General features: G+C 45.5%; 1 protein-coding gene across 1 annotated transcript; it reads right to left on the reverse strand.

Annotated features, from left to right (window-relative positions):
• Positions 1-18,445: 18,445 nt before the first annotated feature.
• Positions 18,446-52,529, reverse strand: RAD9A (RAD9 checkpoint clamp component A). Its single transcript, XM_077251147.1, has 11 exons — positions 52,345-52,529; positions 49,653-49,723; positions 49,014-49,133; positions 48,671-48,785; positions 41,526-41,625; positions 34,871-34,980; positions 33,692-33,798; positions 33,547-33,611; positions 32,760-32,858; positions 29,087-29,291; positions 18,446-18,856 (listed from the first exon to the last, which is right to left on the reverse strand). Exons 1-11 carry the CDS (start codon positions 52,388-52,390, stop codon positions 18,773-18,775), a joined length of 1,122 nt encoding a protein of 373 aa, XP_077107262.1. The 5' UTR covers positions 52,391-52,529; the 3' UTR covers positions 18,446-18,772.
• Between the last annotated feature and the right edge of the window lie 8,419 nt (positions 52,530-60,948).

The following is a 60,948-nucleotide window of genomic DNA, read 5'->3' on the forward strand; positions in this document are numbered from 1 at the left end:
CCTCTTAGCTGAAGCCGCAGGCTTGGTGGAACCTCCAGTGAAAGGTCAACAGTGCCCAATGTATTTGAGATCTGGCCCTAAAAATTTACAGAACCTCTTTTCAAACATACATGTACATCCTTATAAATTTTCAGCAAAATCGGAGAAGGTCGAGTGGGGACCACTGGTCCACTTGACATGGAATGACCCAATAGCCAACCTTCCACATTCATCCGTAGCAATATCATCCATACAACCCAGGAGGCAAGTCAGCGGGCTGCACACCACATTTACCCTTGTCACCTCTTGAATCAAATTAAGCACCTTCACCCAAAAGGGCTCGAGGCGAGCACACGACCACATCATACTGTATGTAGCTAATTAGCACCTTCCTCACCGCACCTTGGGCATTTTGAGTCACCTCTCAGTCCTGCCTTCATCATCCATACCGGGGTCCTGTACACCCTATAAACCAGATATAACTGCGACACCCTCTTAACTTCACTCAAGGAAACCCTGGGATGTATTGTAGTATGGACTCGCACTGGGACTCCGACAAGGGACCCACATCTGCCACACATTTTTCCCTTATCCTTAACAGGTGTTTCAATAAAAAGGTATCCATCAGACACCTGTACATCAAAGTAATAAACCCCTTCGTGCTCTTCCGAGGCTCCATAAGATTTAACAAGCGGACTGCAGAATCAGGCGCGACACCTCATTTTGTTTGTTTAGGGCATGTCTCAACTGCAAATACTGAAAGAATATCTTCTGACTTAAAGGAAACTCATTCCTAAGTGTTTCAAACGTTTTAATAACACCCCCATCGAACAACTGAGACACAAACCAAATACCAATTCCACTGACCGAACCATCGCAATCTCATAAAGGTCTGCCAACCTGGGATCACACCAAATTGGCGCATATCGCGTAAATTCCATTACTCCCCTCCACTGCCTAACTTTCTGCCAGACTTTCCCCATCATAGCTATTGTTGGGATTTTTTGGGGGTTAATTCTGAATTTGCCCGCTTTCAGACTAGGTAACAATGGGCCTTTCCCCACCGCGTATTCAATGATTATCCCCACTGAAGAATCTTGTACTAGTTCTCCCCAATCGACCATATGTTGGCATTGGGATGCTATATAATAGATCCATGGGTTAGGGACCGCCAGACCACCCTCATCCTTTGACCTATGCAAATGCTCGAATTTGATGCGTGCCCGTCTACCCTTCCAAATTAAATCCCTAAATAAAGTATTAATCGTATAGAATTTACTCTGTGGCAACCACACTGGAGAATTGTGCAATATATAGGGGAGCTGAGGCATAAGTATCATTTTGATCAGATTGACTCTACCTGCGACCAATAGAAATAGCTTCTTCCAGGCCTCTATCTTCTGCTGAAACTTCCCAAGCAAAGGATTCAGGTTGAGCTGCACATAGTCCTCTATTTTGTCTGAAACCACAATGCCCAGATATTTAAACTCATGTACCACCCTTAAGGGAATCCCAGGGTCTAGTGTCAGAGGAGCCACCGCATCCATGGGCAACAACACAGACTTATCCCAGCTAATAGATAATCCCGAAAGAGCCCCAAATTTAGAAATGCTGTTCCTTTTTCATTGCCATCTGACATACTCTATTCTGCGCTACCTTCAACCTTCCCAGTGCTTCTGGGGACTGATCGTTGATTAATGCCTCCTCGGCCTCCTCCAACTCTTTTATCAACATCTGATCCTTCCTGCCCGTTTCTACCTTGACTCGGGATATCTTATTAATGCAGAGCCCTCTGAAATAAGCCTTCATAGCCTCCCATACCATTAATACTGAAGCCGACACAGAATTAATTTTAAAATATTCCCTAAAGTCCCCCCCATGTGTCAATCCAGGTCAATAAGTTGTAGCCAGAATGGATTCAGCCTCCACATACACCTCCTAGCAGGTATAGATCCCACTCCCTCAAGTATCACACTTATGGGGAAATGATCAGATATTGTTCTAGCCATATACGTTACCTCCCTAACAAGGCCCAACATCTGCGTATTGCCCATGGCCAGATCTATTCTTGACAACGAAACAAAGGAGGATGAAAAACATGAATATTTGTACACCCCAGGATGGGAAATTCTCCATAAGTCATACAGAGCGGTCTCCCTTAAGACAGCACCAAATGGTGTACAATTACCACCCGATCGCAACGGCTCTCGTCTCCCCCTATCCCAGTGTGTGTCTGGAATATTGTTAAAGTCCCCTACTATCAAAACCAGTATTCCCGGTGTCTCCTCCATTATCTCCAGGACTCCGTGGATCAATTTTACACAATATGGTGGTGGAATATAAATTGACACCAGCCACATCAGACATCCATACAATTTACAAAGTAAACATAAGAATCTACCTGTCTGGTCTATAATCACTTTATGATACTCAAAAGGTACCCCAGCACAAATGAGAATGCTAACCCCCCTGGAATATGCTGAATATGTGGCATGATATCCCGTCTGTACCCATCTTTTAGACAGAAAATGCGTTCTCTTCTTTACCATACCACAGGAGGTTCTGCAAGACCTTGACTAGCACTTGTCTAGTCCAGGAGGAAGGGGAAACGTAGGAACACAGTGTGCTCTTTCAATTGCGTACATCCAGGACAATTTATCGGCTCCAAAATTATTTAGTAGCCATTTTTCAAATAACTTTGTTGGCGCAGCGCCTTCTGTCTTTTAAGGCACCCCAATCAGCAGCACATTATTGCGCCTGGACCCATTTTCAAGGTCATCCGTTTTTGCTTGTATGGCAGAAATCGCAGCACTCATGCGTAGCCTTATCCGCTTTTGCAATAATAATAATAATAATAATTTTATTTATATAGTGCCAACATATTCCGCAGCACTTTACATTATAGAGGGGATTTGTACAGACAAAAGACTTTACAGCATAACAATAAACACAGATCAAAACGGATACCAAGAGGAATGAGGGCCCTGCTCACAAGCTTACAATCTATGAGGAAAAGGGGAGACACGAAGGGTGGATGTTAACAATTGCTTTTGTTGGTCGGGCCAGCCATAGTGTAAGAAACGGGTGTTCATATAAAGCTACATGAACCAGTTAACAGCCTACATATGTAACAGTAGAGACACAGAGGGCTATTAAATGCATAAAGAGTCTGATAACATGATACGAGGAACCTGATTATGGTTTAAGTTATTTGAATGGGTCACACAGGGATAGTTAGGTTAATGCATTTTTAGGGCACACTTAAAACAGTGGGGATTCAGGATTAATCGTATTAACCTGGGTAGTGGATTCCAAAGAATTGGCGCAGCACATGAAAAGTCTTGGAGACGGGAGTGGGAGGTTCTGATTATCGAGGATGTTAACCTCAGGTCATTAGGAAAGCACGCGTAGGGTGGTAGGCTGAGACCAGGGAGGAGATGTAAAGTGGTGCTGAGCCATGGAGTGCTTTGTGGATGAGGGTAATAAGTTTGTACTGGATTCTGGAATGGATGGGTAACCAGTGCAATGACTGGCACAAGGTAGAGGCATCGGTATAACGATTGGTGAGGAATATGATCCTGGCTCCAGCATTCAGGACAGTCTGGAGAGGGAGAGTTTGGTAAAAGGGAGGCCGATTAGTAGAGAATTACAATAGTCCAGACGAGAAAGAATAAGAGAAACAGTAAGATTTTTTGCAGAGTCGAAAGTCAGAAAAGGTCGAATTCTACAATTGTTTATGAGGTGCAGATAACAAGAGGGGTGAATGAAAGCTCAATAATCAAGTATGACCCCAAGGCAGTGGGTATGTTGCTTAGGCCTGTTTCACACGTCAGTGGCTCCGGTACGTGTGGTGACAGTTTCCTCATGTACCGGAGACACTGACTCACGTAGACACATTAAAATAAATGTGTCTCTGCACATGTCAGCGTGTTTTCACGAACCGTGTGTCCGTTTGAAAAACACGGAGACATGTCAGTGTTCTTGGGAGCGCACAGATCACACGGACCCATTAAAGTCAATGGGTGCATGTCAACACGTACTGCACACGGATGCCGTCCGTGTGCCGACTGAGGACCACACGGACCGTGCAGGAGACAGCGCTAGAGTTAAGCACTGTCCCCCCTGCGTGTGGTGCTGAAGGCGGCATTCATTCCTTCTTCCCAGAATATGCGGCTCCACCTCCCATAGAATTGGCACAGCACATGAAAAGTCTTGGAGACGGGAGTGGGAGGTTCTGATTATCGAGGATGTTAACCTCCATAGGGGTGGAACCGCATATTCATCACTGTAATGAGTGGCACCACGTGACCGCTCACACAGGACAAGCTGCGGCGCTGAGAGGAAGCATCGCGGGAGCTGGGTGAGTATTTTAATGCAAGCGGGCAGGCGCACAGGGGGTGGGAGGCGGGAGGTGACCAGGAACTTTATTTTAAACACAAAAAATTTTTAAAAAATCTTGATTTTTCATTCCTTCTCTCCAGCGAACGCTGCTGGGGAGAAGGAATGAATGCCGGCTTCAGCACCACACGCAGGGGGGACAGCGCTTAACTCTAGCGCTGTCTCCTGCACGGTCCGTGTGGTCCTCAGTCGGCACACGGCTGCCGCACGTGTGCCACACTGATGTGCCACGTGAGCACACGGACACAGATAACTCCGGTACCGATTTTTCCGGTACCGGAATTATGTGGACGTGTGAGACTGGCCTTAGGAGTAATGGTGGATCACACACGGAGATGGCAATGTCAGGCAAAGGTAGGTTAGTAGAGGGAGAAAACACAAGGAGTTCAGTTTTTGACAGGTTCAGATTCAGATAGAGGGAGGACATGATGTTAGAGACAGCGGTAAGACAATCACTGGTGTTTTCCAAAAAGGCAGGCGTGATGTCAGGAGAAGAAGTGTATAATTGGGTGTCATCTGCATAGAAATGGTACTGGAACCCAAATCTACTGATTGTTTGTCCAATAGGGGCAGTATACAAAGAGGAGGGGGCCTAGGCCCCGCTTTCCTCCTCATCCTCCTCCTGCACACCAGTTCGGCTCCAGCCATCATCTTCTCCCTCCTCCTCCTCCCCAGCTCCTCCATGTCCCCATACAGCACCAGCTTGCTTTGTGTCTTGCCCGTCACCACCGGGCCCTGGGTCTCCTCCGTCTGCCGGGTGAAGCGTCGCAGCCTGGCTGCTCCATCTGCTCCCCTAGGATCCTCCCCAACCATCACAGGCTCCCCGGCAGCATTTCCTCCTGGCCGGCGCCATCTTGGGTCCTTCTGGCTCCCCCGCCGCCTTCCTGGAGCTCCTTTTAGGCCGGCCTCACACTCAGCGTATGTAAATACGGTCCGTTTTTTACGGCCGTAATACGCAGAAAAGTCCCCAAAATAGTGGACCGTATGTCATCCGTAGGCAGGGTGTGTCAGCGTATTTTGCGCATGGCATTCTCCGTATGTAATCCGTATGGCATCCGTACTGCGATATTTTCTCGCAACCCTATAGAAAACCTTTGGAGGGAGTTGAAAGTCCATGTTGCCAAGCGAAAAGCCAAAAACATCACTGCTCTAGAGGAGATCTGCATGGAGGAATGGGCCAAAATACCAACAACAGTGTGTGGCAACCTTGTGAAGACTTACAGAAAACGTTTGACCTCTGTCATTGCCAACAAAGGATATATTACAAAGTATTGAGATGAAATTTTGTTTCTGACCAAATACTTATTTTCCACCATAAAATGCAAATAAAATGATAAAAAAACAGACAATGTGATTTTCTGGATTTTTTTTTCTCAGTTTGTCTCCCATAGTTGAGGTCTACCTATGATGTAAATTACAGACGCCTCTCATCTTTTTAAATGGTGGAACTTGCACTATTGCTGACTGACTAAATACTTTTTTGCCCCACTGTATATATTTATTAGTGGGGCAAAAAAGTATTTAGTCATTCAGCAATAGTGCAAGTTCCACCACTTAAAAAGATGAGAGGCGTCTGTAATTTACATCATAGGTAGACCTCAACTATGGGAGACAAACTGAGAAAAAAAAAAATCCAGAAAATCACATTGTCTTTTTTTATCATTTTATTTGCATATTATGGTGGAAAATAAGTATTTGGTCAGAAACAAAATTTCATCTCAATACTTTGTAATATATCCTTTGTTGGCAATGACAGAGGTCAAACGTTTTCTGTAAGTCTTCACAAGGTTGCCACACACTGTTGTTGGTATGTTGGCCCATTCCTCCATGCAGATCTCCTCTAGAGCAGTGATGTTTTTGGCTTTTCGCTTGGCAACACGGACTTTCAACTCCCTCCAAAGGTTTTCTATAGGGTTGAGATCTGGAGACTGGCTAGGCCACTCCAGGACCTTGAAATGCTTCTTACGAAGCCACTCCTTCGTTGCCCTGGCGGGTGTGCTTTGGATCATTGTCATGTTGAAAGACCCAGCCACGTTTCATCTTCAATGCCCTTGCTGATGGAAGGAGGTTTGCACTCAAAATCTCACAATACATGGCCCCATTCATTCTTTCATGTACCCGGATCAGTCGTCCTGGCCCCTTTGCAGAGAAACAGCCCCAAAGCATGATGTTTCCACCACCATGCTTTACAGTAGGTATGGTGTTTGATGGATGCAACTCAGTATTCTTTTTCCTCCAAACACGACAAGTTGTGTTTCTACCAAACAGTTCCAGTTTGGTTTCATCAGACCATAGGACATTCTCCCAAAACTCCTCTGGATCATCCAAATGCTCTCTAGCAAACTTCAGACGGGCCCGGACAAGTACTGGCTTAAGCAGTGGGACACGTCTGGCACTGCAGGATCTGAGTCCATGGTGGCGTAGTGTGTTACTTATGGTAGGCCTTGTTACATTGGTCCCAGCTCTCTGCAGTTCATTCACTAGGTCCCCCCGCGTGGTTCTGGGATTTTTGCTCACCGTTCTTGTGATCATTCTGACCCCACGGGGTGGGATTTTGCGTGGAGCCCCAGATCGAGGGAGATTATCAGTGGTCTTGAATGTCTTCCATTTTCTAATTATTGCTCCCACTGTTGATTTCTTCACTCCAAGCTGGTTGGCTATTGCAGATTCAGTCTTCCCAGCCTGGTGCAGGGCTACAATTTTGTTTCTGGTGTCCTTTGACAGCTCTTTGGTCTTCACCATAGTGGAGTTTGGAGTCAGACTGTTTGAGGGTGTGCACAGGTGTCTTTTTATACTGATAACAAGTTTAAACAGGTGCCATTACTACAGGTAATGAGTGGAGGAAAGAGGAGACTCTTAAAGAAGAAGTTACAGGTCTGTGAGAGCCAGAAATCTTGATTGTTTGTTTCTGACCAAATACTTATTTTCCACCATAATATGCAAATAAAATGATAAAAAAACAGACAATGTGATTTTCTGGATTTTTTGTCTCAGTTTGTCTCCCATAGTTGAGGTCTACCTATGATGTAAATTACAGACGCCTCTCATCTTTTTAAGTGGTGGAACTTGCACTATTGCTGAATGACTACGGTAAATACTTTTTTGCCCCACTGTATATATATATATATATATATTCTGTATTTATCTTTAATTCAACGCGATATATGTGAAAAGCCGGTAATTCAATTGCCGGCTTCTCATTTCTCCTTCACAAACCCGACAGGATATGAGACATGGTTTACATACAGTAAACCATCTCATATCCCCTTTTTTTTTTGCATATTCCACACTACTAATGTTAGTAGTGTGTATGTGCAAAATTTGGGTGCTGTAGCTGCTAAAATAAAGGGTTAAATGGTGGAAAAAATTGGCGTGGGCTCCCGCGCAATTTTCTCCACCAGAGTGGTAAAGCCAGTGACTGAGGGCAGATATTAATAGCCAGGAGAGGTTCCATGGTTATTGCCCCCCCCCCCCCGGCTACAAACATCTGCCCCCAGCCACCCCAGAAAAGGCACATCTGGAAGATGCACTTATTCTGGCACTTGGCCACTCTCTTCCCACTCCCGTGTAGCGGTGGGATATGGGGTAATGAAGGGTTAATGTCACCTTGCTATTGTAAGGTGACATTAAGCCAGATTAATAATGGAGAGGCGTCAATTATGACACCTATCCATTATTAATCCAATTGTATGAAAGGGTTAAAAAACACACACACATTATTAAAAAGTATTTTAATGAAATAAACACACAGGTTGTTTGAATATTTTATTGCTCTCTCAATCCACCTGAAGACCCTCGCTCTGCAAAATAATAAACCAACAATATACATACCTTCTGTTGATCTGTCACATCCCACGAAGTAAATCCATCTGAAGGGGTTAAATCATTTTACAGGCAGGAGCTGTGCTAAAGCACTCGCTCGTGCCTGTAAACCCCGGGTGCTGAAAGGAAGGCTGGGTGATCTGTACTTACATTGAGTCGCGGTGAGGCGCCCTCTGCTGGATGAACTCATATGAACTCGAGCGTGGGAACTTTTCCAAGGCTCCAGTTCATGAGCAATAAAATATTAAAACAACATGTGTGTTTATTTCATTAAAATACTTTTTAATAATGTGTGTGTGTTTTTAACCCTTTCATACAATTGGATTAATAATGGATAGGTGACATAATTGACGCCTCTCCATTATTAATCTGGCTTAATGTCACCTTACAATAGCAAGGTGACATTAACCCTTCATTACCCCATATCCCACCGCTACACGGGAGTGGGAAGAGAGTGGCCAAGTGCCAGAATAGGCGCATCTTCCAGATGTTCCTTTTCTGGGGTGGCTGGGGGCAGATGTTTGTAGCCGGGGGGGGGGGCCAATAACCATGGAACCTCTCCTGGCTATTAATATCTGCCCTCAGTCACTCACTGGCTTTACCACTCTGGCGGAGAAAATTGCGTGGGAGCCCATGCCAATTTTTTCCGCCATTTAACCCTTTATTTTAGCAGCTACAGCACCCAAATTTTGCACATACACACTACTAACATTAGTAGTGTGGAATATGCAAAAAAAAGGGATATGAGATGGTTTACTGTATGTAAACCATGTCTCATATCCTGTCGGGTTTGGGAAGGAGAAATGAAAAGCCGGCAATTGAATTACCGGCTTTTTACCAACACCGCTGCGTATTTCTCGCAAGTCACACTGCTGGTCCGTGTGGAATCCGTATTTTTCTCGCCCCCATAGACTTTCATTATCGATTTTTTTTGCGCAATACGGTGACAAACGCAGCATGCTGCGATTTTCTACGGCCGTACAAGACCGTATATTACGGATGCGTAATATACGGCAGATATGAGCTGGGCCATAGAGATTCATTGGGCCGTGTGCAATGCGAATTTTACGGACGTAGTTTATGCGCTCATACGTCCGTAAAACTCGCTAGTGTGAGGCCGGACTAACCGTTCATTGCCTCACAGGCACGCAACTCCCCAGGCACCGCACAGGCCCCGAGTTCCCCCAATAGTTTAGGGTACCTGGGCCCAATTTCAAAGGCTGCAATCCTTTATATTCCCGGTATTGAGCGGGAGTTCCTGCCTCAGATGTCCGCTCACATCGCTTCAGGCCACGCCCCATCGGGTTTCCACTGTTTAGGCGCATCAGGGGCTCTCCAAACGAGACATGGCGTCCAATCTCAATGCCAGCCAATTTTGGTTTGAAAAAGTCAAACGGCGCTTCTTCCCTTCCAAGCTCTGGAGTGCGCCCAAACAGTGGTTTTCCCACATATGGGGTATTGGCGTATTCAGGAGAAATTGTACAACTTTTTCTGTCCATTTTCTCCTTTTGATCTTGTGGAAATAAAAAAATTTGTTGCTAAAAGATCATTTTTCTGACTAAAAAGTTAAATGTTAATTTTTTCCTTCCATGTTGCTTCTGCTCCTGTAAAACACCTGAAGAGTTAATAAACTTCTTCAATGTGGTTTTGATCAGCTTGAGGGATGCAGTTTTTACGTTTGGGTATTTTCTGCCATATAGACACCTCAAAGTGACTTCAAATGTGACGTGGTCCCTAAAAAAAATGGTTTTGTAAATTTTGTTTTAAAAATGAGAAATCGCTGGGCAACTTCTAACCCTTATTACTTCCTAACAAAAAAAAAAAATGTTGTTTCCAAAATTGTGCTGATGTAAAGTAGACATGTAGGAAATGTTATTTATTAACTATTTTGTGTGACATATCTCTGTTTTAAGGGCATAAAAACTCAGTTTGAAAATTGCTAAATTTTCCATATTTTCACCAAATTTCTGTTTTTTACACAAATAAACAAGTTATATCGAAGAAATTTTACCACTAACGTGAAGTACAATATGTCATGAAAAACCAACCTCAGAATCGCCAAGATCCGTTGAAGCGTTCCAGTTATAACCTCATAAAAGGGACATTGGTCAGAATTGCAAAAATTGGCTTGATCATTAACATGCAAACCACCCTCTGGGATGAAAGGGTTAAACATCCATTCTGACTGTGGCCACTGTCAAGCACCCATCTCCTGAGCGTATGTGCCCGACAGTGGGCACAAACCCAATGTGTACCTAGCCCAAGTCCATCTTTATGGCTGATGAATACAAATGTGTGAATTGCAGTTTGCTGTATTCTTAACTACTGAAAACATTACACAGTAGCCTTCATTGACGCCGGTGTTAAGCTAGTAATGATTACTGTAACTGGATCAATATGCAAATTAGTAAAACAGAGCCAACACTTTTTCAAGGACGACCATAGAGAATAAAAGCCTTGTAAAAAGTAAATACTGAAGGAATGCCCAAAAATAAAAAAAGTGTTTTCATACAGATACTGGTCTTACTCAGGATCCATGGAATAAGAAGAACTGTCCCCTATACAGTGGCTTGCGAAAATATAACCTCTGCCCCCCCCAGCATTTCTCATGTTTTGCCACTTCACAACCTGGAAATTCACTGTTTTTTTGGAGGATTTATACAAGTTCATGTAAAGAACATGCCTACAACTATGAACATTTGGTTTTCGTTTTATTGTAAAGGAAACAACAAATAAGCCAAAAATAACTGAAAATTTCAGTGTGCACAACTCTTCGCCCCCCTAAAGTCAGTACTTTGTACAGCTGCAGGTTGCTTTCGATAAGTCTCTATGAACTCTACACATTTTGCCACTGGGATTTTTGCCCATTCCTCAAGGCAAAAGAAGGATTTTTGGTTCTTACCGTAAAATCTCTTTCTTGGAGCCTTCATTGGGGGACACAGGTAACCATGGGTGTATGCTGCTGTCACTAGGAGGCTGACACTATGCAAATAAAGAAGAAGTAACCCCTCCCCGGCAGTATACACCCTCCGACAGGCACCAGGCAACTCAGTTGGTGCAAAAGCAGTAGTAGGAACAGGTAATATAAAACTCAACCTATGTACCAACCCACAACAACAGCACGTTAGCCAACACGGTACAACTTCAAGGGAGGGTGCTGTGTCCCCCAATGAAGGCTTCAAGAAAGATTTTACGGTAAGAACCAAAAAACCCTCTTTCTTTCTCGCTTCATTGGGGGACACAGGTAACCATGGGACGTCCAAAAGCAGTCCCTAGGGCGGGTATTGCAGAAAAAGAGGCGTTAGGCCGGCCGGTGAGAAACCGCCGCCTGCAGTATCCTCCTACCCAGGCTCGCGTCCGCGGAAGCCTGAGTATGCATCCCGTAGAATTTAACAAAGGTGTGCATGGATGACCACGTAGCGGCCTTGCAAACCTGCGAGGCCGAAGCTTGGTGACGAACTGCCCAGGAAGCTCCCACTGCCCGGGTAGAGTGAGCTCTCACCCCCGAAGGAGGCTGTTTGTCCTGGGCACGGTATGCCTCCAGAACCGCCGAACGGATCCAACGAGCAATCGTGGACTTGGAGGCGGGAAGTCCCTTTCGACGCCCATCCGAGACGACGAACAGAGGATCGGCCTGACGAAAAGAGGCAGTTCTGGCGAGGTAAATCTGGATAGCCCTGACCACAGCCAACTTGTGAAGCGATTTCTCCAAGGGATGAACCGGGGAAGGGCAAAAGGAAGGGAGGACAATGTCCTCGATGTGAAAGGATGAGACTACCTTCGGTAAGAAGGAAGGAATCGGACGAAGAACCACCTTGTCCTGATGCAGGACTAGAAAGGGAGGACAGGATAATGCTGACAGTTCTGACACCCTTCTGATGGAGGTGATGGCGACCAAAAAGGCTACCTTCCAGGATAGAAGCGAGAAGAAAACGTCCTGAAGCGGTTCAAAGGGCGCCAGCTGGAGGGCGTCTAAGACGAGGTTGAGATCCCAAGGCTCGAGAGGAGAACGGTAAGGGGGAGCTATATGAGCAACCCCCTGGATGAAAGTCCTCACCTGAGGTAGGGAAGCTAGGTCTCTTTGAAAAAGAATAGATAGAGCGGAAATCTGACCCTTCAAGGTGCTAAGGGAAAGACCCGAATCTAGGCCCATTTGAAGGAAGCTGAGAAGGGAAGGAAGGGAAAAGGTCATAGGAAATAGATTGTTGTCCTGGCACCACCGGAAAAAGGCCTTCCAACATCTGTGGTAAATACGCGAGGAAGCCGATTTCCTCGCCCGTATCATAGTCTGGATGACACTATGCAAAAAAAACGCGTTCTTCAGGACCGCGGCCTCAACGGCCATACCGTTAAATTCAGAGACCGAGAATTCGGGTGGGAGAGGGACCCCTGCGAAAGAAGGTCCGGAAGATCCGGAAGCCTCCACGGAACGTCCGATAGCATGTTCACCAGTTCCGCGTACCAGGCCCTGCGAGGCCAATCTGGCGCTACCAAGAGTACGGGGACCCCTTCTGTCTTGATCTTTTTTACTACCCTTGGGATCAAGGGGAGAGGCAGGAACAGATAGGGCATCCGGAACTGGGCCCATCAGATCACGAGAGCGTCGCATCCGATGGCCATCGGATCCGAGATGTACTGGGGAACCTTGTGGTTTGCCCGGGAGGCCATCAAGTCTACGTCTGGAACGCCCCACCGCTGGCAAATCTGGCTGAAGATTGCGGGAAGAAGAGACCACTCGCCCGCAACGATGCCCTGGCGACTTAAAAAGTCGGCCTCCCAATTGTCCACCCCTGGAATGTAGACGGCTGACAGAGAGGGGACGTGATCCTCCGCCCATCTGAGAATTGTTGCCACTTCCGTCAAGACTTGACTGCTGCGAGTCCCTCCCTGGTGGTTTATGTATTCCACGGCCGTGGCGTTGTCCGACTGAATGCGGACCGGCTTTCCCGAGAGGAGGGGCTCCCAGCGGATGAGGGCTAGGAAGATGGCTCTGATTTCCAAGAGGTTGATAGGGAGGCACGCCTCCTGAGCCGTCCAGTGGCCCTGGGCTGTGAGGTGGAGAAAAACCGCTCCCCAACCCTGGAGACTGGCGTCGGTGGAAATCACCTGCCAGTGGGGAGGGAGGAATGACCTCCCACGCAGAATGGAGGTGGACAGCGTCCACCAAGAGAGGGACTGCCTCACATTGTAAGAGAGGCGAAACGGACGGTCCAGGGAAAAAGGATTCCTGTCCCAGGCAGATAGAAGGGCCAGCTGGAGGGGACGAGAGTGGAACTGGGCATAGGTGACCGCCTCGATACAAGCGACCATTTTCCCCAGAACCCTCATAGCGAGGCAGAGGATTTGGGCCCTTTAGTGCTCTGACACCCCAACGAAGAGAAAGGAACTTCCCCTTGGGGAGGAAGACCTGAGCCTGAGAGGTGTCAAATTCCATGACCAGGAACTCCAGAAGCTGGGTTGGAATCAAGGAAGACTTCTGGTAGTTGATTAACCAGCCGAGGCGAACTAGCATGTCCAGAGTAAGCTGGAGGCTCTGGCTGCAATCCAGATGAGACGAGCCCTTGATCAAGAGGTCGTCGAGGTATGGGATTACTAGGATCCCCTTTGAGCGCAGAATGGCCATGACAGCTGCCATGACCTTCGTGAAGACCCTGGGAGCAGACGCCAGCCCGAAAGGGAGGGCCGTAAACTGGTAATGATGCTCCTGGATCGCGAACCGGAGAAACCTCTGATGCTGTACGCAAATCGGAACGTGAAGGTACGCATCCCGAATGTCCACTGAGCACAGAAACTCTCCCGGCTCCATGGACGCGATCACCGAGCGCTGAGATTCCATTTTGAAGTGCCGAATCCGAAGATGGCGGTTCAATCGCTTGAGATCCAAAATCGGACGTAGAGAGCCGTCCTTTTTTGGAACCACGAACAGGTTTGAGTAAAAACCCGAAAACCGTTCGCAAAAAAGCACAGGTACTACGACTCCTGAGGTGAGGAGCGACTCGACGGCCTGGAGAAGCCCTTGGAGAAGAGAGGGCTGTGTGGGAGGACGAGAGAGCATGAAACGTCTTCCTGGGGGCAAAGAAAATTCTATTTTGTAGCCTGACGTGACGATCTCCCTAACCCAGGTGTCGTCGACTACTGAAAGCCAAACTTCTGAGAACAGAAGAAGGCGGCCTCCCACCCTGGAAGGAGTTCCAGGTGGGGGCGACCCATCATTTTTTAGAGAACCTGTGGCCCCGAGATCCAGATGGTCTAGCGGGGTGGCTCTTGGCTCTCCAACGCGGTGGAGGCCTGAAAGAAGGTTTTCTTCTGTCCCCTTGTGATGAGGAACGGTCCTGGGTGAGATTTCCTGAAGAGGCAAAGGACCAAAAGGGATGAAAGGACTGAGGGCCCCTCCTGTTGAAGGGACGTTTCGGCTTGGACTGGGGTAAAGAGGTACTCTTACCACCCATAGCGTCCAAAATCATTTGATCTAGTTGGGTGCCGAAGAGTCTGGAACCCTGGAAAGGTAGACCAGTGAGCGATTTCTTAGCCAAAGAATCTGGCGAATGGCGACAATATTGCCGTTAGCCCTGGTAGAGCAGGCCGCTGCATCAAGGGAGGCATTCATGAGGTATTTTCCTGCCAGCGAAATCTGATCCGCTAATTCAGACAGTTCCTCAGCAGGAGCAGAAGCTAAAATGCCCCTGCGCAGGGTCTTGGCCCAGGCTGATACAGCCTTGGCTACCCATGACGAGGCGAAACTAGGGGAAAGGGAGGCTCCGGAGGCCTCAAATGCTGATTTTGCTAGTGCCTCGATCTGTCTGTCTGTGGGGTCCTTAAGGGAAGCCGCGTCCGGGATAGACAGAACTGTCTGAGAGGATAACCTGGACACAGGTGGGTCGACCTTAGGAGACTCGGACCATTTGGAGACAAGGTCGGAGTGAAAAGGGTATAACACGTCAAGCCGTTTCCTGACAAGGAAACGCTTGCCAGGGTTTTTCCAGTGTGTAGAGGTAGTGTTGTCAAATTCCTTGTGATTAGGAAAAAACCTAGAGGGACGTTTAATCCATTTAAATGCAACGGAGACATCCTGAGAGCTCGCTTCATCCTCCTTAAGATCAAGCGTCTGAATGATAGCTGAAATAAGGCTATCGACCATCTCCTGTGTTCCGGAAGACTGATCTGCATCAGAGTCAGATTCCGACTGGGAGGAAAGGTCAGACCCGATGTCCGCCTGCGAGGAGGGGGAACGGGCAGATAGGGGAATCCAATCCAGGGAACTGGAAGAGGATCTAGATAAGGTCCGTTTTCTGTCTCTTTTGTCCGGTCTGCCTCTGTGAGGGTCTAGGACAGGTGCGAGTGAATCGCCGTGTGAAGTGTTCGTGGCACCGGTGGCATTAGAGAGAAGCGGGATACGTTCAAGTGCCTGGACCAGGTACTGAGAAACCTTAGTCAGGTCGGACACTGATTGAGACATAGCAACAGCCCACTTCGGGGGAGGGGGGTGCACTCATCCCGGGACCTAGAAGCTTCCTGGGGCACTGACATGGTAGGAGGAACGCAGGACGGGCAAAAAGGAGAAGGCTGACCTGAGGCCCACTTTTTCTTACAGTGAGCGCAGGTGTAATGGATGGCCGAGGGGGCAAAGGCCGGGGTGGGGTCGGACATAGGTGGATATTACCTTGTCCACGGAGAAATACTGCCAGGTGGAGTACTAGTAGCGCTGAGTCTGCTGACGGATAGCAACAGCGGTAGCCGCAGGTGCCTGTGTTCCCAGAGAAAATCCTGTGTCCCACGCGATGAGCAGATGCTGACAGGGAGCAGGAAGCAGGAGAAAAGAGCGCGGAGACAGTGCGACGCTGTGGGCGTGCACAGACACCGAAGGGGGGGATAGAAAAGAACGCCCCCTAAGACGCTGAGAATGTCCCAGCCGCGATAACGCCGGCCACCACCAGAGGGCGCTCAAGCGCCAAAAAGAAGAAAAAGCCGGGGTGACAGGGAGAAATGGCAGGCGCGCGCCTGCAAGTTTGAATAAAGAGGGGGAAAAAGATGCTAGCGCTTCTGCTCCCCTTCCTGCGGCGATAGCGCGTCTGAGAAGCCTCCCACCCTGTATGGCCCTCTTCGGTCCCCTTATCAGAAAGGAGGTCTGGTAAGAGGCAATCACTGCTGGGCAGGTGGTGGAGGGGAGGGGGGGGACAATCTCCCTCGTGAAGACCCTGGGCCTACCTGAAAATGAGGAAACATCAGGATCCCTGGAAGATGGAGGGTCCTGGAAAAAGTCCTCCTTCCCGCACCGCAAACTCTCCGACGCAGAAGACGGCGTCGACCCCTAACCAGGGGGAGCGGGTCACTGGAAGTGACCGCCGTCTTCCTCTCAGCCCTCTCCGAGGAGAGGGATGAGGAGGGGAAAACGGGCAGGACTGGCCACCGAGGAAAGAGTCACCCTGAACACCCGAATGGGTGACAGGGGACGAAGTCCTGCCCAGCGGGTCCGAGAGGGTGCGATGTGGGTGATACCACACTGCTCTCTAGGCCGCTCAAAGTGGGGAAAACAGGGTGAGAAAAACTGCACCCTGTTACCCTGAAGAAAATATCTGAAAAAGAAAGGGGAAATGATTAAAACCACACAACAAATCCCTGTAAAAGAAATGCGGATCTGGGGTTAGATCCAGGTCCGCCTCCTACAGACACTAAGCAAAAACTGAGTTGCCTGGTGGAGGGTGTATACTGCCGGGGAGGAGTTACTTCTTTATTTGCATAGTGTCAGCCTCCTAGTGACAGCAGCATACACCCATGGTTACCTGTGTCCCCCAATGAAGCGAGAAAGAAACTGCTCCAGCTCCTTCAAGTTAGACGCTTTCTTCTGGTGAACAGCAATTTTGAACCACAGAGTCTCAGTTTTATTAAGGGCTGGGCTCTGGCTAGGCCACTCCAAAACGTTTACCCGTTTCTCATTAAACCACTCGAGGGTTGCTTTAACAGTATGTTTGGGTCATTGTCTTGTTGGAAGGTGAACCTGCGGACCTAGTCTCAAATCACTGACAGAGGTTTTGCTCAAGATTTGAGATTTCTTTGGTCTTCATGGTGTTTTATTAGTGGTAGTGATAGGAGAACCTCTGGATATTCGGATCCGGCCGAACAGTTAAACAAAAGTTCGGTTTGGGTACCGGAACAGTACCCGAACCCAGACCCCATTCACTTGAATGGGGTCCCAAATATCCAGTGTTTGCCACGCTATCATGTGCATGACAGCATGGCAAACACTGCCTAAATCATTACCACCGGTCAGAGAGCCGCAGCTCCCACGCTGTCAAATGACAGTGAGGGCCCGCAGCTGTGTCCAGTGGTAAAAAGTTTACCTCCAGTTACTGGCATAGGCTGATGGGACTACTACTCCCATCAGCCTATGCCCAATGCTGCTAATAACGGCGAAAGCAGTTAACGGCAGTTAATGGGAGTATACATGAGCCAGCGCTTGTGCTCTAAATAAATTAGAAAAAAAAAAACAGAATGGGATGAGTAGTAGTATTAGTCCCATGAGCCAACACCAGTGAAAAGAGGTTAACTTTTTACCTACGATCACAGCTGCGGGCTCATGATTTCATCTGACAGCGAGGGAGCTGCAGGGCTCTGGCAGGTGGTATTAATCTTACCACCTATCAGAGCTGCCGGTGTTTCTTGCACTGTCATGCAGATGGCAGCACGGGAAACACCCAGGGTTCGGGGTGCCGAATCCAAACAGTAACACGGAGATCCCGGTGAAGTCAGTGTTCGGGGTCTGAGGCCAAACAGTAGGTGTTCGGTACGGACCCAGAACTTTACTGTTCGGGGTTTGCCCATCTCTAGTAAGTGGTGCCTCTTGCTTAATGGTGTTGCAGCCTCTGTGGCCCTTCATAAAAGGGGTGTATATACTGACAGACCATGTGACAGATTGCTCACAGTCGGACTTCCTTTCACTAAGCATGTGACTTCTGAATGCAATTGCTTGCACTAGAAATTTTTAGAGGCTTCATTGCAAATGGGGTGAATAGATATGCACATGCCAATTTTTAGTTATTTGAGACGATAAATTTCATTTGTCTATATTTTTCTCTCTTCACCAACTTAGGCTATTTAGTACTGATGCATCAAAGACAAATCGGATTACAAAAATATTTAAACAGTTTGTAATGTAACAAAGTAGGTAAAAAGGGGATAAATACTTTCCCAATCCACTGCATATAAAATCGTCATATCCTAAAAAAGAAAATGAAACCAACAACAAAAGCAACATCTCCAGGTTATTTATTTTAAAAATAAGATTAGGAACTTGACCTAGAAAACCTTTTATTAAAAAAATATATATATATGTCTCCATATCCTCTAAAATGTGTGCACCTCCATGTAATGTTATGAAGTTCTTTGTAGCATCTCCATCTGCAAGCATGGTGGGGCCACATATCTCAGACTCCTTACTTCACAGATCCGACAATCTGTGTCGAGTCCATAAATGGACCTGGGAATGTCTCACTTCCCGCGGCAGAGGACAGTGTTTAGTACTCTTGATTTTATGCAGGACCACATTGCTGTGTGCCAGTTTGGATTTGGTACAACACTATCCATCACTGTCCTCTGCAAGAACTTCTTGTCTTGTCTGCCCAGAATTTTGGATAACAGAATCGAAGAATAAAGACCGGAACTAAAATGTAAAAACAAGAAAAACACAAGGTGAATTTTATAATGGGAATTCAGTACAACATACAGCTTAGTTCCCTTAAAACTTTATTTTTCATCTCCACCTTTCCAAACTTTTATTTTTTGGGGGGAACACGCAAAAAAAACCAAAAAAAAACAAAAACAGAATTCGATTTACCAATAATTCAATTTCTAAGAACCCTCCACGACAGTACCACAGGAGGATGAATCCGTACCCTAATGGGGACAGGAAACACAAAGAGATCAAATAGCCTCTCCCACACTCTCTCCCCAATGATTTTCTAGAGGCCCACCAAGGTATGAATGTTTCAAATATTTAACAACCGATTGAAGCAATACAAGAAAAAAACAAAAGGGTGGGAATTACCTCTGCTTACCGGTTCTGAGAACCTGAATTACCAGTAATTCTAATTCTATTTTTTCTAATCACCCTCCATGACCGCACCGCAGTAGAAATACCAATGAATATTGTCAGGGAAGAACAATAGTCTGGAGCACTTTTCTCCCAAAGGCCAAACCTTTAATGGACATCAAGTTTGGTCTATAATTTTTAGAGAAGGTGTGGACCAAGGACTAGGTAATGAAAGTAATGAAGGACCCCCACTACATACATCTAAGGAATTAAACTCCCTTTCGCTATCATTTGCTGGATTTTGCCAAAAGGAAGGAAGAACAATTTCCTGAGACCTGTGGAACTTAGAAGCCGCTTTGGACAAAAAAAGATGGGTCCAGACCGAAAATAACGCTGTCTTCTAGAACCTTCAGATAGGGATCTCTGATTGAAGGGGTCTGAAGTTCATTGACTCTCCTGGCTGTTGCAATTGCTTCCAGGAAGGTTGTTTTCCAGGATAGTTTACCTAGGTCTATTGAGGATATTGGTTCAAATGGAGGCAGTGTTAGCCCTGTAAGGATGATATTCAGATCCCAGGATGGGATTAGGCTGCTCAATCTAAGGCCCCTTTCACACTTCCATTTTTTACAATCAGTCACAATCCGTCAAAATGTTGAAAAGACGGATCCGGTGCAGATTGTAAAAAACGGTTGCACTGGATCCGTTTTTTTGACGGATCCGGAGCGTTTTCCAAGCGATCTGTAGCATCGCTTGGAAAACTGATTGACAGGTTGGTCACACTTGTCAAACATAGTGTTTGACAAGTGTGACCAACTTTTTGCTATTGATGCTGCCTATGCAGCATCAATAGTAAAAATATATAATGTTAAAAATAAGAAAAAAAAAAAATCTTGATATTCTCACCTTCCAGTGTTCCCGATGCTTGCGATGCTCCTGTTCCCAGTAATGCCTTGCGAGAATGACCCGATGACGTAGCTCAGTTTCAAAAGACGGCATCCGTCGCTGGATTCCTGCTTTTGACAGTCAGCGACGGATCCTGTGCCCATAGTCTTCCATTATAGCCAACGACGGACAGTGCAGGATCCGTCGCTGAGCGATTTTCCGACGTACAGAAAAAACGTTCCTCTGTGCTTTGTCTCCACCCGACAGACAGCAATTTTACGACGGATCCAGTGCACGACGGATTAAACGGAAGGCCATTCGTCACAATCCGTCGCTACTACAAGTCTATGAGAAAAAAACAGAACCAGCAGAAACATTTGCTGGATCCGTTTTTTGTTTTTTTTTTTCACAAAACGATGCATTGTGACGGAAAAAGAAAGACTGAAGTGTGAAAGAGGCCTAAGGCGTACACGGAAGGCTGCAGTCTTGAATCTCCTCAGGCTCACCCTGCGGATTTTGCTGCGGATCCGCAGTGTTTCCGCAGCTGCGGATCCGCAGCAGTTTCCCATGTGTTTACAGTACAATGTAAACCTATGGGAAACGTAATCCGCAGTACACATGCTGCGGAAAAAAACGTGCGGAAACGCAGCGGTTTACATTCCGCAGCATGTCAATTCTTTGTGCGGATTCCGCACCAGTTTTACACCTGCTCCATAATAGAAAACCGCAAGTGTAAAACCGCAGTGGAATCCGCACAAAAACCGCGGTAAATCCGCAGGACAAAAGCAGTGCTTTTGCCCTGCGGATTTATCAAATCCGCTGCGGAAAAATCCACAGTGGACCATTCTACGTGTGCACATACCCTTATCCAAAGATGATCAGTCAAGCGTTGATCAAAAAAGAGCTTATCGCCGAGGCCACATTAGCGTTTAGCATCTGATGTGAGGGCATCAGATGCAATATGCTAATGACCCTCAGCTCAAACTCTGCTGTGAGTGTGAGCCAAGTGGCATTGCACTGTGCTCAGATGCTCTCACATGAGAGAATCGCAGCACAGGTGCTGAGAAGACTGAGAAAATAATTTCTCCATCTCCTCCATTGTAGGCATCCGTGGTAATTGTACTGCACTAGGATGACATCAGAGTGCAATCAGATGTTTCACACACAACCATACACTTACATGGATGCGTGGGACCCGATAATCGGATGCAATCACTGCAGGCAGTGATTGTTTTCTCATACCAAATCGACATGAGAAAATAATTGCAGAGCTGAGTCGCCCCATAGAATAACACTGGTCCGAATGACATTTGATGTTTTGTATGTTCGTGTGAGCAAGCCCTAAGGCTAAAACCTAAACCTTGAAGGTTGCAGGGTTTTAGGCCTTTTTTCAGACCATCCTGTAAGAAATCTAGGATCTGGGCTATGTACGGATGAAGGGGGTCCAGAGGACTAGATCCACACCATGATACAAAGGTCTTCCACAACTTGCCATAAATGGCATTTGTTATCTCTTTCCTTGAAGGGTATGTATGCCTTTATCTGAGAGGCCCCTAACTTTTAGGAATGCAAACTGAAAAGTCAAGTAGCCAAACACATGTTTCCAGGTCTGAGTAGTAGATCGGATCAGAGCTCTGGAGACGGTAAGCCAAACCTCCGACTCCACAGTCCTGGATCGGATCCTGGTTAAGTAGGCTGCTGACTGGTGGGAGCATCAGAGGACCTTCTAACTTTAGGCTGTTCAAAGTCCCAAACCAGTTTTTCTTCAGTCATAAAAGGTGCTAACAAGACTGTTGTAACCCTCATGGTCCTTATCTTCTGTAGTGCCCTGGGCAAGACAAAATTTGGTAGAAATGCATATGTCAGGTCAAATTCCCAGGGGTGGGCAAAAGCATCCACCGCTATACAGGCATCGTCTGGATTTATGTAGAAGTTCTGATCTATCTTTGCACATTGATGGCCTACAAACAGATCTACTTCTGAATGGCCCAATGTTTTGGTCATCATTTGGAAAGTCCACAAATCTAGATTCCATTCGCCTGGATGTACACCCTTCCTACTTAGAAAGTCAGCTTGGACATTGGCGGAGCCATTTAGGTGGAGATCTGATAGAGATGTTCCTCTGCCCAAGAGAAAATTCATGTGAAGACTGACTTTAGATTTTCACACTTCATGCTCCCTGATGGCGGAGATGTGCTACTGTGGTCATGTCATCTAAATAAATGTTTATATTGGTACCCTGTACTATGGACGTTGCTGACCTGAGGGCCTCCTCTTCTGCCTTTAGCTCCCTGCAGGTGGCTGATTTATTGTGCCCAGATCCCCTGGAAAGAAGTTTGGGAGACCATAGCTCCCAATCCTCTTTTGCTGGCGTTCACTGTTATCATTGTCAGAGAACTCTGAATCCAGGAGACTCCTTTCTCTATATTCCTTGACTGAGCCAATAGGCGCAAGAGAGGACTTTACTTGATCGGGCTCAGGTACCTTATTGCTCAGGGAGTTTGGGGATCCATCACCGCTTGAAAGGATCTAGGTTTGTAAAACTCTGATATGGGCTTGGGACCAGGCCACCGCCTGAATGCATGATGTCATGGAACCCAGCTGACATCGCAAATCTTAAGGACACCGTACTCTGGCTCCGTTGGAAAGTTTGGCATCTCAGCTGAATTTATTTCGCTCTTAGTAAGAAAGATGTCTGTTTCCAAACGCCCACCAGGATACCTAGAAAGGTTATCTTGGTGGAAGGGGCCAAGTCTGATTTCTAAGGCTATGTGCACACATCGGGATTTCTGGCAGAAATTTTCCTGACAAAAACCGGACATTTCTGCCAGAAATCCGCATGCGTTTTTACCGCGTTTTTGACGTGTTTTATGTGCGTTTTTTTCCAAATGCATAGAATTGCGGGAAAAACATGGAAAATCCGCAAAATTAATGAACATGCTGCTTTTTTTTACCGCGATGCATTTTTTTTGCGGAAAAAAACGCACCATGTGCACAAAACATGCAGAATGCATTCTAAATGATAGGATGCATAATGTATGCGTTTTTTATCGCAAAAAAACCTGAACGTGTGCACATAGCCTAAGGGTTCACCAGCCTCCTTAGGAATGTCAATCTCAATAGTTCTCTGCAGGTGTTCCCTGAGCAGAGGGGCCAAGAGCAGGAAATCGTTGAGATAAAGAATGCAGGTGTCCTGCTTTCCTGACGAATGCTACTACCTCTGCCAAGATCTTTGTAAACACTCAAGGTGCTGATGATATCCTGATAGGCAGAACATTGAACTGGAAGTGTAATATCTGCCTTCCTTGGGTAACCTTGAATCTTTAGAACTTCTGGTAGGCTGGATGGATGGGAACATGATAATAGGCGTCTTGTAAGTCGGTGGTTGCCATGACGAAGTTCTCCCCTATCAGGGAGACTGTAGATTTTATAAACTCCATCTTGAACTTTCTATAGGTGATGTATTTGTACGGAGGCTTTAGGGTTATGATTATTCTGTAAACTCCTTTTCTTTTCTTACAAGGAATAGCTGGGAATAATGACCTCTGCCTCTTTATCTCTGTAACTGGAGAGATTACTCCCAAAGAGAGCAAATCCTGGAGACTGGACATCAGGGCATTTCGTAGTTCCTGGGAAGAAAAGGGAGTTACCTTCAGGCTCTGTGGAGGACAGGAGGAGAACTCTATTGTTACTGCTTCACTGAAGGATTTCAGAATCCACCGATTTGAACATATCGTCTGCCACTGGGGGAAGAATCCTGAGATCCGGGCCCCCTACCGTTCTGATGCCATTATTTATCCTGTAGCTGTTTCTGAGAAAGATGTTTCTGCCTAGTCACCCTTTGGGGTAACTCCATTGTCTGGATTTTACCTTCCCTCTGTTTTGAAGGGTCTGGATCTGTGGTGGAACAAAGGATTTTCTTCTGGGAATTTCTTTTTCGGAGGCCTTTTCTAGTAAATCATCCAGTGTTGGGCCGAACATGTCTTCTCCACAGAAGGGAATGGCCTCTTTGTGTTTCCTGTCCCTATTAGGGTGAGGAGCCATTCTCCTTTGGTGTTGCCTTGGAAGGTGATTAGAGAAAAACAAAAACTCTTCCACTATTTTAAATTGTTAAGAATTTACCTAAGTGTGTATAGCTATAGATCATGCTATGACCAAATATGTGGCATTACTGACTTAAGGTTTTACAAAATAAAATATTAAAAACTGTTTTTTAGTCCTTTTTTTTCTTTTTTTCCATCATATAAGAAAACGTCTTTATTTTTTGGTCTCATAAAGGGTCATTAGTTTTAGATTGGGTGGGCACTTCAGTTAGTGGGAGGAGAGCTGTAGAAAAAGGAAGGCAAGGTCCTCAAACACATTAGAGAATGGAATAGATGTTGGCTGAAAAAACATTAGTCTGACAGCCATTTACATTTTATTGGCACCTTAAAGGAATTGTCCGTATTTATCAAAAATTAGAAAAGTGAGTATGGACTTGGAAAAGCATAAGTAACTTCAAACCGCACCCCATCTGTGCCCAAAAGGCCCCTATACCCATCTTTGCTCTGTGTAAATAATAAAGCACCATAATCTTCACACCCATACAATGAATATGGCGGTAGTCACATGCTTATACCAACTGACTGCCTTTTTACTACAGCTAAGAAGTGACAAGCTACTTCTAGTTTTATAGTGTAAGCTTTTATAGACACAGTCATTTCAAATATGCGTTTTTCTCCAATAAAGGAACTTAAAAAGAAACAAAGTTCTATATGTTTTTATGTCTTTTTTCCCCCCCCACTTTTGCTGGTGTTATTCAAACCTATTCTTACACAGGGACAGGAGATCGCACATCATCTCTTTCCTGTCCCTGCAGCTTGCCATGTCCCTGCATCCCCCCCTCAACAGTGGCTGAAGTCAGACCTGGACATTTTAACAGGCTGTAACTCAGCCTGGATGGCAGAAGAGATGCTCAGCTTCAACATGAGATCAGAATTTAGTTGTCGCTTAGTCCAAGATGTCACTGATTAAAGGGATAGTGGAAGTGACAAAACCAGACACCTGCAGTTTTCACTTTAACTCTTGACATCTTGGGCTGGGTTGTGACTACAGTGGCAATCTTGGTCTCATTTTGAAGCTGAATCTCAACTTTAAAATGAGCCCTGGATCACTGCTGTAACTGCGATCCAGGCAGAGATGAGGTTATTCGTAATTAGGACAGATCTCATGAGTCTTGACTACAGAGTTGCTAGCCTGCAAGGATGTAGGAGATACCGCCTTGGCTGACAAAGTCCAGGACATTTATATAACTTGGTAGTGGATCTAGCAAGTGGAATCCTAACAGCATGTAATCTACCAATGTAGTGATTCTGCTCTTTCCCCACTCCCAGCGCTCATCATTTGTCAAGCCTCTCCAATGTGATTTGCATACTTGTGAACACGAGCTGACCAATTTCTTATACACTTCTCTCAACTCAAGGCTAGTTGTCCATGTGTGATCATTAGTATGCAAGTCATGTAAGCAGACAAGTCATGAGCGCCAAAAGTGTAGAAACAGAGCAGAATCCTATATAACACACTGTATTCAGTGTTTGGTCAGTGTGTTACATCAGTATCTGTAAGCCAAAACCAGGAGCGGAACAATCAGAGGAAAAGTATAATAGAAACACGTCACCACTTCTGCATTTATCACCCGCTCCTGGTTTTGGCTTACAAATACTGATGTAAAATACTGAGCAAATACTGAACCTGTGCCTTTGGACTCCCCGCCTAATTGTATACTGTAAGTGGCCTGAACAACCAGTTTAATTTTACAATATTTGACTACAAAGTGGACAGTAACTTTAAGCTATGCTCCCAGGATGATCATTTGGTGTTTTTCTAAAGCAGTGTCCTATCTCTGTGCAAAAAACAGAGAGTCTTAGGGTACCGTCACACCGTGCAATTACGATCGCTACGACGGCACGATCCGTGACGTCGCAGCGTCGTATGACTATCGCTCCAGCGTCGTAGACTGCGGTCACACTGTGCAATCACGGCGCTGGAGCGATGCCGAGGTTCGCTGGTAACCAGGGTAAACATCGGGTTACTAAGTGCAGGGCCGCGCTTAGTAACCCGATGTTTACCGTGGTTACCAGCGTAAAAGTAAAAAAAAAAAAAACGTACATACTCACCATCTGATGTCCGTCAGGTCCCTTGCAGTCTGCTTCCTGCTCTGACAGTGCCGGCCGTACACTGAGAGCAGAGCGCAGCGGTGACGTCACCGCTGTGATCTGCTCTCACTTTCCGGCCGGCGCTCACAGTCAGAGAGGGAAGCAGACTGCAAGGGACCTGACGGACATCAGATGGTGAGTATGTACGGTTTGTTTTTTTTAACTTTTATGCTGGTAACCACGGTAAACATCGGGTTACTAAGCGCGGCCCTGCGCTTAGTTACCCGATGTTTACCCTGGTTACCAGCGAACGCATCGCTGGATCGCTGTCACACACAACGATCCAGCGATGACAGCGGGAGATCCAGCGACGAAAGAAAGTTTCAAACGATCTGCTACGACGTACGATTCTCAGCAGGATCCCTGATCGCTGCTGCGTGTCAGACACTGCGATATCGTAACGATATCACTAGAACGTCACGAATCGTACCGTCGTAGCGTTCAAAATTGCACTGTGTGACAGTACCCTTACAGTTCCAGCAAAGCGGATGGGATTTATAAAAGTCTCATACCCACTGATTTTTTTTATGCAGCGAAAACTGACCCGCTGTGCCATTTTTAAATCAGAGATTTCATTCCCAAAACTAATTTCTCTGTAAATGTATCTCTTTCACAGACAAGTCTAGCAATACATTTACATAGCCAGGTGGTTCCTCTGTTTTTGAGAGATCATTGTTTGACTTGGTAGATCTGAAGCCTCTGTCACTCCAGCTCTATTGCCTGCCTACGTAACAGTTGCTTTGCCTGAAGTCACATGGCATAGAGGCAGCCAATCAAGTAAGAGGAGGTGGCGCTGGGTGGTGAATACACCTATAGTGACAGAGGCTTCAGATCTACAGATAGTTCCTCAGCCACTGTTGAAGATCAATACAAATACTGATTTCTCAGTAATGGAAGAATAGACTGGCCATGTCAAGGTTTAGCTGGATTGGTATTTGAAAGAGTTACACACATATATAAATATTCTGGAGAGTGAAATATTGCTGACAGATTCCCTTTAAGGTTTACTACACCAGGGTTCCCTATACAGTTATATGAAAAAGTTTGGGCACGCCTATTAATCTTAAGCTTAATGTTTTATAAAAATTGTTTTTTTTTGCAACAGCTATTTCAGTTTCATATATCTAATAACTGTTGGACACAGTAATGTTTCTGCCTTGAAATGAGGTTTATTGTACTAACAGAAAATGTGCAATCTGCATTCAAACAAAATTTGACAGGTGCATAAGTATGGGCACCTCACCAGAAAAGTGACATTAATATTTAGCAGATCTTCCTTTTGCAAAAATAACAGCCTCTTCCTGTAGCTTTTAATGAGTTCCTGGATCCTGGATGAAGGCATTTTGACTATTCCTCTTTACAAAACAATTCCAGTTCAGTTAAGTTTGATGGTCGCCGAGCATGGACAGCCCTCTTCAAATGATCCCACAGATGTTCAATGATATTCAGGTCTGGGGACTGGGATGGCCATTCCAGAACAGTGTAATTGTTCCTCTGCATGAATGCCTGAGTAGATTTGGATCGGTGTTTTGGATCATTGTCTTGCTGAAAGATCCATCCCCTGCGTAACTTCAACTTTGTCACTGATTCATGAACATTATTGTCAAGAATCTGCTGATACTGAGAGGAACTCATGCGTCCCTCAACTTCCAACAAGATTCCCGGTGCCGGCATTGGCCACACAGACCCAAAGCATGATGGAACCTCCACCAAATTTTACTGTGGGTAGCAAGTGTTTTTCTTGGAATGCTGTGTTTTTTTGCCGCCATGCATAACGCCTTTTTGTATGACCAAACAACTCAATCTTGGTTTCATCAGTCCACAGGACCTTCTTCCAAAAAGAAATTGGCTTCTCCAAATGTGCTTTTGCATACCTCAGCCGACTCTGTTTGTGGCGTGCTTGCAGAAACGGCTTCTTTCGCATCACTCTCCCATACAGTTTCTCCTTGTGCAAAGTGCGTTGTATAGTTGACCGATGCACAGTGACACCATCTGCAGCAAGTTGATGCTGCAGCTCTCTGGAGGTGGTCTGAGGATTGTCCTTGCCTGATCTCACCATTCTTCTTCTCTGCCTTTCTGATGTTTTTCTTGGCCTGCCACTTCTGGCCTTACCAAGAACTGTACCTGTGTTCTTCCATTTCCTTACTATGTTCCTCACAGTGGAAATTGACAGGTTAAATCTCTGAACCAGCTTTTTGGATCCTTCCCCTGAACAACTATGTTGAATAATCTTTGTTTTCAGATCATTTGACAGTTGTTTTGAGGAGCCCATGATGCCACTCTTCAGAGGAGATTCAAACAGGAGAACAACTTGCAAGTGGCCACTTTAAGTAGCTTTTCTCATGATTGCATACACCTAGCTGTGAAGTTCAAAGCTCAATGAGGTTACAAAAACAAAAAAAGGGCTTTAGTAAGTCAGTAAAAAGTAAGTAGGAGTATTTAAAACAAGAAAATGACAAGGGTGCCCATACTTATGCACCTGTCAAATTTTGTTTGAATGCAGATTGCACATTTCCTGTTAGTACAATAAACCTCATTTCAAGGCAGAAACATTACTGTGTCCAACAGTTATTAGATATATGAAACTGAAATAGCTGTTGCAAAAAAAAACAATTTTTATAAAACATTAAGCTTAAGATTAATAGGGGTGCCCAAACTTTTTCATATAACTGTATTCTAGCGCTGATTCAGGAGACTGAGATGAGTTGAGACATTGTTGGAAGAGATTCGGGCAGGGAGACAGAATCCTATAAGAAGGATGGCTTCCAGTTCCAGGTCTCCTTACCCTTTTATTAGGTGGTGTCCCAGGTATCTCCCGTTCCTGATCATCATCACTTCCTGAAGATAAGGTTTGCTCTTCTTGTACAGGGATGGGATGATTGAATGTTGGACTACGGGGTGGCGAAGAAGCTCCTGCTAAGGTAGTTTCCATGGCGATCATGTAGTCAAGGTCATCCCCCAGAAAATCATCATCGTTTGGTAAGCAAGGTCTGATAAAGCAATTAAAGAAGTCCATCAGTAATAAACAACTCCAGCCATATCTTTCTGCCTTGTACTCCGTAGACGTTTATGTGAATGGAATGGGGGAGATAAGGGAGGATGGGGCAAGTGACAAGAGGGAACGGCAGATGGTGACAGAACGAACCTTCAGTTCATACCTGTGTCACCTTCAGGACTGAATGAACAGCTTGGGCTGCAATTACCCTTCCCAACTGCAAAGGGAATAGGTCACCCAGTTTTTACTACCCCATCCGAGAGAAGCATAATGTAAAGACAGATCCTTATTCCAGCGATGTGTCACTTACTGGGCTGCTGGTTGTAGTTTTAATGAGCAGGAGATAATCACTGCAGGACTAGTAAACCTGCTCCCATGTAAGCCTCCATATTCATAAACTCTGTATAACCCTCCTCTTGGCACTGATTGGCAGCTTTCTGCCTATGCAGTGTACACAGAAAGCTGCCAAACAAAGATGTGAGCGGGGTTGTATAGAGCTCAGCAATCAGAAAACTGCTAGATCTGCTGCAAATAAAACTGTGATTTTATCAAAATAACAATAATAATTTTATTTCTATAGCGCTGACATATTCTGCAGCACTTTACTTTTTAGAGGGGACTTGTACAGACAATAAAAGACATTACAGAATAGCAATAATCACATAAATCCACAGATACCAAGAGGAGAGAGGGCCCTGCTCACAAGCTTACAATCTATGAGGAAATAAGAAAGACAGGAAAGGTGGATGGTAACAATTGCTTGTATTGTATGGTCCAGCCACTCCATGGCTTCCAGATCTATACCAACTGGTGGGATTTGGCTCCTGAAGCGCCAAGGGTTTAGGGAGAAAACACAAGGAGTTCAGTTTGGGATAGAAGGAGGACATGATATTGGAGAAGGCAGTAATACAATCACTGATGTTTTGTAATAATGCAGGCGTGATGTCAGGAGATGTGTATAATTGGGTATCATCAGCATAGAGATGGTACTGGAAACCAAATCTGCTAATTGTTTGTCTAATAGGGGCAGTATACAAAGAAGAGGAGGGGGCCTAGGACTGATCCTTGAGGAACCTCAACAGTAAGGGGAAGGTGAGAGGAGGAGGAGCCAGCAAAAGATACAGTGAAGGAGCGGTCAGAGAGATAGGAGGAGAACCAGGAGAGAACGGTGTCCTTGAGGCCGATGGAGTGGAGCATAGTGAGGAGGAGCTGGTGATCTACAGCGTCGGATGCTGCAAAGAGATCCAGGAGAATCAGAAGGGAGCAATGACCTTTGGATTTAGTGGTTATTAGATCATTAGAGACTTTAGTGAGGGCCGTTTCAGTGGAGTGTAAAGAGCGGAAACCAGATTGTAAGGGGTCAAGAAGAGAGTTATCTGATAGCCGGATAAGACGGGAGACGACCAGGCGTTCGAGGAGTTTGGAGATGAAGGGGAGATAAGAGACACGTCTATAGTTAGCGGCACAGTTTTGGTCGGGGGATGGTTTTTTTAAGTAGTGGATGTATGATGGCATGCTTAAATGAGGAGGAAAGGATACCAGAAGAGAGAGAGGTAGAGTATTTTTGTTAGGTGGGAGGTGAAAGAAGGAGAGAGGGACTGGAGGAGATGTGACGGAATGGAGTCACTGCAAGTGGTCGGGCGAGAAGATGCAAGGAGCCTGATCACTTCTTCTTCTGTGACTGGTTCAAAGTCAGAGAGTGAGCTAGATGCAGTGGGGGAGGCAGGACCGTGAATGGTATGAGGGGATTGGGAGATAATTTCCTGTCGGATGTGGTAAATTTTTTTCTTTGAAGTAATTGGCCAGATCATCAGCACGTCCGTGGTTGAGGCCTGCACTCTTGGGTTGAGTAGGGAATGAAAAGTGTCAAAGAGAAGTTTATGGTTATTGGACAGTGAGGTGATGAGGGTGTTGAAATAGGTTTGTTTGGACAGGTGAAGGGCAGAGTTGTATGTTTTAAGCATAAACTTATAGTGGATGAAATCTTCCGCAGACTGGATTTTCTCCACAGATGTTCGGCGCACCTGGAGCACCGCTGTAGGAAACATGTTTGCAGCATGTGCCAGGGTTGTCGCCGTCTGTGCCGAGTTGTTCTATGAATAGGAGGTGCAGCATCATCCAGGACACTTTGCAGGGTTTCGTTATAATGTTTCAATGCAGAGTCAGGACATGAGAGGGAGGAGATTGGGGCCAATGATGACTGCAAATCATTCACAATTTTTTGGTTGTTAACGGCACGTATATTTCTATAAGTGTGGAAAGTGGTGGTGTCCTGAGTGGGATGACAGTTCTTGACAGAAAATGAAAGAAGGTTGTGGTCAGAGAGCGGGAGAGGGGAGTTAGTAAAATTATGCAGAGCAAAGCCGGGAGAGGACCAGGTCGAGGGAGTTTCCGTCTTCATGAGTAGGAGAGTTAGTATGCTGCGAAAGGCCAAAGGAGGAGGTTAGAGATAAAAGATGAGTGGCAGATGGGGAGAGGGGAAAAGCAATGGGGATGTTGAAATCACCCATGATGAGGGTGGGGATGTCACAGGAGAGAAAATGTGGAAGCCAGGTGGCAAAGTGTTCCAGGAACTGACGGGAGGGGCCCAGAGGACGATACACCACCGCCACTTGCATGGAGAAGGAGAGGTAGAGTCTGACAGCGTGAACCTCAAAAGAAGGGAAGATAAGTGAGGGTACCTGAGGGATAACCTGAACGGTACATTTAGGTGATAGGAGCAAACCAACGCCTCCACCTGGTCTGCTTCAAAATGACAGCAGGCTAATCAGTAAGTGATACATTGCTGGAATCAGGGCTCTCTGTCCCTACATTATGCTGCTCTCAGATCGTGTAACAAAAACCTAGTGACAAATTAACTTTAAATGGTCGCTAGTCAGCTACATGCAAGTCATCTCACAATCATTTAACAATTATAATTTAATAATGTTATAATTTTATTTGTGCATTTAATAAAAATTATGTTTCATCATTGGCACTTTCTCTATCATTCACCAAGACCATGCACTTGCCTACAAGCAACCAACATGATCACCAAGGTCATGATAGCAGCGGATGTCACCATTATCTTCACACTTGAGCATCCTCTGCTGGGACCTCCAATGGTTACAAGATGTTCCAGGCTGGAATACCTTAAGAAAGACTTATTCCCTCTTGTTTATTAAGGGTTTCTCAAGATTTTACATGATCAGAGGGGGTTGAACCCCTACTATTATCAGTAAACTGCAGAAAGCAGCTACAGTGATGTCCCTATGAGAATAGCTGAGCCATGCACCAAGGTTCAGCCACATCGGACTAAGCTGCGGTACAAAGCAATGTCACACTCATAAGGCCATCACCGTGCCATTTACTGCAAGGAGGGAGTTGTGTCAAATATGCTAAATATTTATAACCATCCATTTTGATAAAGATACACAAGTTAAATGTATAGAGCAGCATACATACTATGGTACAGATAAAGTACCTGTGATTCTGGGACTGAGAGGCTTGACCTGCATCCGAAAGAGTGGCAAGAACAAAATGGGCCTCAAGAACGGTATCATCAACACTGAATATAACTGGGCTAGGAGAAGAAAGAAGAGATATCAGATGCACTGGGTAAGGGGTGGGCTTAATCTCCAAGATATCCAAATGACCAAAAAGAGCATAGCACAAGGAATGGTCAAGATTAGTGATGAGCGATTGTGCGAGTTTTCCGAGCATGCTTGAGTCTCAACCGAGTATTTCTGGTGCTTGGATGCGATGCTCAGATCCCTGCAATGCATGTTGCGTGGCTTAAAGAAAGATGCAGGGATTGCCTGCCATACATGGTTAAACTGTAGCCATGTTTATTGGCTGTATTACAGCCACGAACCATGCGGAGCAGGGATCTGAGCATCGGCAATACTCAGTTGAGACTCAAGCATGCTCGGAAAATTCGAGTAACGAGCGCACTCGCTCATCACTAGTCAAGATAACAAAACCCTGAAGGCTTTCTACACATTGCACCGCACAACAAAAACGCTGTAAAATAAGATTGTTAACCACAGATTCGCTTTAAACTAATACTAATCAAAGAAATTAAACTTATTAACCTTTACAAATCAAACACTAAAATGCAATTACCATTTAATCGGTTTTTAATTCCCACCCTAAATTATAAAAGTACTTTATCTGTCACATAACACTAATTACTCCCAAGTAATCAGTCACCGGCAGTGATGAATAAGGCGGAACATAAAAGTATACCAGTACAATATCCGGGGACTCACCAGCCCGCACTATCAAAATGTATCGAGATTGGTAGGCTGGAGGACTCGGCAAAGGCCAGAAGACCCTGAGGGAGGAAAAAAAGGTGGAATAAAATGACAATGCAAAAAGTACATTTGTTTGGGTGTAATAAGAACTATTCCTCACCCTAAATTCACGTAGACAAAAGGTAATCTCTCTCTGCTCCTGCAGCTGATAAGCCAGGAATTCTTCTCTACTCAGGGATAGCTCAGTCAACATTGCTTTACTAGGATCTAGAAAAAAATGGGAATATATAAAAAAATTATAACTAAAACTTAATAAACTATATAAAAGATCTTTAAAAGGGTCTCTAATTTCAGAATAAGCTATTGTGTGAGAAAACCCACACACGTGGGTAGAACATAAGAACTCCTTGCAGATGAGGTCTTTGGTGGGATTTGAACCCACAGTAACACACTATTTCTGACAACCATATGCCTTGTAAGCAACAGGTTTCACCAGTTTTCCCCTCTGCAGACGTATCTATAATTTTCTCTCTCTGACCTACTGTGCGGCAATCAGCTGCTATTCTGTCTCCCATACACTGCTCTTCTTTCTGTGTAGCACAAATGGGAGCAGGAACAGCAAAACTGAGCTGTGTAGCTGTTAATCCAGCCTGAAGGGTAATAAATTGCTATAAGCTCCATCACTACTTGCTTCCTTCTGCCTATTCTATCCGAGTGCTCCTCAATACTCTCTTCATAGAGAGGGAACCTATCACCAGAAAATGACTTGCTTAAATCAAGTTTTTATACTACAAGTTTTTAAATTTTAAATATTTTTGTTCTCATATCAATCATTAATTACAAAAAAAAAAAAGTAATCTTGTAACTTTCGCACTGGCCACTGTGACGTTTTTTTTACTCATGCTTCATATCCTTTACAGGGGTTGTCCACAACTCGGACAACTGTGACCAGTGTGAAGATTTCTATTTTTTATTTTTAATACAGTCTATGTAATGTATAAAAAAATGATTAAAGAAAAAACTTAAACAGGTGTTATGTGACATTACAATGAGCTGTCAGTATGTCCTGCAAGGCAGATTTGAGCTGTTTTAAAGAGTGGATTGTGAATTTAGGAAGCAAGGCAAAAGAATCAAATTTTTCTGAAAACAAAAACATTGTAAAGTTTCTTATACTCTCCTGCAGCCGCAGAGTAATAATCCTCATGCAAGAGGTGATCAACATACACAACTAGACAAACATCTTACAGATGACCAGATCAACCAGGAAATGATATAAAAAAAAAAACAAAACAATAAAGTGAGATAAAAACTCCACAAAAACAACCCATCTTCCTCTTACCGATCTCCTCTTCCACATAATTCCGGAGTGAAACTTTTCCACAAGGACTAGCTCCCAGCGTCACTTCTGCCAGTGTCAGTGGGAAGTGCACCACGGCATCTGAAAGCAGCCTAAAAAACAGAATTAACAGAAGTAGAACTCATCCGATTCACTTCTACTTGTTAAGAAAGGGGTCTGCTTATAAAGTAAAAGCACCATTTTTGTCCACAGGTTGAGTCTAATACTGCAACCTGGCCCCATTCACATTGGTTGCAATAATACTAAATTTATACTTTGTAAAGTTTTTTTTTTTGTTTTTTTTTCACATGGTCCAACCTGGTGTTCTAATCAAAGCCAGATTAACCTCTTACATGCTGCTCCACACTTGTGCTGGGCATTAGAATTAACCTGACAAACAAGTGCTGTAAATTTACGGTACTTGGATCCATGCTTTAATCCCTCGCCATTGTGAATTTACTGCATGGGATTAAAGATCCCGCAGTTTAGCCAGTGACTTCTGTCACTGTAGTGGACTGTTATCCCCCAAAATTGGTGCTCCAAAGTATGCCCCAGCTACAGCGGAAAAAACAGATAGCGAAATAGGTATTGACCACGTCCCTACATACTATTGACATGGAATTCTCACCAGATGTTGGTAACAACCCATCCAATCCACACAGGCTAAGAAATCAAATAATAGATGACCATAAATTGTGTGTAGTAATGAGAAATGACACAGGGAAAAAGTATTGAACACACGTAGGAAGAAAGGTGCAAAATCCATGAAAAAGTCATGACACCAGCTGAAATCTAACATTAATTAGAAAGCAATCCTGCCACTTAGTTGAAAATAATATCAGCTGGTTCAACTGATGGCCTATAAAAAGGTGTCTCATTACCAAGGTGCCCCACACAAGAAACATCTCATGATGCGTAAAACCAGTGAGCTGTCTCCAGACATTCGCAACATTATTGTTGCAAAACATACTGATGGTATTTGTTACAGAAGAATTTCTAATCTACCAAAGGAACCAGTGAGCACTTTTGGGGCCATAATCTGGAAGTGGAAACAACATCATGTCACCATAAACCGGCCAAGACCAGGTTCTCCCCGCAGGATTTCAGACAGAGTGAAAAGAATTATCATAAGAGTTGTCCAAGAGTGAAGGACTACCTGTGGAGCAGTACAAAAAGACCTTAAATCAGCAGATACAACTGTTTCAAAGACAACAATAAGTAATGAGCTCATTCTCCATGGCCTGTAGGCACGCTAACCACGTAAGACTTCATTGCTGAACAAAAAGCATGTTCAAGCGTGATTACAGTTTACTCAAAAAAACATTTAGATAAGCCTGTGAAATACTGGGAGAATGCAGTCTGGTCAGATGAGACCAAAATTGAACTCTTTGGATGCCATAATACGCACCATGTTTGGAGGCTAAAAAGCACTGCATATCACCTCAAAAACACTATACAAACAGTGAAGTTTGGAGGTAGGAACATCATGGTGTGAAGCTGTTTTTCAGCATAGAACATCGGCAAACTTCATATAACTGAAGGATGAATGAAAAAACGTACGGAGCCATTCTTGATAAAAATCTGCTGCCACCTACAAGGATGATGAAGATGAAACGAGGGTGGACATTTCAGAAAGACAATGATACCAAGCACACAGCTAAAGAAACGTTCAACTGGCTTCAGAGAAAGAAAATAAAAGCATTAGAATGGGGAAGCCAATCATCTGACCTGAATCCAATAGAAAATTTTTGGAAGGAACTAAAGCTCAGCATTCATAGAACAAATTCACAAAACCTTAATGATTTGAAGAGTATTTGTGTGGAAGAAATGGGCCAAAATCACACCCGAGCAATGTATGCGACTAGTTTCTCCATACAGGAGGAGTCTTGAAGATGTCAGTACAAAAACAAATATGTATGAAATAAGTTTCAGTAATAGTGTTCAATACTTTTTCCCTGTCTCATTTCTCATTATTACACTTAACTAAATCTATAAATGTCTATGGTTTGATTTATTTACCTGTGTGGACTGGATGGGTTGTTACCGAGTGAGAATTTCATGTAAAAAGCACCTATAGAAATATATTTACATAGAAAATTATCGACAAGTTCAATATTCATTTCACCCGCTCTCAGCGCTGTATTCTAACCTTTCGGGACATACAGAGTGGACAGAAATTCGAAGGTTGTACCCCATCAGTGATCATGTGATATTGTTTATGTCAAAAGACCGGCGAGATTTACAGAGCTTATAGTTGAAAAGCAGTAACCGTCCAGAAGGCTCCCCTTTTTAGTGGGGTTATTTGGATTGTGGAAGCAGCTGTTCTTTACAGATCCAAATGTGAGATCCTTAGATTTGCTCTTGATTGCTATTCCTTCAGTATGCCAAAGGCCAATAATGATATAAGCATAATACTGGTACCCTTAATGGGCCACAGGTCATTTTGGGTATCTATGATGCTGTAGTTGTAATCATTAGACCTGAGGATGGGGTGTGACTTGTGGCCACGCGATGGATGCAGAAATGTAGAATTATTTTAAGAGTGTGAAACTTTGCCAAGAGAGCTCCCATCCTAGGGGACTTTGGCAGTTATTGCTATATTTTTTTGCAGTGGCCACTATAGAGAAAAGCTGTAACTTTCCCTCATCCAAAGGGGCTTCTAAAAAGTGGGATTCAAAGTGGTCAGCCAATTGTTAGGATGGCTTCATTATATGAATCCCTGGTACTGATGAAACAAAATATTTAGGGAAATTATTAGGGATATATGAGGAACATTGCAAATAGTGTGCTACATTTTAGAGGCTCCCAATGAAAGCCTGGAAGCTAAATCACATCTAAAATGTATGTAAAGTTGGATCTTACAACCTAATGTACTGTATGTTACAATTCTGGTTCATTGTCGCTTCACATTTTTACATATAAAATAATTAAAGTCACTGACCCACTAAAACAACCTTTTTTTACGTGCCCCATTAGAGCCACCATTGTGTGGGACCCCCTTCTCCCCTCTCTATGAGATACAGTGCTGCTCCCAGACATTCCATTGTTGCCCATTAATTTGAATACTTCAATATACTTCAATATAATCCTACATTTGCAACTGCAGAAGAATGTCTAGTCACTCTAAAGTTCAGGAAGTTTGTGAAGCTTCATTTTCAAGAAATGTTGCATATAACAAGTTTTGCTTAATATGTGGCTTTTTAAGTACTTTTTGGCTACAGAAGCTATCCTCCCTTTCTCTATATTGTGACAATGTAAAAATAAAAAATAATGAAAAGGGGTTGTGCTATGACACGCAATTTGCTATTAAAAGCTTCTAAAACACGTAGTTGTGGTAGGGAACTCTTTATGCATGCACATAATGGCATAGTATGGGATGCAGGCACAGGGAAAAAAATACAAAATTGGGTTCGGACAGATCTTCAGATCACATTCGGCCATGCAGGTCAATAAGTCAGTGAAAAACATCAGACATGAGTGTGGTCCCATTTCTATGAACTGACACAATGGAGAAGATGGAGACGTTTCTGTCTCCATCTTCTCATTTGAGAGAATCGGAGCACACTATAATCACACTCTGATCAGGTTGTGATTTGCATAATTGACCCAATTTTCTTGGATGAGAAAACATACGTGACGGAGCCTCAGCGGAGCACTGATTGGTGGAGGAGAGCCCTTTGACACGACGCAGAGTTCTGATACCAGATCTGATGGGATGACCATAGGTGAAGGATGAGTGAAACCAATGGAAAATGTCTCAATGATAGCCACTTACTGTGGGAGACTGGCCGAGGTCAGATTGGATCCAGGGAATATAAATCAGAAGGACATATTTACGTCCAGTCATAAGAGGGCGACGGAGAATAAACATCCGTGAGATGTCAGCAGGAACAAGGACACTGCTACACGCCATTTACCTGCACACCAAATATGTACTTTTCCTGCAAAGCAATGAATCACATCTGACCCCCAAATCCTCGTGTAACCATTACTCAGCACTGCAGTGGTCTTCAATCATGTCTAATGCACTACTACTCCCAGCACACCCCATACATGCTGAGAGGAGTAGTTGTCACCACAGGACACTGCATTCTACTACTCCAAAAAGAATGGACTCCCCGGCATGAGACTACGAGGGGTGAGAAGTGTGCCCCAGCGGAGGAGGGGACCACAAAGGACGGGATAGCAGCGCGGAGGGAGCAGGGGGCGTACAAGGAGCTCTGCACGTCCTGCTGCCACCATTGCAGGCGCCGACATCTGCTGCAGCGGAACCTGCACGGAATGTGGCCGCATGGGACATCGGCGCCCGGGGGAGGGGAGCCCGCACATAAGTCCTCTATTACCACACAGTGATGGCACCCGTACACCCCCCACCCCACGTGTGAGCAGGAGCCTTACCGGAGTGGCTGCAGCGCGGCACAGGCTACGCGGGCTCCTTCCCTTCACCCCATGCGATCCGCTACTGCTGCCAGTACTACGGCTCCGGCTGCTGTGTCCTCTCCCGGAAGTGGAAGCTGAGCTCAGCCCCGCACTCATCCTCACACGCTGCAGCCTGGCGGGCAGCGTGCATGCCGCGCAGTGTCAGTGTGCAGCCTCCTAACATCCGCTGTGTGGTCACATGTGCTGCCTGCAGCCGTCTGCACACAGTGTCCGAGCACAGACTGCTAACCATGTCAGAAGTGACAGCTAGCTGGCGGGCCGTTTAAAATCATCAGGCGGGCCGGATGCGGCCCGCGGGCCGCATCTTGCCCAGGTCTGCTGTAATCTATTGTATATAGGGAAGACAATCTGTGAATTTAAGACTCATATAAATCATCATAGATATACTATAAGGAAGAAAAGGATGGATCTCCCGGTTTCAAAACATTTTACGGAATTAAATCATACAGAAAAACAATTAACGTTCAGAATTATTGATACAATCCCGATGCAAAGAAGGGGTGGAGATAGAGTGTGTTTGTTAAAGGAAAGGGAATTGAAGTGGATCTATGAATTAGATACCCTCAAACCAAAGGGATTGAATGTTGATTTTAGAATTCATTCCATCATAAGATGAATTAATTGTAAAAATGGTATATCCCCATTCTTTGATACAGTAAAGTGGAGGCATCTAGTCTGAGGTGGTTTATAAATGTGCATAATATTGAGATATTTGCAATTTTTTAATTATTATTTTTAATTTTTGTCACAGATTCACGATAACTCACCCAAAGTTGCTGCTCTTTGCATAGACAGGAGCTGAGATGCTGAAGCTGTCAGTGTAATGAGCTTTGTCATCTCTGCCCTTCTCTGTGCAGGAAGCATCAAACCAAATTACAAACTCATCACAACTGTTGCTCTCTGCGGAGGCAGCAGCGATTGAGAAGGCAAAGCATTTACTGACTGCTTCACCGATTCTGCTAGCCAGGGGGAAAGTGTCAAGTAAAGTGGACAGCAGGAGAGATCAGCAATGGGGCAGCTGTGGCGGAAGAGGCTGAGTCAGCAAAGGTTTTTTTTTTTTTAGAAGGGGAAGTTATACATTACACACAAAAGGATATGTACCATACTAATAGCCAAAGAAAATAGGGAAAAGGGATGGGGGGAAAAAAGCATACTTCCTCTGCTGTCTGGTTATCTAGCACGTCTTTTGCATAAAATGAGACACTGGTGTACTTTCTACAGCATTATTACCTATATATTCTATGGTGGCCCAACCCCTTTAAAGGTACCGTCACATTTAGCGACGCTGCAGCGATCTAGACAACGATCTAGATCGCTGCAGCGTCGCTGTGTGGTCGCTGGAGAGCTGTCACACAGACAGCTCTCCAGCGACCAACGATGCCGGTCCCTGGGTAACCAGGGTAAACATCAGGTTACTAAGCGCAGGGCCGCGCTTAGTAACCCGATGTTTACCCTGGTTACCAGTGCTAATGTAAAAAAAAAACAAACACTACATACTTACATTCCGGTGTCTGTCCCCCCGGCGCTGTGCTTTCCTGCACTGACTGTGAGCGCCGGCCGGAAAGCACAGCGGTGACGTCACCGCTGTAATCTGCTTTACGGCTGGCCGGCGCTGACAGTGCAGGAAAGCACAGCGCCGGGGGACAGACACCGGAATGTAAGTATCTAGTGTTTGTTTTTTTTTTTACATTTACACTGGTAACCAGGGTAAACATCGGGTTACTAAGCGCGGCCCTGCACTTAGTAACCCGATGTTTACCCTGGTTACCAGTGAAGACATCGCTGAATCGGCGTCACACACGCCGATTCAGCAATGTCTGCGGGAGCCCAGCGACGAAATAAAGTTCTGGACTTTCTGCTCCGACCAACGATGGCACAGCAGGATCCTGATCGCTGCTGCGTGTCAAACTCAAAGATATCGCTATCCAGGACGCTGCAACGTCACGGATCGCTAGCGATATCGTTCAGTGTGAAGGTACCTTAAGAGTTTTCCACTCATTTTAGATGTCAGTGGGGAGTAGCGGTAAAGTCAACAGTGGTCTTTGGGGTCATCACTTTCGGTCTGGCAGTCCGTTGGTACAGCATCGCTGGAGCGTGGAGCTCAAACATGGGTGGGTATAGCCTCTTTTATAGTTTTACCCTCATGGCTCACCACTAACAGATTTAACATATGAGAAGAGAAACCCTTAACTGTAATAATATATATATATATATTTACCTGGCATGAGCCCGAAGTACATTGGGACAGCTGTCTGGATTATACACAGCTTGTAGAGACTCACAGTCTTGATATGACAAGTTATGGGTTTTTGTAACTCCTAAAAACAAAAAAGGAAGGACTATTTAATTGTAGAAATTGATGATATCAATTATTTATGGTGGAAAGCCATACACCAAACATAAGCATATAATGTAATCACAATTGTTTATTATATGTTAATTCTAAGAGAACTGACTAGAAAGTATTTACAATAACCAGTTTCTTATATCAAATGAAGAACGCCCCAAAAAATAGTAGTTACTCACCGATAACGGTGTTTCTCTGAGCCCATGACGGCACCACGGAGAGAGGGGATCCGCCCACCAAGGACAGGAAACCTACAGATAAAAAGGCGGTACCTCTCTCCTGCATCAGTTGTTTACTAGAGAACGATGGGAGACTATGAACGGAGACTTTATTATTATTATTATTATTTTAACATTACTTAGTTGAGATACCGCGTGATTATTTACACTATTAACATAAGGCACTATATTTCTGTGCACACCCACGCGTGAGGGAGGGAATGTATGGGTGCCGTCATGGGCTCAGAGAAACACCGTTATCGGTGAGTAACTACTATTTTCTCTGACGCCCATGACGGCACCACGGAGAGAATTGCAGAGATTTGTACATTAGGGAGGGACCACCGCTTCCAGAACCCTTTTACCAAAAGTAAGGTCCGAAGGAGAGGAAAGGTCCAATCTATAGTGCCTATAGAAAGTGGACGGTGAAGACCAGGTAGCAGCTTTACATATCTGCTCGATAGAAGCTCCGGCCTTCTCCGCCCAAGAGGTTGCCACTGCTCTTGTTGAGTGTGCCTTGATATTTCCCGGAACGGGTACGCCACTCGCTGAGTATGACAGGCTGATGGCTTCTGTAATCCATCTTGCCAGGGTGCCCTTAGATGCTTTCTTCCCCTTTCGGGGACCCTGGAAACACACAAAGAGAGAGGTATCCTCCCTACTCTCCCTAGTGGCTTCTATGTAATGCATCAGGCATCTCCTCACATCTAATGTATGTAATGCCTCTTCCTCCTTGTTTTTGGGATTAGGACAGAAGGAGGGCAGAGATATTTCTTGCGTCCTATGGAAACGGGATGCCACCTTTGGGAGATATGCTGGGTCAATTTTTAGGATGACCCTATCATCAAGGATTTGTGTGAAAGGGGGGTTAGCGGATAGGGCCTGGATATCACTGACTCTACATGCGGAAGTGAGCGCCACGAGCAAGGAAGTTTTAAGGGATAAGATTTTGATAGGAGCTTCCGCTAAGGGTTCAAAGGGAGGTTTAGATAATGCTTTAAGCACTAAATTTAGATCCCACTTAGGGGTAACCCTCACAGGTAGAGGTCTTGATCTACCGGCTGCTCTGATGAATCTGGCAACCCACCGATTCCCTGCTAAATCATAGTTGAATAAGGCTCCTAGAGCTGCTACATGTACTTTTAGGGTATTTGTGGCCAGACCCAGTTCTAACCCTTTCTGCAGAAACTCAAGTATGGCTTTAAGGGGGACACCCTCCCCCATTTTGACACCTGAAGATGAAAGAAATTTTTTCCATACTTTCCCGTACTGCTTGGTTGTAACAGGCTTCCTACTTTTGAGCAGTGTAGATACCAGCCCCGGAGAAAACCCCCTGTTTTCTAGTAACTCCCTTTCAAATGCCAAGCTGTCAAGTGCAAATTCTCCACCCGTGGATGATGAACTGGGCCTTGGGAGAGGAGGTTCGGGAGATCCGGCAGTACCCATGGATCGGAGATGGACATTCTCATCATCCAGGAAAACCAAGGCCTCTTCGGCCAGAACGGGGCTATTAAGATTATGTGGGCCCCGTCCTCCCGAATCTTCCTCAGCACTGCTGGAATCAGAGCAACAGGGGGAAAGGCATACGCTAGTGGCTGGTTCCAGGGGATCAGGAACGCATCTAGAGATACCGGGTTCCCCCAAGGTGTTATTGAGCAAAAGGAGTTCACTTTTTTGTTTAGATGGTTTGCGAAAAGGTCTATATTTGGTTTGCCCCATTTTCCTGAGATCTGAGAGAACACTAACTGATTCAGTTCCCATTCTCCCTGTTTCAAGCGAGAGCGACTTAGATAATCTGCCCTGTAGTTGTCCACCCCTTTTATATGAAGGCCTGATAGTGATTGGAGGTTGGTTTCGGCTATGTGGAAGATCGATTTGGTTATCTCCATCAGACTCTGAGAGTGGGTACCTCCCTGGTGATTTAGGTACGCTATCACCACCTTGTTGTCCGACATTACTCTGACATGGTGAGACCGAAGGGGACCCAGGAACTCTAATAGTGCATACTTGACCGCCAGTAGTTCCTTCATATTGGAGGACACCATCATCAGATGAGGTGGCCAGGCTCCCTGGGCTAACAGGTCGTTCAGGTGTGCACCCCACCCGCTGGGACTCGCATCCGTTGTCACTATCTGTGAGACTGGGGTTACCCATGGGATTCCTTGAGAAAGATTGTCTAGCGATGTCCACCAATTCAGAGACTGAATTGTGCTTGGAGACAAGTTGAGCCGACCTTCTAAATTTCCTTTTAGAGAGACTTCTTCTGACAAGATTTGCCATTGAAGCTCCCTTGAGTGTAGCTGAGCCCATTGGACTGCCGGGATGCAGGCCGTCATGGACCCTAGGAGGGACATAGCTTGACGGAGAGTTATGTGGGGGGGTGTCTCGCCTTTTGGATACTAGATTTATGATGTTCCGAATTTTCCCCTCTGGGAGACGGCATTCTTGTTTTAAAGAGTCCAGCGTAAGACCCAGGTACTCCTGGATTTGACATGGTGATAACCTGGATTTTTTTAAGTTCACTAACCAGCCCAGATTTTCTAGTGAATGTCTGATTGTCTTTAGCTGTTCCTCGCAATGTTGCGGAGAGGAACCGATTATCAAAAAATCGTCGAGGTATGGCACCATCAGGGTATCTTGCTCCCTCAGGTGAGCCATTACCTCCGCCACTAATTTTGTGAAGATTCGTGGCGTTATAGCCAGCCCGAAGGGGAGGGCTAGAAACTGAAAGTGGCATAACACCCCCCCAATGTAGATACCTATCCTGAGGTATTTTTGGTGATCTTTGTGGATGGGGACGTGATAATAGGCGTCCTTTAGATCCAGGACTACCATGAAACACGATGGGAACAACATTTTTATTGAGGTTTTTATTGTTTCCATTTTGAAGGACTGAATCTCCAGAAATTTGTTCAGATTTCTCAGATTTATAATTGTCCTGAAAGAACCGTCCGGTTTCTTTCTCAAGAACAGAGGAGAGTAATATCCTTGTCCTCTTTCTTGAAGGGGAACTTCCGTAAGAACCCCTTTGTTTACTAGTCCCATGACTTCTCTTTCCAACGCTAGCTGTTCTTCCTCCGAAGACCTTAGCGATGATGTCATAAAGAAGGGGCGAGGGGTTTTTTGGAACCTCAGCTTCAGTCCTGACTTTATTATACTCAACACCCAAGGACTGCTGGTAATTTTCTCCCAGGCCGAGAGGAAGAGGGACAACCTTCCCCCCACCTGGGGCAAGCCTTCATTGGGCAGGCTTTTTGTTATCGTTGGGGTTCCTATTGAATATGAACCCCTTGGTCTTGTTCCGCTTATCTTCCCATTTATCTTGATTTTTCCCCGGTTTCCTTCAGAAGAACCTCTTGCTCCGAAAGGGCCTCCTGTATGAAGGGAAACTCAGGGCGGGAAAGGATTTCTTTTTATCCCCAGCTTTCTCCAAGATATCATCTAGAGTGGGCCCGAATAGGAATTCCCCTTCACAGGGGATGGTGCATAATCTAGACTTTGTTTGGAGATCTCCCGGCCAACATTTAAGCCAAAGGGCTCGTCTAGCGGCATTAGAAAAAAACGCCGCTCTTGCTGACAATTTGATTGAGTCGGCTGAAGCATCCGCTAAGAAGGCAGCCGCTCCACGCATAACTGGTAAGGTATTTAGAATAGAGTCACGAGATGATTTGTTTTTGAGTTGGCTTTCTAACTGGTCTAACCATATCATCAGGGAGCGGGATGTACATGCTGCCGCGACTGCTGGTTTAAGGCCTCCACCAGCTGCCTCCCATGAGCCTCGGAGGAAGGCATCTGCCTTTTTGTCCATAGGGTCTTTCAAGACCCCCATGTCTTCGAATGGGAGGGCATATTTCTTGGATGCCTTAGCGATGGCCACATCTAGCTAAGGTGCTTTATCCCAAAAGGAGCAAGATTGATCATCGCATGGGTATTTCCTTTTTGGTGTGAGTAGTGTCTTTCTTACGGGTTTTTTCCATTCTTTCTTAATTAAAGCCTGGATTTTTTCATTAAGGGGGAAGGCCCTTCTCTTTTTTTGGTCGAGCCCCCCAAACATTATGTCCTGGACAGATTTTTTGGGGTGAGAGTCTGCCAACCCCATAGTGCTTCTGACAGCCTTAACCAGACTGTCTGTTTCCTCTAAGGGAAAGCAACTACGCCTCCCAGAGGAGGTCGAGGATGATGATGATGATGCCGAGGAGGAAGAAGAGGTGGAGGAGTCTGAATCCATATCCTCCCCTGAATCACCGGACTCAGGAGACGGGGATCTGTGCTTGGTCTTCTTCCGCTTTTTCCCTCCTTTAAGGGACTTGAAGGTCTCTTCTACCTGAACTTTGATCAGGTTTTTAAGGTCCGCTGCGAACCCAGGGAGGCCCTCTGACACTGTCTGTTGGATACATACACTGCAAAGCCTCTTTTCCCACGAAGATGGAAGATCTTCCCTACACAGAGCACAAATCTTATGCTTAGACTTGCCTGTGCATTTCTTCCCCTATAGTAAGGAAGCACAAAAAATAGGCCCTCACTATCACTAACATTCACGTAGATCACTTACCACCTTATGAACCCATAAATACCGGTTGGGAGTGATCCAATGTCGGTCTATCCTTAGAGCCGGACGCTGTGCTGGAGTCCTTGCTGCGCAGTGATCCAGAACGTCCTTTACCGGTATCCTGGTGCCCTTTCTGGGGACGCTGCCTCTGCTGCTGCTGCTGCGGCGGCGCCGGTGGAGATGCCCTGGACAGGGGAGATGCCTGCTCGACGTCGCTCATTGCTGGTGAACGCTGGTCGGATTCCATAGGAAGCGCTTGCCCCCATGTGTGTGCTCATTAAGTAGTAGTGGAAGGCGCCATTTTTTTTTTTTCTCTTTCCCGCGCATGCGCAGTTCCGGCGAGATCGCGCAGAATCTCGCGCCTGCGCCGATCGCCGCGTGTAGCGTGCCACCGCTAGCGAGGCAGCACAGCGCTGTATTCCGCGCGCCTGTGCGGCCCTTCTGCCCGCGCGCCGACGGGAACCCGGCGCGAGCGGTGCCGCAGCCAGCCGCGCGTGCGCAGAGACCCCTTCTGTCATAATCCCGGGGAATCTCGCGCGTGCGCAGCGGAATCCAAGATGGCGCCGCGCATCACCGTACCTTGTTGCTGGCTTCCCGGAACCCCCGGGAGCTACAGCCCGCAGTCTTACGCCGGAGGAGTAGGATGTAGGCTCCTTATCCACAGAGGGACTCCCCTTGGATCATGCTGCTGCCGGTGAGTCTTACCTAGAGAGGTGGCCATGGTCCAGCCACCTCTCTCCGCGCACCCTAAAGGCCTGCCAGCCCCAGTGGTGGCGTTTCGGGTCACCACACCAGCCGAGGCAGGGGGGCCCCCGCTGCCTGAATCGAGCTGATTGGCCCCGGCATTGACCACGAAGAATCTCTCTTGACGACACCACGGAGGTGAATCTGTAGGTCTCCCATCAAGGACAGGAAACCAACTGATGCAGGAGAGAGGTACCGCCTTTTTATCTGTAGGTTTCCTGTCCTTGGTGGGCGGATCCCCTCTCTCCGTGGTGCCGTCATGGGCGTCAGAGAAAATCATAAAACTTATACAGCATCTTATATCGGTCTTTATTACAGCTGTGTATAATGGAGCCTGCTAGGAAAGCTCAAGCAGTAACCTCAGTGTGATAACATCTTAGGGTGCGGAATTAGCGGGACCATACATGCAAGTCCTCTAATATTTAAAAACTACTATGCTCTACATACACAATATACTGACCATACAGTATTATACACACTATAAAAACTTACCATATTATATGAGTGCTCCGAGTAATGGACAACCCCTTTAATGATAGGAGCTGGTAAGCAGTCTAAATGAAAGTGGTTGTCCTGACTTGGGAATTAAAAACATAGCTTTATACGACCACCCCTGCTCCAGTGCCACCTTTTCTCTGCACTCCCGATCTTTGCGGACGGCGGGCACTGCCTGTCCACAACATAGAACGTGATTGCTGCAGCCAATCAAATTAAAATGTAATTGTGGACTGTATTAAGAATTCAATTAAGTGGTTGGGTCATTTGGGGTCTGAATGAGTTTAAAGTCTACCTTTTTTATTAATATAATAAGCCCCCTTACGCATGTTGCTGGCTAATAACTGAGCGTCTAGGTCCACAGACCACCCACTCATGGGTCAAAAACAGATATGCCTGGCACTACTCAGTAGGCTGAAGTGCTCAGTTCCAGCATGCACAGAGTAGTGTAAGGTCTCAAAAGAAAGTCTATGGATCCGAACACCACTCTATGCATGGGCGCAGGTACACGATGAAGTTCTAGTCTGGGGCGTCAGAGTTTCGGGGACCGATTTAGGATCTGAAGGAGTTTAGGAGTCTGGTCTGAGGTCTGATTGAATTTAGACATCTGAGGTCCTAATTACATAGTGATTTGATATGGTTTACCCACTAAGAAATGATACATATTCATGTAAATACTTCCGGTAAATGAACTCAATGGCTCTCCCAGACTTGACGGCACAAGCCAGTCAGAGAGACTGAGCTCAGTGATTGGCTGCAGCACTACTGGTGTGACGTCAGCACTGCAGACAATAACAGACACCAGGAGCAGTAGCGGAAACTCAGCGCTGGATCTGGGAGGGCGAATAAAGCAGTTTGTTTTGGGTTGGTTTTTTTTAAAGCAGGGGGACAGATGATTCCAAAATTAGAAAACCCTTTTACTGATATAATAATCTTGGACATTCACATGACTGCAGACCCAGCCAGCCTATACCAGATACACTAGGTAAGTATGCTTGCCATATACAAACCATATTTGCAGAACAGCTGGATAACCAAGCGGCTGCTGTCCGTGTTCAGTTTGATCACACACTTCTCCACCGTCTTCTCCAGAGAAGGTAGGGAACGGAAGACGCTCATCACTGACTAGGAATGGGGAAAGAACAAAAATGTTAGCTGACAATACACATGCCCATAGACAATGAGGTCTACATATAAAAACTACTGCCGACAAGACGTTGATCATCTGCCTGTAGCAACCAATCAGCTTACAAATTTACTTTTTTCTGTGTAGACCACAAAGAAAAAATAGGATCTGGCTGGTTGTGAAGTGGCTTCACTAATGTATGGAATGTATGCTGATCTGCTGGTTACCTTCATATAGATTTTGCAGTGGCAACCTCCTCCAGTTGCCTCGTAGGCGTAGAAGAAGAGTGGAGCGAGCGTAAAACAGGCATAGGCTGACCGCGAGGAGTTGACTGAGCGCAGGCAGAGCTGAGAGAAAAAGAGGATTTTGACAATATGAAATTCATCTATCACCTTTATAATTATGCACAGTTCTGTTTTTTATTTGAATGGGTTGCCCAGGATGAGAAAAATGTTGCTGCTCCTTTCTTGCATAACTGGAGCCTCACATATCAACAGGATGTGTGTGGTATTGCAGCTCAGTCTTGTTTACGTCAATGGAACCAAGACCAGACAGAACCCACTCTATAGCAGCACATGAAAGGTGTTGTCTCAGCCCAGAAAGTCACTTTAACCTCCTATTGCAGGGAAACAGTGCAGCCAGCAGCTGAAGAAAGATCCTTTTCGTGACAGCCACTGGCTGCTTATGCACTACATTGATGACCTAAGTCTGCCAGAGCTGCTTTTCAGAAGCCTCCCACTCTGGCTCATATAGGTGGTCCTGAGTGGGGGACCTCCGCGCTACAATATCCTTATATCACTATATGGACAGATATTCTGATGAGCACCAGAGTAACTGGATGAACAGTATCGGCCACATTTTCTTACCCCATCATCTAAAGGTTCAAAGTAAAGTTCTTCTCCAATTCGAGATAAGGAGTGGATGGCACGCCCCAGAGCTGAAAGACAAGTCAGGTATGTTACACAGAGAAGCACACACTACACACATGTAGCAGAGATGAATTTGTCATTGTAAGCATTAGGTTGTGCAGATGCTAGCAGCCCAGCCATTTATCAGTGAAGTATGCTCCATACTACTCAACATGCAAAGGAGGCTTAAAGGGACTCTCACCAGGTTTGTATCACCTAATCTAAGAGCAGAATAAAATAGAGACAGACACCCCGATTCCAGCAATGTGTCACTTACTGGACTGCTTGCTGTAGTTTTGATTAAATCACTATTTTAATGAGAGGCCTAGTAAACCTGCTGTCATGTATTTCTATATATTCATGAGCTCTGTATAACCCCACCCATATCATTGATTGGCAGCATTCTGCCTATGCACAGTGGGGTTATGCAGAGCTCAGCATTCAGAGAACTCCTAGATCTACAGTAGAGAAAACAGGGATTTTATCAAAACTGCACAAGCAGCCCAGTAAGTGATAAATTGCTGGAATTAGGGTCCCTATCATCATGCTGCTCTCAAATGGGGCAGCAAAACCTGATGACATATTCCCTTTAAATACATTGACAGTCTGTCCAACTTTCCAAACAAAGCAGCAAGTGTTGAGCAAAGTGCCACAGGGGCCTTATAAATGTACTGATTGTTCTTTCCTGGATATCATCAAGGTTCTGCCACCATTTTTTAACAATATACTTTAAAGAGAATCTGTTGGGATAGATAATGCTAGTAAAGGGAATCTCTCATTAGATCAACCCTCCTAAGCCGTCAATATGGACATGTAGGTAATAAGAAGCTGAATAAAGTGATGCCTTGATATCTGCGGTCCCATGTCTTATTTTGCAGAAAGACAAGTTCTTCTTATATGTAAATGAGCTGTTCCAGGCTATGGGTGGACACTGATCTGTCCGAAAATCTGCCTCCAGAGCTTGTTTTACATGAAGGGGGAGTTACCACTGTGATGTCCTGATCTCACTGCAGAGCTCTGTGTGATTACACCTGACATCTGCAGGTTCTGCTCAGGTTCAGCTTCCAGCTCACAGGGATGTAATACAACAGAGCTGTGAGAGCTGCACCAAATGTGTTTGTAAAAAAACAGAGTTCAATTCTCCTGTTCTGTGTTAGTCACTTGCCTCACGCTGGTAACTCCCCTTTATATACATAAGCTGTAAAGACGGATTCTAAAGCAATTCAGTGTCCGGCCCATAACCCTGAACAGCTCATTTACATATAACAGAACCATGGATATCTCTGGAATAAGATATCACAGAAATCAAGGTATCCTTATATTCAGATTTCTATGACGTACATGCCCATATAGACCGCTTAGCAGAGCTGATCCTACAGAGTTTCTCTTTAACAAGCAGATATAGGGTTTCTGCAGATTAATAGTTATAAAGGTACTCAATGACTGACAGCCAGCTCTGAATTGATGGACTGCTAACCTGACTGTTAGTCAGTCAGTGCGTGTTTACAGCCTACACTCGCAGTATAGCAAGCGGTGACTAAAGCCGTGCCAGCTGGCCTGCTCGACTAAAAGGGGGCGAAATATAGTTCATTCTCTCCCGGGTTCCACACTTTCAGCTGGGCAGCTTCATAACACTATAAACCCTGTATCTGCAAGTTAAGAGCTTTAGCCAGAATGATTACAGACATATACACACAAGGGATGTTTAAAGACTTATTTCTGGTGATCTCCCAGTCCGCATCAGAAAGCTGCGGTGTCCAAACAGGTACTGAAAGAGACAAAAGCTTCACTCCAGCCACGGACCTCTTCATCAGCTGTACATGGGAATGGGGTGCTGTGCGGCTCAACGGTCATCCTCTTCATCACTGTCCACAGGTGGGCCGCATGGCCTGGAATCTCTCCGGTAGGTCATTATTGGTCTGTGCTCCATCTTTTGGGTCTTGGCTCAGTGGTTAGTATCCACGTTGCACCTCTTACACTTCCTCCCCACCACTACACTGCATTGGGAAACCGGAGGATCCCCAAAATCCTCTCTAGTACGGTAAAGTTCTGAAGCTGCGCTGGCACTCCTGCATGAGTAAAATAACATGGCTCCGGGAAGAAATAAAGTACATTTTCTCTCTGGTAACCTGCAGATTAACCCTATATCCAGTGGCAAACACAAAGGGTCCGAGTGCAAGAACAATATCTGAGCTAATCATAATACATAACCAGTGATCTGTGCGCCCCGCCTATAGCGATCTGACAGGTTCCCTTATGGGAAGAGTATGGAGCCGAGAAGCGAGGTTAGACCTTTCCGCTGCCTTCTCTGACCGTAGGATTTCTCAGTGCAGTCTGCGGTCATTATCAGCATCCGACCCCATAACGTGCCCCATACAGACAGTACACTGCCCTCCTCATAGAGATGCATGGTCTCCACGCGTCACCTGTTGGCCGCGGTCCGTGTTGCTAAGCGACGGCCGCCATATGCTGTCCTACTAGCCAATATTTATGTGAAGCTGGCAGGCCACCGGGCTTGGGCTGTGGGGTCTCAGGGCGCAGACCCCTGCTGCTCACTACCACACTGTTTGCATTAGTCGTGCAGCCTGGAGCCCTATGGAAAGCAACCGGGCGGTGGCCACAAGCTCAGCGTGCACCGGGCCTGCCTTACCTTTAATGTTGGCCCCGGTGACCACACACTTCACTCCTGCACCCATTCTGTCCTCACAAGCCTTCAGCGCCGCTGACAGGGGAGGGGGCTACAAGGAAGACCCCAAACCATCCTGTCACATACAGTACTATCAGTCTGCGGGGACCGGGGGACGACCGATGACGTTAGGTCACATGGTCCGCGGTCACATGACCGGCCTGTAAAGGGCGGGGCCTGTGTGATGCAGTGACGTAGAGGGGCGGGGCTGAGAGGGGACTGAGGGAGGGCACCACAACCCTCTAATGTCTGCCCCCCTGTTTGGATACAAGAGACTGAGGTGACGCCATGAAGAGGAGACTGCACCAGTGTAATGGCTTCCGTGTGCAGGCCCCTAGGCCCTCAAAATGTCGGGGCCCCTCCAGCAAATTTTTTGTTAATAAGTTTTTAAAAGTTCTAACAGCAAGTTTAAATCACAGAGAACACAATTTAAAGCGGTATTCCCACCCCCAAGACCCTCTGTAATAGGTCTAATAATATTAGCAAGTATCGCCAATGAGAAATGGTTACCATGGTTACGACCTCACATAGTGACAAGGTAGTGGCCGTAACCACGGATACATAGGCTACTTCAGAGCCCTGCACATGGGGTAAGCGACACAACCTATCAGAAGAAATATACTACGTTACTATTTGGAGGTATTTGCTAATCTTATTTTTCATGGATAATGGCCCGGAGGGGTTGCACAGATCCTACCGCTGCCACCAGTTTGTCAGGGGATACAACACCGCTGCCTCCAATCGTCAGGACAATTACGCAGTTGACTGACGATCGATGGATGAGGCCACGGCTGCTTCCACTACTAGGCCAGTCATTGGGAGCTCACACTGAGCATATGGTATATACACCTCCGATTCCAACACACGGAATATGTGCTGTATATAGTCATGTATAAGCGAGTTTTTCAGCACTTGTGCTGAAAACGCCCCCCTCGGCTTATACACGAGTCAATTGTCCCAGAAAACCGGCGAGGGAGCAGCAGGTCACAGAGGCAGGAGCCGGCAGCTGTAACTGTGCCCATTGCTAAAGAGAAATGAATATTAATCTCTCTTATAGCGCGCACAGTGACAGCTGCAGCCGCCGGCTTCCAGAAGACATCCTACTCACCCTGCAGCGTGCCCTCGCAGCCTCTCGTTGGTTCTGGCTTCCAGCAGCTCTTCCTGTGCTGAGCGATCACGTGGAACCACTCATTAAGGTAATGAATATGCACACGTCTCCACTCCCACAGGCGTGGAAGAACCCCAAGATCACTGTGGCTGAACTCCAGAGATGCAGTAGGGAGATGGGAGAAAGTTCCACAAAGTCAACTATCTCTGCAGCCCTCCACCAGTCAGGCCTTTATGGCAGAGTGGCCCAACAGAAGCCTCTCCTCAGTGCAAGACATATGAAAGCCTGCATAGAGTTTGCTAAAAAACACATGAAGGTCTCCCAGACTATGAGAAATAAGATTCTCTGGTCTGATGAGACGAAGATAGACCTTTTTGGTGATAATTCTAAGCGTTATGTGTGGAGAAAACCAGGCACTGCTCATCACCTGCCCAATACAATCCCAACAGTGAAACGTGGTGGCAGCATCATGCTATGGGGGTGTTTTTCAGCTGCAGTGACAGGACAACTGGTTGTCATTGAAAGAAACATGAATGTGGCCAAATACAGAGATATCCTGGATGAAAACCTCTTCTAGAGTGCTCTGGACCTCAGAGTTGGCCGAAGGCTCACCTTCCAAAAGGCAATGACCCTAAGCACACAGCTAAATAGCAAAGAAGTGGCTTCAGGCCAACTCTGTGACCATTCTTGACTGGCCCAGCCAGAGCCCTGACCTAAACCCAAATGAGCATCTCTGGAGAGACCTGAAAATGGCTGTCCACCAACGTTCACCATCTAACCTGACTGAACTGGAGAGGATCTGCAAGGAAGAATGGCAGAGGATCCCCAAATCCAGGTGTGAGAAACTTGTTGCATCATTCCCAAGAAGACTAGTGGGTGTACTAGCTCAAAAGTATGCTTCTTGTTGTGAACTCTGTTTTTGGGCTCCCTCTTGTGGTCACAACTGGTACTGTGTGAGTGCTGTCTTTGGGCTCCCTCTGGTGGTTCTTTGTGTCATTCTGCAGGTCTGAGGCAGGATCAGCTGTCTCGTTATCTCTTAGCTGGTTTCCTATTTAGTTCACCTGGACTCTCAGTTGTTGCCTGCTGTCAATGTCTTCAGTGCTATTTTGGAGCTCTCCTGCAGTCCTTCGTTATCAGTCTCTTCAAGAGAAGCTAAGTTTTGCTTGGTTCATTTTTTGACCATCAGTGGTCACATGTTTCTTGGTTTATTTTTGTCCATCTTGCTAATATGTGATTTCCTTGCTTGCTGGTAGCTCTAGGGGGCTGGGTTTCTCCCCTCACACCATTAGTTGGTGTGGGGGTTCTTGTATTCTCAGCGTGGATATTTTGCATAGGGTTTTTTACTGACCGCACAGTTCCCTATCTGTCTTCTGCTATCTAGTATTAGCGGGCCTCATTTGCTTAATCTGTTTTCATTTCTACGTTTGTGTTTTCCCCTTACCTCACCGTTATTATTTGTTGGGGGCTTCCTATATCTTTGGGGTGATTTCTCTTGAGGCAAGTGAGGTCTTACTTTCCCTCCAGGAGTAGATAGTTTCTCAGGCTGCATCGAGATGTCCAGGATTTTAGGCACGTTCACCGGCTTCCTTTAGTGTGTTGGTTAGGATCAGATTTGCGGTCAGTCCAGTTACCACCTCCCTAGAGCTCGTGTCTATGTTCATAAACTGAGCTAGTCCGTTTTGTGATCCTCAGCCACTAGGATCATAACAGTACAGCAGGCCAAAAAAAAGTGTTTAATGCATCGCAGAAGTGGGATAAGAGAAGCCCTGAGTACAATTTTTTTTTTTCTCTCTATCTTTGCTGCAGTCTGTCCAGCTTCTCTCATCCCCTTAATCTCTGGGTGGTTTTGTGTTCAGCTGCAGACATGGATATTCAGAGTCTGACTTCTAGTGTGGATCATCTTGCTGCAAGGGTGCAAAGCATTCAGGATTTTGTTGTTCATAGCCCTATGTCAAAGCCAAAAATACCTATTCCTGAGTTGTTTTCTGGAGATAGATCTAGGTTTCTGAATTTTAAGAATAATTGTAAATTATTTCTATCTTTGAGACCTTGTTCCTCTGGTGATTCCGCTCAGCAAGTTAAAATTGTTATCTCCTTGTTACGTGGCGACCCTCAAGATTGGGCCTTCTCTCTGGTGCCAGGAGATCCTGCATTGCTGAATGTGGATGCGTTTTTTCTGGCGCTTGGACTGCTTTATGAGGAACCTAATCTTGAGAACCAGGCAGAAAAGGCCTTGCTGGCTCTTTCTCAGGGCCAGGATGAAGCTGAGGTGTATTGTCAAAAATTTCGGAAATGGTCGGTGCTTACTCAATGGAATGAGTGTGCCCTGGCTGCAAATTTCAGAGAAGGTCTTTCTGAAGCCATTAAGAATGTTATGGTGGGGTTCCCCACTCCTGCAAGTCTGAATGACTCAATGGCTTTGGCCATTCAGATTGATCGGCGTTTGCAGGAGCGCAAATCTGCGCACCATCTGGCGGTGTTTTCTGAACAGAGACCTGAGTCTATGCAATGTGACCGAGTTCTGACCAGAATTGAGCGGCAAAATCATAGACGTCAAAATGGGTTGTGCTTTTACTGTGGTGATTCAACTCATGTTATCTCAGCATGCTCTAAGCGCGCTAAAAAAATCGCTAAACCTGTCACCATTGGTACTATACAGCCTAAATTCATTTTGTCTGTTACTTTAATTTGTTCTTTGTCATCCTACTCGGTTATGGCTTTTGTGGATTCAGGTGCTGCCCTGAATCTGATGGATTTGTCGTTTGCCAGGCGCTGTGGTTTTGTCCTGGAGCCTTTGGAATTCCCTATTCCACTGAGGCGAATTGATGCTACACCATTGGCTGAGAATAAGCCTCAATATTGGACTCAAGTGACCATGTGCATGACTCCTGTACATCAGGAGGTGATTCTCTTTCTTGTGCTGCATAATTTGCATGATGTTGTCGTGTTGGGTCTGCCATGGCTGCAGGCCCATAATCCAGTTCTGGATTGGAAAGCTATGTCTGTGTCAAGTTGGGGTTGCCAGGGGATTCATGGCGATGCTCCTTTGGTATCAATTGCTTCTTCCACTCCTTCTGAGGTCCCTGAGTTTTTGTCGGACTACCAGGATGTATTTGATGAGCCCAGATCTGGTGCCCTGCCTCCTCACAGGGATTGTGATTGTGCTATAAATTTGATTCCTGGTAGTAAGTTCCCTAAGGGACGACTTTTTAATTTGTCTGTACCAGAACATGCCGCAATGCGGAGCTATATAAAGGAGTCTTTAGAGAAGGGACATATTCGCCCGTCCTCCTCCCCTCTTGGTGCAGGATTCTTTTTTGTGGCCAAGAAGGATGGTTCTCTGAGATCTTGTATAGATTATCATCTTCTAAATAAAATCACGGTCAAATTTCAGTATCCTTTGCCATTGTTGTCTGATCTGTTTGCTCGGATTAAGGGGTCCAGTTGGTTCACCAAGATAGATCTTCGTGGTGCGTATAACCTTGTGCGCATTAAGCAGGGGGATGAATGGAAAACAGCATTTAATACGCCCGAAGGCCATTTTGAGTACATGGTGATGCCTTTTGGACTCTCTAATGCTCCTTCTGTGTTCCAGTCCTTCATGCATGACATCTTCCGAGAATATCTGGATAAATTTATGATTGTGTATCTGGATGACATTTTGGTCTTTTCTGAGGACTGGGAGTCCCATGTGAAGCAGGTCAGGATGGTATTTCAGGTCCTGCGTGCTAATGCCTTATTTGTGAAGGGCTCTAAATGTCTCTTCGGAGTACAGAAGGTTTCCTTTTTGGGTTTTATTTTTTCTCCTTCTACTATTGAGATGGACCCAGTCAAGGTCCAGGCTATTCATGACTGGACTCAGCCTACATCTGTTAAGAGTCTTCAGAAGTTCTTGGGTTTTGCTAATTTTTACCGTCGCTTCATTGCTAATTTTTCTGGCTTGGTTAAACCCTTGACGGATTTGACCAAGAAGGGTTCTGATGTGACTAATTGGTCTCATGCGGCCATGGAATACTTTCGGGAGCTGAAGCGCCGGTTTTCTTCGGCTCCAGTTTTGTGTCAGCCTGATGTCTCTCTTCCTTTTCAGGTCGAGGTTGATGCTTCTGAGATTGGAGCAGGGGCTGTTTTGTCGCAGAGAAGCTCTGATTGCTCTGTGATGAAGCCTTGTGCTTTCTTTTCAAGAAAGTTTTCGCCTGCCGAGCGAAATTATGATGTTGGTAATCGGGAGTTGTTGGCCATGAAGTGGGCATTTGAGGAGTGGCGACATTGGCTTGAGGGAGCTAAGCATCGTGTAGTGGTCTTAACTGATCACAAAAATCTGATTTATCTCGAGTCTGCCAAGCGGCTGAATCCTAGACAGGCTCGTTGGTCGTTGTTTTTCTCCCGTTTCGATTTCGTGGTCTCGTACCTGCCTGGTTCGAAGAACGTGAAAGCTGATGCTCTTTCTAGGAGTTTTGTGCCTGACTCTCCGGGAGTTTCAGAGCCGGCTGGTATCCTCAGAGAGGGAGTGATTTTGTCTGGCATTTCCCCAGATTTGCGACGAGTGCAGCAGAAATTTCAGGCGGATAGACCGGACCGTTGCCCACCAGAGAGACTGTTTGTCCCAGATAGATGGACCAGCAGAGTTATTTCCGAGGTTCATTCTTCGGTGTTGGCAGGACATCCTGGGATTTTTGGTACCAGAGATTTGGTGGCTAGGTCCTTCTGGTGGCCTTCCTTGTCGCGGGATGTGCGTTCCTTTGTGCAGTCCTGTGGGATTTGTGCTCGGGCTAAGCCTTGCTGTTCTCGTGCCAGCGGTTTGCTTTTGCCTTTGCCTGTCCCGAAGAGGCCTTGGACGCACATTTCCATGGATTTTATTTCGGATCTTCCAGTCTCTCAGAGAATGTCTGTCATCTGGGTGGTGTGTGATCGTTTCTCCAAAATGGTCCATTTGGTGCCCTTGCCTAAGTTGCCTTCCTCCTCCGAGTTGGTTCCTCTATTTTTTCAGAATGTGGTTCGCTTGCACGGCATCCCTGAAAATATTGTCTGACAGAGGATCCCAGTTTGTGTCCAGATTTTGGCGGATCTTTTGTGCTAAGATGGGCATTGATTTGTCTTTTTCGTCGGCCTTCCATCCTCAGACGAATGGTCAAACCGAGCGAACTAATCAGACCAGGGCCGGCTCCAGGTTTTCATGGGCCCTTGGGCGACAGAACCTCAGTGGGCCCCCTTGTGGAGCAAATCATGTGGCGACAGTAAAACAGCAGGGACCACAGAGACCCAAATATTTTATTTAGAAAAAAACTATGTAAACTTTATAAAAACACTAGTGCAAAATAGAGAAAGTGCAATATATCAGGGAAACTTTTGATAAATTAGCTTCTCTGTAAGTTGTAAACTTCTAAACAAATTTAAACAATTTATGCCTTTTGCTAGATCTTTAACAGTAGTTACTTTTCTTAGGTGCTCCTTTAAACCTTTCTTCTTGATTTCTCTGAAGCAAAACGGTGTATAACGTCATTAAAATCTACACACTCAGCTTCTTCTGCCTCAATGGAAAGAACGGCCAAAGCATTTAACCTGTCCTGAGACATCTGGGACCTGAGGTAGTTCTTAATCAGCTTCAGTTTGCTGAAGCTCCTTTCAGCTGATGCCACTGAGACAGGAACAGTTAACAGCAATTGCAATGCTAAAACAAGATTAGGAAATGTCAAGTACAGTGAGACACTATATACTGCAAAGTCTCTTGTGGGCTTAGATGATCATCTGGCAACATCCTAGCCAGTGTTTTACATTCTTCCAGCATATCCTCCCCATCAACTGCTGGATCAGAAAAGTTTAAACAGTGTTGCTCCAGCACCGATCCATCAGAGGCTGATTTCTTGAGGTCCGTTAGAAATCCAAATTTGGTAGTGAATTGTTTCAAAAAATTAAATCTTGTATCTATTTCCTCAAGGACGGTGTTAAGCAGAGGCTTGAAGTAAGTTTCTTCAAATTCAGTCCTTGTGTCTAAAAATGACGATCCACTACTTGCTTGCTGGCATGCTGGCTCTTGACAATCTTTATCACTGCATTGTCGAGTTTTTTTTCTCATTCTGTGAGTTGGGTACACAATCGGGATATCGAGCTTTTCACAAATACCAGCAGCTTTACTTTCTGCTGTTTTGAATCCTGATGACAAATATTCTTTAAAAGAAGCAGTCACAGATTCGACAAGTGGAAGGACATCAGCGAGATTAATGGTCTTTGTCTGGACAGCCAGGCTAATTTGATTAACCTGCAGAAGGACATCATACCAAACACATAATGAGACAACAAAAGGGTATGAGCATATGCAGTCTAATAAAAACTTTGCCTCGCTGTATGTGTCACTTGAATATGTAGTAGTAGTACCATGTACAAATACTTCTAGGGCTTCGACAAGCTGGGGAAACTGTAATAAAACAGCTTTCAATGATTGAAGACGAGCACACCACCGTGTCTGAGACAAAGCCTTAAGTGTCAACTGTGACAAATGCTCTTTGGCCACTTCCCACCTTTTTGTCGCTCCAGAGAAAAATGTATAAAGGCGATTTAGGACGTCATAAAAACGTTTGGCTTGGCTCGAACTTTCAGCAGCGTGTACAATGACAAGGTTCCAATTATGTGGCGAGCAGGGTACAAAAAAGGCATAGGGATTTTTTTCTAAAATTATGGCCTGCACTCCTTTGTATTGCCCCCTCATATTGGCACCATTGTCGTAGCATTGACCTCGAATGTCAGATACACATAATCCATGTTCGCTCAGTCTTTCCAAAACAACTCCTGCAAGACTTCTTCCAGTTGTTTCTGTGACATGAACGAATTGCAGAAAACTTTCCTTTACCTCCACTGTTTTTGTTATTTTATCAATCTCCACATATCGCAGCACAAGTGACAACTGCTCTTTTTTGGAGATGTCTGGTGTACAGTCCACTATTATACTGAAAAATTTAGCTTGTTTTACCTTTTGAATTATTATTTCAATCACTGCTTCTGCGATCAGTTGCAAGAACTTGTTTTGCATATCCTTACTTAGGTAGTGGACATTGGTTCCTTCTTTAGCACGCTGCAAGTGTTCCTTCAGAACCAGATCAAAATCGGAGATTAACTCCAGTAACTGCAGAAAAATTCCATTTTGTTCTGTAAACACTGTATCTGACGATCCTCTAAATGGCAGATTATTTTTTGCCATCCATCGAATAACTTTTAACAATCTCAACAATACTTCACGCCACCGCTGTTCTTCTAAACGGAGTGGTTGGCGCAAATCTTTATCAATAGTTCTCTCTGAACTGATGCTTGCCTCTAGCTCTTTCCACTTGACATAATTAGACATGTGGCTGCTAGATACTTCATGGAGGTGCAAAGATCCCTTACCACCGACATGCTTCCAGTCTTTAAATCCACCTGGGCTGGAGAATATTGATCTACTTTGATTGTCAAATAACCGACAACAAAAA

The sequence above is a fragment of the Ranitomeya variabilis genome, chromosome 4 (genome assembly GCF_051348905.1).
Source record: "Ranitomeya variabilis isolate aRanVar5 chromosome 4, aRanVar5.hap1, whole genome shotgun sequence".
Taxonomy (NCBI): Eukaryota; Metazoa; Chordata; class Amphibia; order Anura; family Dendrobatidae; genus Ranitomeya; species Ranitomeya variabilis.

Coding starts and splice junctions, on each gene's coding strand:
- RAD9A (XM_077251147.1), bottom strand. CDS start 52,390: ATGGGTGCAGGAGTGAAGTGTGTGGTCACCGGGGCCAACATTAAAG. Junction 34,981..41,525: donor GTACTTCGGGCTCATGCCAG/GTAAATATATAT, acceptor TCTGTTTTTTAG/GCTGCTTTCAGATGCCGTGG. Junction 33,612..33,691: donor TTTGTCTACGTGAATTTAGG/GTGAGGAATAGT, acceptor TTCCTCCCTCAG/GGTCTTCTGGCCTTTGCCGA.